At 44.4% G+C, this 69142-nt stretch overlaps 1 protein-coding gene across 1 annotated transcript; it reads right to left on the minus strand.

Moving 5' to 3' along the window:
• Window positions 1-18330: 18330 nt before the first annotated feature.
• Window positions 18331-59670, minus strand: LOC131687416 (uncharacterized). The gene is made up of 7 exons (XM_058971498.1): window positions 59289-59670; window positions 46915-49532; window positions 32375-35008; window positions 31493-32323; window positions 30626-31429; window positions 29911-30566; window positions 18331-19969 (listed from the first exon to the last, which is right to left on the minus strand). The coding sequence occupies exons 2-6, from the start codon at window positions 49447-49449 to the stop codon at window positions 29970-29972; spliced, it is 7401 nt and encodes a 2466-aa protein (XP_058827481.1). The 5' UTR covers window positions 49450-49532; window positions 59289-59670; the 3' UTR covers window positions 18331-19969; window positions 29911-29969.
• Window positions 59671-69142: the final 9472 nt, after the last annotated feature.

Consider the following 69142-nt stretch of genomic DNA (forward strand, 5'->3'; position numbering starts at 1 on the left):
CCGGTCCCCCCCCCCTCTCGGCGGCCCTGACTGTACGTCTAATGCTGAGCACATCACGAGGATCCTTCGCGGATGATCTCAAGATATTTCGTCCGATTCTCTCAGTTGAAGATTGAAGATTTCTTCAAAACTAGCTTCCAGTTTTTGTAAAGAGGTGTAGCAAGAATTTTTCGGCGATTTCATTCTCATGAAAGAAAGCCCCGTTTGGTTACGCACCAACTGCCGAGATTGAATCCGATATGCTCTGTTCAAATCACGTCAAAGTTCCTATCGGGTACGCTCGAGTAGGAGGTACGGTCAAGTTAAGTTTGTATCAGCGGGGAGCCCCCTTACGACTAACCTGGGTTTCTACTCGTCTGAAATGGTCAGTCTTAGTAAGTAAAATAAAAAAAACCGTGCCGACCGAATTGGTGACTGCTATTTGAGAATTCGTCTGGTCATTTCATTAATTAAAAAAAAATCGATTTCAATTTCCAAAATTTCATGTATTCCTCCTTTAAAAAAAAGTTTCTTATAAGACCAAACAATTTAGCCCCTTATTTCCTGAACCACAAGTTCGTCCAAAATTCATTTATTTTGCATCATTTTGACATGATCGTGGATCCCACTTTAGATGGAAAATACTGTGTGACTTCACTCTCCAAGCCATGACTCCAGAACCAGAACTCCAATCGACAAGAAAAATCAGCAGATCATCCTCATCAACACAACGAAATGCACGGGTAGCGTGAAAGCGGTTTGTCTAATTGGCCTCCGTGTACAGATTCACCTCTAACATCGAACCCGAGCGAACGATGTACAAACTCTAGTTCAAACATCCGTGTACGTGCACCGGGTGCGTACACAAGAATGATTCGCGCAAGGCAAAAAGACTCAACGCTCACGATGACAGTGAGAAAGAGAAAACTGGTGTACACACCGTGTACGTACATGGGGTTCGGTTGTGCAGGCGAACACGTGTTTTGGTACCAGATAGCGTGTTTGAGTTCGTACACGAAGTGTGGGTTTAATATGAGCACAGAACCAGAGTGAACATTGTGTACGATGTTCATTTGGGAAGACTGTTTACAACTATTTTCCAAGAATATTTCCAATAGTCCAAGATAGTCTAAATTGATAAGTTTTATAAATTTTCAATAATAGTGCAAGACAAAGGCAGTTAAATCAAGTCTTAATTTATCACCTGAAACTGTCCCTGGCAGCACTGCTCCAACACAATCAAATGAGCCTAATTGTTATAATGTCTGTTCTACTGATAATACTAATAACTGTGAGTGTTCATATGAAAAGTAATAGCACCAGTTATCAGCCTTACTTGTTTTTGTGAACAAATATTGTCGAAAGCAAAAGTTATAGCCATTTAAAAGTACAATCGACAACTGAATGAGCGGAGTCAGCTAGCTCACCACAACAAATCAATAAGTGCAAAGTGCTTCAGCAAGTTCGGATCACCATCAGAGCATAGCAATACCGTCGAAACGAGTATTGAAATGTGTAGTTGGAAATAATAATAGACGATCAATCAAATATTAAAAACTACGTCGACTATGTGGTCCAAAGAACAGTAAGATACGTCTCCTTACTGGGGTGGCGTCTTCGATACGGATAGGGTTCCTAGTGCCAATTTTTTCTGGTGAGAATGGGTTGCACGGTACTGTTTACCTCAGTACCGGTGAAATACTGTACTGGAATGTTAAAAAAAACTAAAAAACACTAGAGCGACATAAAATGTTAAAAGGTATACTTATATTGGAAATCTTTTATATGCTTCAGTCTAGTCTAGTCGAAGCAAAAAATACTCTGTTATGGCTATCAATAAACCAAACAACCAATTTCTACTGCTTTGTAGCTTATCCACTGCACAAACAGTACATTATCGTTCCTCCGACTAAGCCATGAAATTAGACTACCACAGAAGTGAAACGTGCCTCTACAACGAAAATTACCATTGCAATTTACTTCAAACAAATTCGTATAGGACCAAATGTGCGCTTCCACTGTGAGCGTAACGTGGTACTGCTATCGTTCACAGAAGTTCAATCGAAGCGTCAATGTGAAGAATTTTATGCAGCACAGCATCGAATACCGAACAACGTTTGAACCAAAATTCCCCCGTGTAAAGGGATGATAATTAAATCAAGTTACGTCGACTTGCACCGCGCACTAATTTGGAGTTCCTGAAAAGGAATCATATCGAAAGAATTGAAATCCATTATTTGAAGAAACTATTTCCATGCATTTCCAACAGTTCATATAGCGAGAAACCACATGACGAAACACATTCCTTCTAGCCTGGCTTTGGATCCGAATCACACATAATTAAAGAACGCTAATTACAAACGCTGCCCTATTCAAATCGAGATTAGGATACTAAATCGGCGTTCGTTCTTTTATAGATCAGTACTCGCTACTGCGCTAGGAGTCACGGAAATGCGAGCCAAATGGCTCTCGGAAGCAGTAGCATAATGGCTAAGGCTAAGAAAGCAGCTAAATGACTCACGGAAAAGCAATCATTATCGGGAGAAATTCCGCCGTCGAGGAACTCTCAGTCGAAGTAGGAAAGATTCACTGCCGGGGACGATGTGAGTAGATGCTTGGAGCTAAGCTGTCCAGGTATACAGAGAATCGAAACAGCTTAAAGCATATCGAGAAGGATAAAAAGCAAAAGGAATGTCGGGAGCCTAAAGGCTCAAAAGAAAAGTGACGGATCTACATAGGCTCTGAGTTAACTGAGAAAATTTTACGACCAATAGAAAAAGGGACAATAAAGCATATTCAGCTTCCCCACAAAGTAATACTCGTGAGCATGTCCGTGGAGAAAAAAGGCTAGATATGCCCGAAAATGAGTCTCAGAGTACCAATACACTAGAGACCAGGTTTTTGAAGCTTTTGAAATCTTACTATAAAAAAAACCTGCAAGCAAAGGCACTTTCCAATCTTAAGTACCTTTAAGTATCTGTTCCAAAACGTCCATTGCAGAAGACTGACTGTTGGTGAATCCCCGTCTTGAAAGTCGCATTTTCCCGAGGCGAAAGTCTTGTATGCTGTGCCGCCTGATCACAGAATTGATAGGTAGAGTTCTGTCCTTGATATGTGCACAGATCTGAGCAATAAAGTCTCTTGTTTTTTGGGGTTTTGCGGAAAACCCAGAAAAAAATTTCTCCAAATTTCATATTGTGATGGCCCATTCATCCATTAAAACAGAAAAAAAGTCAGCGTTCGGTCAGTGCCAGATACTAATCGGACGATCGAAATTGAAAGATAACCCATGACTTACTATGTTATAGGTATTGGACGTTTTACGTGCAAAACCAGTTTTAACCCAATTTTCCCTATTGGCAACAAACATGTATCACTACATCAGAAGTGGATATAATCTTTCATCTTTAATTTTCGACCCCAAAACCACGATAGTAGTAGCTTTAGAAACCTGGTAATTGTTTCCATCCGTCACACGAGCGCAATTTTCCACGTTTCCCACCTGGAAACCAACCTTCTTTTGTATATCCAAACCTACAATCTGGACTTACTTTCAAATCCCATAAGCATACAAGTCCCAGTGCGTGAAGCAAGGATGAATTCCCATACGAATAAACACTAACGGTAGCAGCGGCCGGCTTAGAAATCCCGCACTGTAATTAGAACCGGTTCCCAAATGACCATGATCAATCACATTTAGTCCGCGCTAGGTCATAATTTCAGCCAATCAGAAAGCGCTTACTACAATCCACTCCAGATTGTACTGATTAATAACCAAACCGTCCGCCAGCCAGCCAGCAGCAGCAGCAGCTTGCCACATATGCATATATACCTGTAGTTAACAATTTCCACATGGTAATAACAAACACCTGTGCGCGTAGATGCACTTCGAACGAATCAATTTGTTAATCAATTGCATCTTTCACCTGCTAGCCGGGGCACTCAGGGCGGGTGCACTGAGGAGAAACGGGAACCCGTTTCCTATAGAACCTACCTATGACTAGAGCTCTCCAGCTCGAGAACTGGTCGTCGATAAAATTAGCAGCTCGAGCAGCGCCGAGAATATAGTAATTGATTTCGCATCCGAGTCAGCGATTAGTTCAACTAATTGATTGGGTGCGGGTGAGGGAAAAAATTGACCACCTATAAATCACACCACGGGCGGTGCAATCAAGAGAGAGAAAAAAAACTGGCAGCACTGGTTTTGTGCGTGCGAAGAAAAAATTTAACAAACAAATAAAGTGAACGGTAATTTCGCAATTTATCGAGCGTTTGTCACTTCAGAATAATTAGCTGTGGTCCTTTTCAACACCTGCTATGGTAATCGATTAATGACATGATTCCGTGATAATTCTGTTTAGTATTCCAAGTCATAAACTTGACTTTGAGACCTATAAATATCAAAAAAATACTCAGTAAAATTCAGCCGGAAAATGAATCTGGCCGGTTCTAGTTAGTCATATTCCGGTTCCAGTGACACAACCAATTCTAACTAGGATCGGTCAATATATGGGGTTAACCAAAAAAAAAAATAGAGGTAACTTACTCAAACTTCCGTTGACATGGTACTAGTTGCTCCCGCTAACGAAATCCCCATTTAGCTCACCAGTACCGAGAAACATCTATGGCACTTTTGATCGGACACTGCCCAGACCAGATCAACTTAAACTTAAACATTTTTCACTTCGATATCACTAATTAAGATATTTTCTCTCCGCCAATTGAAGCACATTTTTATCAAATTTCACTATGCACTGCTCTAGGAAAGAATTGCCTGTGATATTTCCACTAAGCAACACAATGGTGACACTTTCGACGGCTTACTTCAAACCATCAATCAACTTTCAGCTGCAATAACTAGGCGCCACTCAAGCTGCTTCTTCGTTTAAACTACGCACACTTCTAAGCGCCGCACAATACACTAATGTGGAAAACACGCACGACTCCAACTCATTCGCAGATGCTCATTCTGCATATACACGGCACGCCTGCTGTGGTAGTGGTATGGCACGCCACCGACACTTTTGCTGTCTGCTAGCATCGATAAAATGGCCGCTCGTAGACGGCTACGAATAGAAAGAGAAGCATTTTTTCCTCCGGTATTTTTCACTGCACAAAAACAACTTTTCTAGCCTTGATTACCGCACTATCGATGAAAGGTCTGATTATTTATCACTTGGATTCAGGTAACGACACAAACACTAATAAACACACATCGTTCCGGAATAGAAACGAGTCAAAATTTGCTTGAATGAAGCCGCGATCAAAAAATTTATTAATCGCGCGAAATAAGGATAAAGAACTATTTTCCGGGGAAGAGAATGACTTCCAGGACCAAATCCTACCTACTAGATGGCATCTAACACGATTTTGCGGAGAAAAACACGATTGAAAATAAAAAAACACGCTGACGCCACTCGCAATTTGATATCAACTGAACTGAACCGAAAGAGTTAAAAAAAAGCCCGGCCAAATCATCCGGAATTTGATTAGGGAATTCTGTCCGAATTCTAGCTCAACGATAACACCCGATGATTCATATTGCATTTATGCCCGGAATCCGTATAAAATCAGCCAGAATTACAGTAACATTTCGGGTGGGTTTCACTGAGTTTACCAGCAATGATATCACACACACCGCCAAACGATCTTGCTCGATCAATACAGCCATTCGCCACGGGTGGCGTGATGGTGCTGTTTTCGACATCGATCCAGCGTTATCAGATGGTTTTGATATTGAACTGATTTTTCGTAATGCAGTATTATTAGCCCTTAAATGCGCAATGTTGTTTTAAAACAATATTGCGAAAACCATCTTAAAATTATCAGAGGAACGATTTCAAGCTGAGACAATTTTCAGAAAATTTGAAAAAAATTGCTTTGCGCCTTTAAGGGTTAGACTGTCGGATTTCCCTGAATGAAGTTAACGAAAAATAAGGTATAAACGTGTGAACTTACCCGCAGATCCACTGATACCCAGTTAAACTCATTCCGGAACCGATCAAGAAAGAATCGGTTGTTGCATTTGATTTGAAATCCATACTGACGACTCCATTCAGGATTCCGAATCAAATTACGAATGGGTTGATCGGGTATGGTCTGATTTGCCCTAACAAACCACATCCTCCGGATAGCTCACCCGCACCGAGAAACATCTACGGCAATTTTGATCGAACTCTACCCAAATTCTGACCTCAGATTGATGCATGTATTTATCATTTACCTAACACTAAGATATTTCTCTTTTTCACAAAATTGCCCGTGATATTTCCACTAAGCAACACTGAAGAAACTTATTCCCCCATCACTTTCAGTGGCAATAAATTAGCGCCTCGCAACCGGCTTGCCATTTCACACTTCCAAACACCACACAACAATAATGTAATTACATCGAAAATAAACATATCTCCATCGCATCCACAAATAGCTATACACTGCATATACGCGACACGCCTGCTGTGGTAATGGTGTGACACACGACACAACTGACAACAGCGAAACACACTTCTCTTCTGCTGATGCTTGCGAACATCGACGATAAAATGGCCGCTCGCTGCTGGCCCCGAAAAGGGACGCTTTTTCTCCTTTTGTATTTTTCACTGCACACTTGATTTTAACTCTATCGATGGAGGTGGTGAACATTTATCACTTGGATTTAGGCAATAAAATTATCAGCAGAAGAACACACACACCGCTCCGAATGGAAACGAGTCGAAATTCACTTAAAAGAAACCGCAATCAAAAATTTAATTGAACGCGCAAATTAGAAAGAAATATCGCGGAGAAAAACACGATTGAAAAAAAACCCACCGACGCGACACGCAACTTGATTTCAACTGGACTGAAAGAGATAAAAAGTCTTCCCAACTAAACCACTCGGAAATCAACGAAGGAATTCTGTCAGAATTCCAAAGTAAACACAACAACCGATTGAGCGCTATTGCATTAACCCGGAATTTAGACCAAAATGCGCCTGAATTTTGAATCGTATTTCGGATGGGTTTGAGCCGCAATGATCTCACGCACACACTCGCGCAACGCTAAGCAATAATTGCGCCATCAAGGCAGCTATTCGCCGCGGAGTGGCGTGGCGGTGCTGTTTTTGATATCGATCGCGGGATTGCAGATTGTTTTTCTATTCAAAATGTTGCAACATTTACAGTTTGAAATCATATTGCTTGTGGCACTAAAAACTGGATTCTAACTGCACTTACTATTTTTCTATTAAATTCTTGTCATAGACTGGTTAGTTCGACTGATCTGTCTATGAATGTACCATCTCTATCACTTGACATACATGTGTTTTGACAGCTCGCAGTTTTCAGTAGCAGTTTGATCACTCGCACTTTGAAAGTGCGGAGTCCAGGTTGGTGGGAAGTGCGCAATATAATTAGGCATCAAAGGATTCAAAATCTTCTTGTAACAAATGGAAATTGACACACGGTCAAATACCAGCAAATATCGACATTTAAAAACTCTGGTGATCAGATTTATCAGCAGATATTACTCTTGCGTGCAGTCGGCGACGCCGAAGGAAACACCGGAAAGCTACCCTCCAACCCATTGCGGATTCTTCTCTCGTTGAGGGAAGCACTGGTAACCGAGCCAACGAAACACCTGTCGGCCTCCAAAGAGGCTAGAGATACTGCGCGTCACCTCCCGAACGGTATATAACAAGCTGTAAGCAACCTTTCTGATGGACAAAATATTGTGATTATCCCTCTACCGTACCTCAGTAAGGTCCAAGCGGCTTTAGTCACGACCTGGATATTACCGCCATGGATTCTGGAGCATTTCCGAACGAACTTAAGGAGCGGAATGTGGTCGAGATCAGAGGGATTACAACAATATAAACAACCTGCTGAGCCCCTTGCTGCTGGTTCTTTCCTTCGCTGGATCGTATTTGCCCGAGACAATACACTTAGGCCTAGTGTGTGTTAAAGTCAGGAGATGCTATCGGAATCCGATACAATGCTTTCGTTACGGAAAATTCGGGCGCGGAACGAAAGTCTTACCATAACTGCGGAGAATACCATAAAACAAGCAGAGACAACCCGCACAGAACAAATGCTTAAACAGCGGTAAAAATCACTCGCCAAGACAGGAAGTACCTCTTAGTAAGGGAGGGATGTGATCACAATTAAATCGAACTGAATCCTCTTCCCCAAAAATAGAACCCTAGCCTATCAATCCTGGAATAACCCTTCATACGCATCAGTAAAAAAGAATAACACCTGGCTTCGATGATGGAGATGATGACGAACAGGGAAACCTCTAGCGAAATCGCAACTGCCTCCCAGAGGGATCTGCTGCAGTTTCGGTTGACCTCCACGTGGAAGTCCATTCATCAGTAGCAGCAGTTCCATTCCCTGAATCTAATGATCAACGAAACCAATGCACACTGGCAATACAGTGGAGCTTAAACTGAAGAAATAATTTTGGAGCTCTGCAGAGAAACATCACCCAAACATCTGCCTGGTCTTGCAGGGAACCCTAATTCGGAGATATACCGACCCAAATTCCTCGCTCGAAGCCTGTTACTTCCTTCTGGAGCCAACATTTACCAAACAATCGCTCGAGCCATCAAATTGGACGTATCATCAACGCCGGTCGTAATCAACACAGAGTTGATAGCAATTACCCGAAGCCTCCTGATACCCATTTGCTTGTACTGTGGTTTCGATCTACATCCCCCAACCAACGAAAAGGAAATGCCACAGACATCGGCTACCCCCTCCTGAAACACCTACCTTAAGAAGGTAAAGGGGCACTGCTGGTCATTTACAACAGGATCGGGGAATGCGGGTCCTTTCCAGAGTCCTGAAGCGTCGCCCTCATTAGACCACTTTCCAGTAGGAATCAAGACGCGAGGACCCCGAAAGACATCCGACCTATAGGGCTACTGCCGTCTACCGGAAGTCATGGAACGAATAGTCAGCAGAGGACTCATTACACTTCTTGAATCAGAAGACCCGCTTGACTAAAGGCCTTTGTGTTGTTGTCCTACCTTACATTGAAAAACCTTGGATGTAAGCTACTTTACCTACCTTGTGCATACCTGCAACACATAGTCCTACCCTGATTCGTTTTGATCGTGAAAACAAGAAGCGCCGAAGAAATTAATCGTAATTTGGAATAAAGAGATGTTTAATATTTAAATCTGATGGAAATCCTGCTGACCAAATTGCTGGTGCAGCAGCGGTAGTTCCCCCACCTACTTCTTGCCATCGATTCCTTTGGCAAACGGAAGTTAAAGTGGATGCGGTGGGTGGAACGCCTTGAAACCGCTTTTCACATTAACGGACTGGCGGATGAGCAGATGAGGAAGCATTTTTTACTACACTACATGGAATCTGACACCTACGATGTCATCTGTGACAGTTTCTCCTCTAACGAGGACATAACAGCAAATCGTTGAGACATTGAAGGAATTTTTCAGTCCTCAGCCTCTGGAAACCAGCGAAAATTTTCGGTTTAAGCGTCACCATCAAGGTGATAAAGATGCTGCTTCGGCTGATGAAAAAGTTGATGAATACTTGGTGGCAGGTTTTTCCAAAACCTGAGTATGATCCTGTACCCATCGAACAACTTGCTTAAAATGACGTGCCGTTTAGTTGGACCCAACAATGCAAAGACTCTTTCAGGAAAGTGAAAGAACAAATGCAATCCGAGAACTGCCTTGTGCATTACTCACCGGAATTGCCACTGCTGCTGGCTACGGACGCATCGCCCTATGGGATGGAGGTGTGCTCAGTCACGTGTATCCCAACGGTTCGGAACAACCGATCCAGTTCGCGTCCCATACTCTTAACCGTGTGCAGCAGAATTACATGCAGGTGGACAGGGAGGCGTACGCCGTCATATTTGGCGTGAAGAAGTTCTTTCAATACATATACGGCCGGAAGTTCGTTTTGCTTACCGACAATCAAGCTATTTCGAAGCTATTCGGGGAACACAAGGGGTTGCCGGCTATGGCTGCCCTGAGAATGCAGCATTACGGTACCTACTTGCAGAGTTTCGATTATGAAATCAGATGTCGTAAGTGCGAATGCCGACGTCATGTCAAGAATTCCGTTGGAAATAACCGACCCCGAGACGAGATTGAAGAATCCGATGCTGTGGAGTTGAGTCAAACCGACACCTTGCCTTTGACAGCCGCCGAATTAGGTCAAGCTACTGATGGGGATGAATCTGTACAAAAGCTTATCCAAGGAATCAAACATGGTCAGCTGGTGGAAGCAAAGGATCGCTTTGGACTAGAACAGAACGAGTTTCACTACAAAAAGGGTGCTTACTTCAAGGAACTCGAGTATGCGTGCCTGTCGCTCTTCGAAAACTTCTGGATATCAGTCTTTCCAAATCAGCTAGGGCGGGTGCGGCTCCTAGTGTTGCACAAATGAAATTTGGGCGCCTTATTCAAAGCAGATACGCGAACCACACGAAGCCCTCATTGCGAACGTGTCCAAGTCCTGCGAGACAGTGACTGCTGTGTCTTCTCGTCTGAGACAGCTGCAATCCGATCGGCCATACGTAGGATGCAAGATAAACTTTACACCGTGAAACTATCCGACTACTTGTCAGTATTATTGGCAATCCGAACAGGAGATGGCACCCGTTTGTTCAAGGCATCGAAGCGGCTTACGATCCCCCTATCACCATATCTAGGATCCCAGGCCACAGCGGAATCGGGGGTAATAAGGACGCCAACCGCCTTGCCTCCCTCGACCAAAACATGCGAATATCTCTTACCCAAAAAGGTACCGAAAGAGGAGATCATCGAGGTTTTTCACCATAGCATTGTCCAGTACAATACTAGTTATTGAAGATCCTCTACTGGCCATCTTCACAAGATGGATCCATTGATAAATGAACGGACCGCCAGAATCAAACCGATCAAAAGGGGAACTCCAGGCTGCGCGCTGGGCACAGTAGAACAACTCAGCCGCAAACATTTTCACCAGTGGATTCATCAGAACGCAGCTCATGCAACGCTAGGCTCACCGTTGAACGCATCCTGATCAACTGCCAGGAACTGCCTGATTTGCGTCCATTTTTACAACATCCAGCTCCGATCGTAATCCATTGGATTGTTCAGTATGGCACGTCGTGAAGGCCAAGGCTTCTTCTAAACGTCACATAACACAAGCCTGAGGAAAAAAAATCATTGACCCGTACCTGGAGACGGATCCGGACAATATAAGATCCTGTCGTGCGTTCCGGAAGCGTGTTGTGGCCGTAATTGGGGCGAGCTTCTCCGTACGGCCAGAACAACAACGGCCTGGTCTATATCTGCTGGCTGCTCCGGCAGCGGTCCTTATTAATTAGCTAGGGTGGTGAGCCAGGCTCTTTTGTTGGAACCTTCCAGGCGACGGTAGTGACGAATCATCGGACTCTTTGCTTTGGATTGTTTGGTGTTTTTACCAGGGGAGTTCCTGTCCAACCTGCTTCGCCGTTCCTGGCTATTAGCTGGGAAGGGGAGCCAGACTCGTTCGGCTTATCCTTCCCAGCAAGGGCGGATTGGTGCGTATGGCTCTTTTACAATAAGCCGGGGAAACGAAAACTCCTTGGTATTTAGCTTCCCCGATGGCGAACACAAGCGCCAGAACTATGCACCGGCACTTCCACCGCCACACGCGCACTTCACGACTGTTCTTGTGGCGATAAACAATTGTGAAAATTATCAGCGACGTCTTCTCGTCGCTGTGATTCGTCACTAACTTATCATTGCGATGGCCGCCTTCCACACGACCAAAACAAAAACAACAAACCGCCTCGGCACAGTCTCTACGCATCGCTCGATCGAGATAGAAGTGTTTTGTTTTCGGTCTGTTGGAAAAAGAACAGTGCAGTAATCCGCGTTCAAGGTTATTTTGCCATTCTCTGCCTCTTCGAGGTTTGGACTTTTATTTTCTTTTGTGCGTGTGTTAACTGTTAGGCCACATTCCTCAACCTTTTGTTCGTAAAGCGAGGATTGAACAATAACCAGCTATTTAAGCTGGACTGGTGCGTCGTGGGAAACGAGTATACAGATAAGTGAAATCTACCTTTTTGATACATTTACGGCTTTTTCCCGTCTGCGCGGGTGCTGACCCCGTGCGTTGACGGTGTCGATGGCTTCCTCCCCGGATGGCCAAATGGAGATCGAATCGACTCCTAAGGCTCTCCCCCGACCCAAACAATATCCAGAGCTCTCGACCGGTCTTCTGTGGTCTTCTTTCGGCCCAAAACAAAATCGCTGAATCTATTACAGATTTCAAAAGACCTGACGGAACGGTTCTCGGCTGTGATCGAAATAAAAAAGGTCCGCTCAGACAGGCTGAGGGTCGTGCTGACTAACTCAAAGCAGGCAAACGATATTGCTTGCTGCGAGCACTTTACGAAGGACTATCACGTGTATATTCCAGCTGTGAAAGTACAGTCTGAAGGCGTTGTCACCGATGACAGTTTGACATGCGAGGATCTGCTGCAGTACGGGGTTGGCCGTTTCAGAGACCGCTTACTTCAGCCAGTGAAAATACTCGAGTGCAAGCGTTTGCACTCAGTAGTAGTCGCGGGGGATGGTTCAAAAACGTACCCCCAATCAAACTCTTATCGGTTGACCTTCGCTGGTACCGCTTTGCCAAATTACGTCCTCTTGCACAAGGTTCGTCTGCCTGTGCGTCTGTTTGTGCCGCGGGTCATGAATTGCACAAAGTGTAAACAATTGGGTCACACAGCCACCCATTGTAGCAATAAGGCCCGCTGTGGAAAATGCGGGGAGAATCATCTAGATGATTCGTGCAGTAAGCAAGCCGAAAAGTGTCCTTACTGTGCGGAGAGTCTGCATGATATCTCGGCATGTCCCGCGTACAAACTACGCGGGGATAAACTAAAACGTTCCCTTGCTGGACGATCCGAACGTTCTTTCGCAGAAATGCTAAAGAAAGCTACACCACCAACCTCAACAAACATCTATGCTCACTTGCCTCCTAACGAGGGCGAGGCTGATGACCCACAAGAGGGAACATCTACTAGGGCGCCTAGAAGTTATAGGAAGAGGAGGAACATTTCCTCTCCTAAAGTTCGTTGTAAAGGCCAGAAGGTATCCCTTGACGGGACTCAGAAAGTCACATCTATTGGAAGTGTTGCAACCAAACCGAAGCAATTAGCTCCTGGTCTCGGAGGATTAAACTCAGAGAAGGAGTTCCCAGCACTTCCCGGAACATCAAAAATCCCAAGTGTTCCTCTGTTTCAGTTCGAGAATAATCGCGGCACTGGAATTATCAAACTCTCGGACATAGTGGACTGGATAATAAAAACTTTCAATATAACTGATCCTATTAAAAATCTTATGTTAGCTTTTCTCCCTACAGTAAGAACATTTTTGAAGCAGTTGACTGCTAAATGGCCCCTCCTTTCAGCGATTGTATCCTTCGATGGCTAACTCATCGAACGAGGTCACGGATTTGATCACTGTTCTACAGTGGAATTGCAGAAGTATCATCCCGAAAATCGATTCCTTCAAAATTTTAATAAATAATTTGAGTTGCGATGCATTTGCATTATGTGAAACTTGGTTAACTTCCGACATAGATCTCAACTTCCACGACTTTAATATTATTCGCCTGGATCGAGACACCCCCCATGGAGGAGTGCTTTTGGGGATCAAAAAGCGCTATTCCTTCTACAGAATTAACCTTCCCTCGATAACAGGTATTGAAGTTGTCGCTTGTCAAGTAACAACCAAAGGCAAAGATCTTTGCATAGCTTCCATATATATTCCCCCCAACACCGCGATTGGGCATCGCCGGCTACATGACATCATAGAATCCCTGCCTGCACCGCGACTAGTTTTAGGCGACTTTAACTCTCACGGTGCGGAATGGGGTTGCCTTTATGATGATAACCGTTCCTCTTTAATTCACAATATTTGCGACAACTTCAACATGACAATTCTAAACACGGGTGAAATGACACGGATTCCTCCCCCACCAGCGCGCCCAAGCGCATTAGATTTATCCCTTTGCTCGACCTCGCTAAAGTTAGAATGCGCGTGGAAGGTAATCCCTGATCCCCACGGTAGCGACCATCTGCCGATCATAGTCTCAATCAATAACGGCTCAAGGCCATTGGAAACAATCAATATTTCGTATGACCTCACACGAAATATCGATTGGAAGAGCTATGCTGCCGCGATATCCGACAACATCGAATCTACCCAAGAACTTCCTCCGGAGGAAGAGTACAGCTTTTTGGCTGGCTTGATTCTCGACAGCGCGAATCAAGCTCAGACTAAGCCAGTACCCGGCGCGAACATACAAAAACGTTCTCCCAATCCCTGGTGGGATAAAGAGTGCTCAGACGTGTACGCAGAGAAGGCCGCCGCGTTTAAGACCTTCCGGAACGACGGGTTACCCGCTAGTTTTCGACAGTACGCGACGTTAGACAAGCGAATGAAGAGTTTGATGAAAGCCAAAAAACGCGGTTATTGGCGCCGGTTCGTCGACGGATTAACGAGAGAAACATCGATGAGCACTCTTTGGGGAACAGCCCGACGTATGCGAAATCGAAACAGTACTAATGAGAGCGTGGAATATTCAAACCGTTGGATATTCGATTTCGCCAAGAAGGTTTGTCCGGATTCCGCCCCGGCACAGAAGATCTACCGCGCCGCGTCCCGTCACGATAACGCGAACGAAACACCTTTTTCGATGGTGGAGTTCTCACTTGCTCTCTTGTCGTGTAACAATAAAGCTCCAGGGCCAGACAGAATCAAATTCAACTTGTTGAAGAATCTGCCAGACTCTGCCAAGAGACGCTTGTTGAACTTATTTAATAAGTTTCTTGAGGCACACGATTGGAGGCAAGTGAAGGTCATCGCCATCCAAAAACCAGGAAAACCAGCCTCCGACCACAATTCGTATCGACCGATCGCAATGCTATCTTGTATCCGGAAGTTGTTCGAGAAAATGATCCTATCCCGCCTCGACAATTGGGTCGAAGCAAATGGCTTACTGTCAGATACACAATTTGGCTTTCGCAAAGGCAAAGGGACGAATGATTGTCTTGCGTTGCTCTCAACCGAAATTCAAATGGCCTATGCTAGTAACGAGCAGATGGCATCAGTGTTCCTAGATATAAAGGGGGCTTTTGATTCAGTTTCTATCAACATTCTTTCAGAGAAGCTGCACCAGCATGGTCTTTCAGCGACTTTAAACAACTTTTTACTAAACTTGTTGTCGGAAAAGCACATGCATTTTTCGCATGGTGACTTATCGACATCACGATTTAGCTACATGGGCCTTCCCCAGGGCTCATGTCTAAGCCCCCTGTTATACAATTTCTACGTCAACGACATTGATGAATGTCTTGACAATTCCTGCACGTTAAGACAACTTGCAGACGATGGCGTGGTGTCTGTTACGGGACCCAAAGCTGTCGATCTACAAGGACCATTACAGAATACCTTGGACAATTTGTCTGCATGGGCTATTAAGCTGGGTATCGAATTCTCCACGGAGAAAACTGAGCTAGTTGTATTTTCTAGGAAGCGTGAACCAGCACAACTACAGCTTCTATTAATGGGTCAAACTATAGCTCAGGTCTTCACAGTAAAATATCTAGGGGTCTGGTTCGACTCGAAAGGTACTTGGGGATGCCATATTCGGTATCTGAAACAGAAATGCCAGCAAAGGATCAACTTTCTTCGTACAATAACCGGAACGTGGTGGGGTGCCCACCCAGGAGACCTAATTAGGTTGTATCAAACAACGATACTGTCGGTACTGGAATACGGATGCTTCTGCTTTCGATCCGCCGCGAACATACATTTCATCAAACTCGAAAGAATTCAGTATCGTTGTTTGCGTATCGCCTTAGGGTGCATGCAGTCGACCCATACGATGAGTCTCGAAGTCCTGTCGGGCGTTCTCCCGCTGAAAAATCGATTTTGGGAACTCTCATATCGATTGCTCATTCGATGCGATATCTTGAACCCGTTGGTGATTGAAAATTTCGAAAGGCTTGTTGAGCTCAATTCTCAGACCCGTTTTATGTCCCTGTACTTTGACTACATGGCGCAAAATATTAATCCTTCTTCTTACAATCCCAACCGTGTGCATTTCATAAATACTTCTGAATCTACTGTTTTCTTCGACACATCCATGAAAGACGAGATTAGTGGAATTCCGGACCACATACGCCCACAAGTGGTTCCAAACATTTTTTATAATAAATTCCGAGAAGTCGACTGTGCTAAGATGTTTTATACTGACGGATCAAACCTCGAAGGATCCACTGGCTTCGGTATTTTCAATCAAAAGTTCACCGCCTCCTACAAACTCAGTGACCCTGCTTCAGTTTACGCCGCAGAACTAGCTGCTATTCAGTATACCCTTGGAGTCATTGACACATTACCCGCAGACCATTACTTCATCGTCTCGGATAGTCTGAGTTCTATTGACGCTATTCGCTCGATGAAACATGGAAAGCATTCCTCGTATTTTTTGGGGAAAATACGGGAGCTACTGAGTGCTTTATCTGACAAATCTTTCCAGATTACCTTGGTGTGGGTCCCTTCTCATTGCTCCATTCCGGGCAATGAGAAGGCGGACTCCTTAGCTAAGGTGGGTGCCATTGAAGGTGACGTTTTTGAAAGACCAATTTGCTTCCACGAATTTTTCAGTATTACTCATCAGAGAACCCTCGAAAGTTGGCAAATCTCGTGGAGCAATGGGGAGCTAGGAAGGTGGCTACATTCGATAGTCCCTAAGGTATCGACGAAACCTTGGTTCAAGGGGATGGATGTGGGTCGTGACTTCATTCGTGTGATGTCCCGACTCATGGCGAACCATTACACGCTGGATGCACATCTCCGACGTATTGGGCTCGTGGAGAGTGGTATCTGCGCTTGTGGCGACGGTTATCACGATATAGAGCACATAGTCTGGGCGTGCACCGAGTACAGTTCCGCCAGGTCTCGGCTTATGGACACCCTCCGGGCCCGAGGAAGACCACCCAACGTCCCGGTTCGAGATGTGTTGGCAAGCCGCGATGTCCTCTATATGTCCCTTATATACACCTTCATAAAAACCATCAATATCCAACTTTAACTGCCCCTTTTTCCTTATCATTCTCAGAAATGCTCTCTTCCACCTGTACCATACACCCACGATGGTTTGATGCGACTCCAAGGCGACACAAAACATCCCTGTCGAATGAGCCAACAAACACGGGACCTAAAGCACGAACATCACACGCACAATTCGAAATGTAGCCGATCAACATCTGAGCCGCACTACGAAATCGTCTGGAGAAACCCCTGCCATCTCGAGAACGACCACCCGGCGTCCCAGTACATGATTCTTCCTGATGAAGACCACCCTGATTCTGTAATCCATCCGGTGATCTCCCGAAGTCTGAAACTGAAACAATGTTCTCCCCCTGCCATGTTTGTCCACCCTACTTCCCCTGACTCTTATACACAGAAGTAACACCCCCCCCCCCCCCCCCCAAATATCTTCATGAAGCATTTAGCTCTTCTTGCCTTTTCTAGTTTTAACTATTATATTATATGATCTCGTTTAAAATGCCCAACTCTACTACCACGTAAAATAACTCTAATTAATGTCTCCGAATCTTTACAAAATTTAATCACGCCCTCTAATTATTTCTACTTTTAAGATAGTCGTAAAAATTTTCCCCCTTAGTTAAACATTATTTGCTCCAATAATCTCATTGCTAAAAATGTCAAACCATATTGCCATAAAAACTAAATGACCCCTCTAATCTTACGAAAATTATACTACCCCCTTGTGTATATGTATAGCTATAAATTAGCCTTAGTTTAATTTCAAAAATCAATATGTAAGCCCCTAGTTTTAAGTAATTTAAAATGTGAAACAAAACAAAATTGGCACCTTTAAGCTAACGCAAACCTGCCTTATCAAATAAACGAATTGAAAAAAAAAAAAACCGCCTCGGCACATAGCTGTCATCGCCCATCAGCAGCATAGTCAGTACACTTATTTCAGCGAAAAGAGAGCGGTGTCCTGTCCAAACAAAAATTACTACATCTATTCGCACGAAAATAACCGTTCACTAACGCGAAAATGAACTAAAAATTACAAATTATTGTGAACAATACAGAATAATGTTGCGTAGACAAATACACTCTACGAAGTGTATATACAAAACATGGATTACACGTCGGGTTGACAGGTTACACAATTGCGATTATTAAATTTTCACGATTGAAACTGACAACCAACTCCAGATGCCTTATCGCCTACTATGTTTTCCAGATACTCGCTCTCCATAAAAACTACAGTGTTGTGAGGTGTTCGGATACAAAATAAAAAAGTCACTCACTGCTTTCGGTTTATACAATTGAGTAATGTAATATTTTATTTTCTTACTGATCGATTTTAGATAAACTGTTCACATTTTTTCTGAATTCCCCATTATACAAGGGGTAAGCGAAATATCTACTTTTCCAAAGAACATCATAATTAGTACAAATATCAAGTAACATAGCTTACACTGTTTGGTTACCCTTCGTGTTCATCCTTTTAATCGCGCTTGCATTCCATTGCACCCCCGCCGCCTTACTACTACAATATCTGATATGACTCTCTATAAAAACCTATATAACCTTGATTGGAACAAGAATAAAAACCGAACTTACTCGAACTCGTGAACAGGAAATTAAAACTAGCCCGCCGCCTCTCCCCACCCCTCCAAATCATCGTCGTTGCGCAGGAAAAGCAACCATTAAAAAGGAGAAAGGGGAGAAAAACTTGATTGCGAAGGGCCAAATAAAAAAAATTACTGTTGGTACAATAATAATATTAGTCGGGAACGTAACCTTACTCCCCTGCTTTTTTATGCTTCTTGTTTAACCTTGTAAAACGGCGTTTATGGCTCTCCTAACTCCTAGTAGTAGCAGCAGTAGTATAAAAGCGGTGCGTGACATGCAAACGGTAAAACTATCTTCAACACACTCAAGCAACTGGCTATCTGTAGCTAGGATGATGCTATCGTTGGGGTGGTTGAAAAGTGGAAAAATCTAACCAGCGACAATCGGTTTACGTCTTGTTTTTGTGCAAGTACATCACGTCGAAAGACGTGATACACTTGCTTAGAACAGAACTGATTTTTTTTTCAAGTTTTCAACGGCAACCGATTACGAAAATAGTAGCAAATGCGAAGCAATAGAACTATTCAATAATAATGATAATAATCAGAATAATGACAGCGAAAATACTCGCGCGAATTATATATTAAGTCTACATTGGCGGAAAGATAAGCATATTATGTCAAGTAGTATAATTCTGTTTGTTTTTTAATCACAAAACTTAATTACTAACGGTTCTCGGTCTCGCTGTCCGAATTTCCCGGTTACTGCTGGTTTTCATTTCATCAAATTTTTCATCTGTTCGCTCAAGACTTTCGATGAACGCGACTTTTTCTTCTTTGTTTGGACTAGAATAATTGGTTTTGCTTGTTTAAATTGTATTGTAATAATCGGTAATAAGTTTTCTTCCCTAATCCGATTTGAGTTTGGTTAGTTGAAATCCGATTCATGATTGGTTTCTGCTCTCATTTCGAGAGCTGTTTTGCAACCGTACCCATTTAGGGGTAAGGAATGGTTTTTCTTTTCTGAGTGCACTTCCGCACTTCGTCATCCGTTTTTTTTCTAGTAGGTTACTGAAATGTTTGTCTTGAACTTGAAGATGGGGTATACAGAACCGAAATAAAAAAATCTCATGTTGAAGGAACCTTGTTGGAGCAATTGTTTTTCTGCTACTGATTTTTAAATTATACAATAAAATTAATGGGTAGAAAAACGTAAAACAAATATCTCAGAGCTTTGCCGAAGCTCGCGTCGTTGTTTCGAGACAGCACTGTTGACTTTTTACAAGCTTCAAATCAAGTTTTAATACGGGTATATCCTTCGCATTAATGCGAACTGTGGTCGACTGTTTAAAATAGCACAAGACATGGTTGAAATCTGAAAGAAAAACAGTAAATAATTAGATATCGTGTGAAAGTAGAAAATTTGAGACTTTATTGTTGGTACTTTTAGTTTACCGCAACTAGTACTACTTCTGTATTAGAATGTAAACTTCTGACTAAAAGTAATGATTGAGAACCGTAATCCAGGACTCCTAAGAAGTTTTGAGTCAATATACATGGAATCTTTTGACATATGGTCATTTCGCATAATGTGAATCATTATTTGGCATAATGGCCATTTGATATAATTGGAAGATTTGACATAATTGATTTCATCTCTAGGAAAACGGTCATGTGGCATGATTTCTGCGAAAACTGAAGGTCATTTAGCATGATGGACATTTGGTATAATTTCAAGATGTGCTTATGGTAAGGGTCGTTTGACAGAACGGGTATTTTGCATATGTATTGTCATGCGCTATGATGTTGTTTTTGTTAATCAAAATAACCTACAATGATATTAGGCTTTCAGGGCTGAATTTTACAAGGCTGCCTTCGGTTGTTCAAAAAGAGCTCCCGACAGAAGAATCATGCTATCCCGAATGGAGAATGCTTTTGTTGTTGCAGAAAACTTTCGAAATCCCCACTTCTAAATGTTGTTCTGTTGTCCGTAATCAGCGAAGTCTCCTTGGCCGAACCAGATTTACGTTCCTGCACTTCAAGCACCGCAAGTTTCGTAACTAACCACCCAAACTCACCTCACGACGTCTTCACTAGGGCTTGCCTGATTCTACCGTCCGAACCTCGCTGTAGACTTCGACGACGATACCATGAATCGATTTGTCGGCGATGTACAACAGATCACTACTCGCTAGTGGAAATGTCTGCATATACCCCCATTTGTCCGCTAATTTATCGACGGCAAGTATTTGGAAACGCTTCGAGTCCACAGTCTGTTCGCTAACAATTGGAACCGCTTGTAACGGTCACTTCTCAACTTTTTCGAGAAGTCAGCAGCACTTCGTTGTCTATTGCTCTTTCATCATCGATCACGGTCGTACCAGCCTCTCCCAAGCCCCGCCCATGTACGGTGCGCTGGACGGATTACGACCTCTTTGCTGGCAGCTAGGAAAACGGTTCAGTTGTTCAACTCCAATGGTTTGCTTCTGCGGCACACGAAATGGTGTATGGCCATCAAGTACGCTTGAGTCGTCAGGCTATCAGCAACCTCAAGGTGTACGGCTCTTGTTGTCAGTTGAACAAAGAGACGTACCTCTTGTCCGATCTAGAACTCTTCCAGTTTGTCGATTACCGGGTGCCTTTTCGGTAGGATGATCGGAAATTTAAGCTCGAATGGCAACACGATGATCCTCGAGCGACTCCATCCTGGGCACATTCTTTTCGTCCATGAAGAACTCATGCTGTATAGATAACAATCTTTATCTGACAGCTCTCGGTTCTCCTTCAGCACCTTTATCTCGTCAGGAAATCTGTCGGCTTGTGCTGATCTCCAGAGATATGCCTTCATTGCCTAGTACTTCCTGCTTAGATGCTGTTGAAGAGACCGGTGTCTGTAAGGAGGCTTAGGACGATTTCTTTCCTTATGGAGCCGTTGGCCAGGGCGTCGCGATTTGAGTGTGGGATGTCGTGTCTTAGACGGAAGTCCTGGTCCCGCATGTGGTGCAGATAGGGGGTAGTACATACGAGGTTGTGTGTTCTTGCGTGGTCTGTCCGCAATCGAGACAGGCCTTTCTATACCTTTCAGCCCCTCGGTCGTCCCATTTTACGAGCACCTCCTTAATTTTCTGCACTGACACTTCCTTGGTTAGGGTCCTCCTGGCTCTCTGACCCAACGCTGCCTGATGATCTACTTCGACGTTCCATTTATACTGCAGTGCCCGTGGATCCGCGAAGTACCGAGATGAAATCGGTGAAGATCGTGGTTACTGTACCTTCTGACTTCCGAGACAAGGCGCGATGACTGCAGCTTAGGCGGAAGACTTACTTGATCAGTCGGTGCTCCACTAGTTGATTTTAGACTGAACAGGCGACTTGGGGGGCTCCTTCGACCCAGATCGTCTAGGACAGGCTTGTGTCGATATGGGGGGATCTGGCGTCCCATGGTCGAGGCCATACCCGGTGCAGTTGAGCTAGGAGAGATCCGGCGAATTCAACGAACACCTCTTTGGCTATTCTCATCGTTGCCAATTCGTCATCTCCTGACGACGTGCGCTCGAGAACCCCTAGCGCCCGCTGTAAGGTGTAGGGTAAGGTTCTTCCACCTAAATGGAAGGACGCCGGCCTCGACGCAGTCGTTTTCGGCGGATCTATTGGGCGGTAGTTTCGATGCAGCCCATGGTACAGAGGGGCCAATATGCTGTTCATCTCCGCGAGGTTCCGTCCGGTAATCTCGATACCGTAATAAATCTGTGCTGCCATGTTCCAGGTATACTTCGGGTGCTTTTTCTGGTTGGGGCAGTCGGTCCTTAGTTTCTGGAAATGGAGGGCGAATGAGGAACAAGTTTGTCTAAAGATGGTTCAGCTGCTGTACGTTGGATGTGGCGAACGCTGACTAGCATTCTACCATGTCGAGCATGTCGTGTTGAGGGTGGGATGTCGCGTCTTATCCGGAGGTCCTGGAGCTCGAGGCAGTTGGAGAGGATGTGTTCCACTTTTGTCCTGGTCCTACATGTGGTGCAGATAGGTGGTAGTACATACCAGGTTGTGTGTTCGTGCGAAGGTCTGTCTGCAATCGAGACAGGCCTTTCTATACCTTCCAGTCGCTCGATCGTCCCTTAATGTTCTGCAGATGTCCCTGGGACGACTGCCAGTGGTCGATGAAGTTATGGTTAAGGACTTCGCCGAAGTCCCGAATGATGCCCACGGCTGACACTTTCTTGGTTAGGGTCCTCCTCGATCTCCGACCCAGCGCTGCCAGATGGTCTGCTTCGATGTTCCTCTATATGCTGCCGTGCCCGGGCATCCGCGGAATACCGAGAGGGTGTCGTTGAAAATCGTTGTTGCTGTGTCTTCTTGCATTCGAAACAGGTGTAACACAAGTTTGCCTATCACCCAAAACAGACAGAGAATGCATAATACTCCCAAAATATATATTTAATAGCAAGGGCTAGTAAGGGGAGGTGAGAATGTCAATAGTGTGCACGCTTACCTGATGATGCTGACGTCATACCTTTGGATTTCAGTTAAGATTCCTTCCATCCGACATTCCCGTCAGTAATCACAGTCTTCTCGCATTAGCACGTAACTCCGCCGTGCCGTGATATTTTGGGGATGAATCTAAACCAACCGCTGAAACAGGTCAAGGCGGATCTACTGGTGCTGAGGCAGTGGTCCTGGATGAAGATTTCGACGTGTAGGAAAGCAAACCTTTCCCGATGATGTGCTTCTGTGGTGAAACGTCTCACGTGTAGCGCTTGCCAGTGGAAATCACGTTGCTTCGCTTGCATTGTTGGTGCTTAACCTCACCTCCTTCCAAAAGGCGTAGAGGGTCCAACTCACCCTCACAATCGACTATGGTCGTGGTTACGGAACACTGGGGAATTGTTTCTGGAGATTGGGCACTGCTGGAGGACTTTCTAATCAACCCTCCGCCTATCGAATCTTTTTTCCGAGCCGAGATTCGCACCATTGGAGCCACATTGGACATTGCCTTCGATGGGGCAGTCAATCCCAGACACTTTCCCTGGCTAGAGCGTTCTCCTCGGGTCTCTCTTAACTCAACTCGCATAGCCTGGACGAATTCAATTTTGCCCGGCAAAACAACCACCAAGAATCACTTCACGTCGCCTTTTCCCGTTTTTTTCCTTCTCCTTTTCCCACGCGCACCACGAACAATGATCCTCCACCTTTTTTCCTCTTTTTCCGCTGAAGCCAAAAAGCTGCTCCCGACCGTACTCGGTCAACCCTTTTCTCCGACTACCTATTTTTATTTTGTCACCCGTTCTTCCGGGGATTTGTTTTAAAGCAAATTGTGCAGCGATCTTTTGTTTTCAAGCGGTCTGTCAAATGCCCATCTCTTGCAGTACACACTAATCTCTTATTCCTCCCTTTTAACATTTAAATACACATTTTACTGTAACACAGGGCCAGGGCAATGGCTGCGGCTTCGGCGGAAAAGACTGAGCACCCTGTCAGGAGGCGGAAGGCCGAGCCCGTCCCGCCGTTGTGGACTTCAACTCCTTCCTGGTTTCGTCGGTGTAGATCCGAGAATGATTCGAGAATCGCCACTTCACTAGTTGAGGCTTGTAGGCTGGGCGGGCGACTACAGGCGCTCCTCCGGCCCGGATCGTCTTGAACAGCCTTGTGTCCATCTGGGGAGATTTGCTGTTCCATTGTCGAGACCCGGTGCAGTCGGGCTAGGTGTGGTAGGGGGGATCCAGCGAATTTGACGTACACATCACTGGCTATACATACCCACCGTTGCTGATTCGTCATCTCTTGACGTGTGCTCGAGGTACATCCAGAACCATCTTCGCTTCGTTATTCTTCAATAACAATTGCGAAGCAACGTTCTCCTAGTAACAAGTGCTGGGGGAACTTCAACGAATTGGGACACCATTCGTGGATGGGAAAGACAACGCGTGTGAGGAGTTGCTTCTGTTGCCATTGTGATTCGATAGCCTCCGACACCGATTCGGCACCAGAAAGCGTTTTATCCATGTAGATCTCGTTTTGAATAATTTCGGCTGCTATCAGGTAGACCTCCTTTTCTTCCTTGTCCAGGAAGGAATCGCGTTGAATAATGTGGTACCAATGCTGTGCCGTGAGTGGAAATAGTGCTAACGAACTCGCACTGATTGCGAGTTTTATTCTCGTCAAAAGATTTACTGATATTGTGTTCCAATATTTCCTAATCAATCAGCCGTGAAATCCTTTGCTGTATCAAAAAATCTTCTCCAGTTCACTCAGTCCTTAGCTGTTTGTCGCCAGCCTCGTAGGGCGGTTGTTCTCTGGTGTCACCTGAATCCGACGGTACATTTTTGAAGTATTCGCTAAACAGGCGCAGCAAAGGAGCTCGATTTCGTTTTATGCCACCAAATCGACAAGGAGTATGTCAATCAATGCCTCATTTGATGGGAGCTCTCCAGTTCTGGATCTCGACGGTCGTCCAGCTTGACTACGGTTTTTTGATGAATGTTGGACAACAAACCTTCCTGCCGGATCACGTTAGCAGGTTGTCAGAAAGAAGCATTCGCACACTACTGCTTTGAAGGTTGATGAATGTCTCGCAATTCCTCGACTTGCCGGAACCAGCTACATAATGGTTTCGGCCACTTCGAAAGAGGTCACGGTGGAAGCCAAATTGTTTCCCAAGAAGGAAGCGAAACAATGCGCCTTCAAAATCAGGTTTAGATTTGTCTGTTTCTCATCAGCAAACAGAACTTCTGTACTTGACGGACACCCTTCTGACCAGTAGTTTAGTGTACATAAAAATGGGGTCCTTTTTTAATTTGGCATCTATCTGGCACTAAGACGATGTCAGACATGTTGAAATGTAGCACCGGTATCTCGACGGCGACTCTTCTTAAGGATACCTGTCACCATTCATCGCAGTTCATGGGTTTTGCTCAACTTTGGTAGTTTGTTGAACAGATGGTGTCAGGTCTTGAATTCAAGAAATTACTCACCATCACACAGCTCATCCTATTAGGTTTGTGTGGAACGCTGCATCGATAAAACATGCTCGGCAGACGTATATCTTGTCGATTGGAATTTTGACCATCCCTTTGGTTGTGATCGGACACTCGAGGTTGCAGAAGCATGTAGACATCCTGGATCGGAGATTGACCAAAAATTTCTCGTGAACGTCTGGCTTCGCCACTCATTGACATCAGCGATGTGAGCTGTTTCTTTCTCGCTGTTCCTTGACGCCTAAATGGTTGGCTATTTTGCTTCGTAGTAAAATTTACATGGGGATCGCCATTGAGGAAGACGCGACAGTGATTAGATTGACAGTGCTTGTGACCTAATGATACGACGAATGATGCAAATCATTCGTCATTATTTCGAAGAAATTCTCAGTTTTCCTGTTGATGCCGCTCATTAACCGACGTTCACCTTCCTCGGTCACCGTCTTGCCTAATCATAATTTTGTTCGCTAACTGCTCCGTGAAAACAAACCAGACACATTGCTATGAGCCGGATCCTTGAACAATTTGAGCTCCTGGATTTGCATGAAATCGAATTTCGCATGGGTTAATCGTCCATCACGTTTCGTCACCAATTGGTCGTGCAGCTTACGGTTCCGAGCTCTAGCTACTGTTTGATGTTTGAGGCCTCGGTTGGGCTATTTATTTGCTCGGTAACATTTATAGCCTTCTCGGGGACGGATTCGCAGCACAGTACAACGGCTAGGTTTAGATTTTTTTCGGCCAATAATCCGAGATGTTGGGAGCAGCCTTGACTTTTCGAATGATCAAGCGCAATTAATGATAAACGGATCAGATGCGTGCGCAGTAAAGCGATTTAAAGGTAGTATCCGCCCCTGACGTTTTCTGTTATTCAGAAGATGCATCCTAGCCGTCTTGATGCCGTGAATGCAGCTTTATCAGTGCTGTCAAGGAGCATGATCAAGTACAATTCACTTCGCATCACAGAATCGACGAGGAATACATCGTTCTAATCCAGGTTGGACGAAAACGACTGCATGCTGGCATCCAATATTCGCTACAACACCCCCTCTCATTCGGTCAATCCAATGCCTGGACAGAACTCCATCAGTTGTACAGCATTCGCAGGTTCAGTAAACAAATTCGTCAATTAATTATTGATGCTTACGTACTTTACTACTATTCATCCATTGTTTATATGGTTTTTAATGAAACGATGCTTGATGTCGATGTGCTTTGATTTCTTGCCGTATCTTCTACTCCTGGGTTGTCTTCATAAACTCCGACCGGTTCAGATGGCCGCTTAAGGTTACGATCTTCCGGTACTCTTGAAAGCCAGAACTTAAGGGCACGTACTCTGCTTCACTTGAGGCTGTGGCAACGGTCACCTTTTTCTTACTTGATCATGACACAGCATTGCCGAACTCTGCAAATAGGTAGCCACCAACTGATGCGGCAGCGTATCCTGGTTGAATCGATTCATCACGCACGAACTACACAGCATTACACATATTACCGCTACTATAGGGTTCCTGTGTCGGTTTATCGTCTCGAGACAACATGCAAGCTCTTTTGCGTGGGTGGCTTGGTGGGGCTATAATCCGTCATTTTTAAATTTCTCAATAGCTTTTCGATATTCGTTTCTTGGCTAAGGTTCATTAGAATTGCCAACTCATTCAACCAGCATCGTCCAAAACATCGTTTTCTTTTTTTGTACCAGCTACTCTCGATCAGCACCTTGGATTCTAGGACTTGAACTACATCAATGTCAGCAGCAGCTCTGGAAATAACCCTTGAACCAAAACGTTCCGCAGGATATTGATGATCCGCTGCCGAATTAGTTACTGCTGACAAAAAAAACTGCCGTCAGTTCCTTCGGCTCTGCATTTACTCCCAGGTTCATGTGCAAAATCATTATTTTCATTTCTGCCGGTGGTACCGAAACGAGATTATGCCAAAGTGTCCAAAATAACATCAAAATCGTTAAACACCAGCTCACTCCTAGTAGTTTAACCGTAAAACGGTGCCACATTTTTGTATTTAGTGTCTAGCTGCTGGCCAAGACGGTCTGTTAGGTACTGATGAGATGACGTCAAAACATAATTTATTAAACTCACCTTAAAATCGTTCAAAACACAGATCCGTACCCTCCCAGCAAATCCTTCTCACTCCAGCTTATCTCGGTGCTAGAAATGTTGCAGTCATACGTCACACGAATCGCTTCAAGCGCAATAAGCAGGGAAAGGTGGTGTCCAACAGTCTTCGACAGGGGGAACGGTGCAGCGTTAATTTTTGACGCGTAGTCAGATTTGCTCGAAATGTAGAGATCGAGGATTCAGTTCTACTCGTTCATCACATTATTTGTTTGGCGCAGCAGATTTAGACTGTAGCAGTCGAACAAACTGATGATACCAGCATGGAAAGATAACAGTTCGGGATCTGCAAACATAAATCCGTCGGAAGCAGAGCGCCATTTTAATCCGAAGAAGTTGAAATCACTAACAATAACGATCTCGTCAACCGGGATTACTCAGGACTCAGCCAGTTTGATTCGCACCCAGACCTGCTCGATACACACCCCCAAAAATCAATCATTTGCGCTTTTAATCCATGATGGACAGCCACAAGTACCCCGCCGCCGCTGGTCTTAAGACTGTTGCGTGAGCTGCGATCTGTACGGAAAACATCGTAGTTGGCACCAAATGCTTGCACTGACAGAGTGCTATCGCTAAGCCACGTCTCTGTGAGGGCGATTATATCGAAACATTCATCCGAACTTGCTACCAAATAATCGTCGGTGCCTGTATTCATACCGCCGGCGTTCTGGTAATATATTTAAAGGCTTTGAATGCTGCAGTTGACTGGAAGCAAGCAGCTGATCAGTGCTTGCATAAACAAAATCAGGATCGTACGTGCCGTTGGTATCAATTTGGAAGACCCCTTCACCACTCCTGCACACAGGACTACCGCGCATATCCATAGGTCGCCATTCTGCTTGAACACTGCTAGATCAATTTTTTCTCAAAAATTTCTTATTTCTATCCGTTTTAGGTTCTGGAAAATCCCTATTAAAAATCCCTCTTGCTTCGGTTAGCTCCTTCCACGCACGATTCCCAGAATTTTGAAGATTTAGTGCCGTTTTGCGTTTTCGACTTCTCTTTACAGCTGTGATTGTGGTCCTCTACATTGCATTTTTCAATTGGTTTCAGCCTTGCTACGGTAGTCTCGATTTGTTTTACGTCATAACTGTACTTAGGGCGCACGTTCTGGCTTCTACAGATAGAAATTTCAGTTGCCATATGATAACTATCAACGCCGTATGCTAGTGTCTAATATTGAACTAGCCACACCATTCACCTCTCTTCGTCTCGTTCGCAGGCGATGGTATTGTTCCGTTTTTCAGTTGCCTCATCCGAATTCGTGTTTGGTTTCCTTTTTTAAAGTGTTGTCTATCTGATGATTTTCCCGTGAATTTTCGTTTGGCAGTTCTGCAATTTGCGATGCAATGATTTGTGCGTAAGCTGTCCAGTCTGATCATTACTTTTGTAAGAATGGGTGAACGCAGCTTAAGCAGCCGAACAATCTTATTCTGGCCCAGAAGACTTTTAGGACTCGAGCTGCTCCTCCAACGAGGGCCTCATCGAGACACCACAGTTTCGTAGTTTCACTCCATTTGACATTCAGATCTAAAAAAAATGACCTTTAATTTTGGCCAATTGTTGTAATGTAAGGGAATTAGCGCTGTTAAATGATGGTTTGTGGCTTTGAAACTTGCTGATGGGCCTGGTCGTTATTTCACAACCAGAAGCAGCTCCTCTACCGTCGATGAGATCAGGTCGAAGGTCTTGTCCGTTCACAGTCGCACCCCGATTAAGAGCTATCATCTTGCTGTGAAATCCATCGTGATCCTGATATTCTGCGGACACCTTGTGCTACATCACTGTCAGCAGCTCTAGAAAGGATTGTCCCTGAACGAAAGCGTTCGACATAATGTTGATGATCCGCTGACAAAAAAAACCGCCGTCAGTTCCTTCGGTTCTGCGTTTGCAGCCTAGTTCATATCCGAAAACTCCATGAAGGATTCCTCTCGTCTTTGGATTGATTGGATTAACAATCCTCATCGCAAACATTTTTTCATTTCCGCCGGTCGCATCGAAAAAAAAACAAATTTTGTCAACAATTTCTCCAAATTATGCCAAAATGTCCGTTATGTCAAATGTCCATTATGTTAAATGACAAAGAAAACTAAACAAAGCTGCGAAAAACAAGTAATGCGACATTTTTTTAATTTACTGTCTAGCGAGCGGCCAAGACGATCCGTCAGCTACTGATGAGACGAAGTTAGAACACAATTTATTAAACTCACCTTAAAATCGTCCAAAGCAGAGATCCTACCTACTCTTAGGCAATCCCTCTCGCCACACTTTATCGCGTCCCAGTCTTCACCGCCAACGCGGCCGTTCGTACGAACGCATTCCTAACTCCCTCCAACTTTCCCTTCAGCACATCCGGATTAGATTTCATCGTCAGATTCGTACGCTTGGGTAGTACTAGACCGCTCTTCCGACGCATCGGTATCATCGAACCGGGACTGGTCGGAGTGGTAACGACACCACCACCACCACCACCACCGTTCACAATCTGCTCGTTCGACGAGTTAGAACTGATCGGAGTACTCAACCGACCGGTGTTCGGTTTCTTGTAATCGACTAGCGACGTTCGCGCCGAAGACAGTCGGAAGCGACTGCTTAACGGAGTGCCTTCCCCGCTGGGTGTTCCCGGCGTCGGAGTACCCGGAACGGTCTTGCTGGCGTCCATACTGATACTTTTGTGCAAACTTAGACGAGTTTTGGTAGTGTTGGAGAGGCGCGACGAGGATGCCGAGTTCGGAATCATCGATCCCGGTCGGCGTAGAATTTTTGCCGGTGTTGAAGGTGCGGACGTTACGATCGGTACTTCCGGGATGGTCGGTTCGTCCTGGGTGAAGGTACCCTGGCGGATTAGGTGCGGTTCCGTTGTTACCTGATTTGAATAACATCAGTTAATGTTTAGTTGCGAGGAAAGACCGAACAGTAACTTACCTTCGCTTTGGTCCCTCCAATCACGCCACAGGAAGACTGCCGTTCACGAATCTTAGGAATGTCAGAACTGCTACTACTACTACTACTTCTAACCGATCCATTTCCGTTCATTTCGAGCGAATTGCGCTTTGAGCCGATGCTAGCCCGGGCTCGTAGCGGTTGTGGCCGCGTTTTCGCTTCCACAAGTGAGCTTTGGCTTCTCAGTTTCGGAGTGGTCAGTGGTGCCAGAGGTTCTTTTTTAGTCGTTCCTCCTACACTAGCAGCTCGGGCAGGAACCGGTGGAGCAGAACTCGCCTGCCGTCGGTAAGGGGAAACGTACGCCGGTTTCTTCGTCCCTCGAATAGCTTTGGTGGAATCCGGAACAGGGGCGGGAGAAGGATTAATTTTACCGGCAATTTTCGCGGGATTAGGACCTTTGCTCGGACTAGCCTGAGGAGTTTTGACGTGTGTCTGAGCCGGTTCCTGTGCGGGGATAGTTGGAAGCTTATGTTCATAGGAGTTCCTTCTGTGGCTTTCCGGAATGGTATAGGTAATGGGTTCGTAATCGTCGTCAGCGTGATCTAGGGTGGGGTCCGGCGAGAGGACCCGTTCCAGAGACATTGGAGCCGGCGATTGTAGTACCAAAGGAGAGAACGCTGCCGGGGTAGCGATTATTGTGGCTATCGGAGTGCGAGGAAGATTATCAGCCGTCGGAAGATTGCTGGCGTTGATGACTTGAGTCTCGTAGCGGGATTTGTTCTCCTGTCGGCGTTCCTTTGAAGTTTTCTTGGGAGAGGGCGTCGATGGTAGACTAGGCGTTGGAGTCTAGAAGAAAATAAATTAAGATTAGAAGAGGTTAGGTGTCTGGAATCCCTGCAATCAACTCACCTGACAATCGGAAGCGTTAGCTTCCTCCGCTGCCTGATTCAAATCAACCAAGTTCACAGTCGGAATAGTATAAGTCTTATAGCGATCCTTCATCGCTTGCCGTCGCTCGGCTCTCTTCGGACTCATCGGAGTACTTATCCCTCCGGGAGCCACGATCAAGCCAGCATTCATAGTAGGAGAAAACTTAATCAAATTTTCGACGCTGCTGTTCAACGTCAAGCTAGAATTTCCGGAGGAAAAGTTTTGATCCGATGCCGCTGAAATGGTCCCCGCATGACCACTGTCCATGTCTACCACCTCCGAGGTTATACTGGCCACACTGATCATCGAATCCATCAGTTCATCCATCAGCGATGGCGGTCCAATACTGTCCAGGTTATGCAACGAATTTAAACTATCGTTGAAGGTTTGACCGAGTGCCCGCTTGGCCACAAACCCGCTGGGTAGTGAAATCTTCCGGGAATCGTTCCTAAACGTCATATCCGAATCCGAGCAGTCGGAAATCAGAATACTCTCCGAGCCGTAGAAGGGAGGATTGATCTTACTCAAATCGACATCGGCACTCTCAACGATGGCCATGTTTTGTAGCTGATTTGCCACCCGAGTTGCTTCCATAGCAATGACGGTCGAATTGGTCAACGTTGACACGGTACTGAATCCTGACAAACCGTCGGAACCTTGCCCGGGGCGACCACCACCAACCACCGACTGATGCTGCACTTGTCCTCCCAACTGGAAACGGATTTCATCACGCGATAACTCCTCGTTGCTCCCTCCAAATTCGGCTACCGGAGCTTGATCCTCCAAAGCGTCCAAGGCTTTCGAGTCAACCTAAACAAGGGACATTATTAACAAATTGACTTAAGAAAAAAAACCACAAACCTCATCACTGATCGTCGCCGTATCATCATCATCCCCAACCGAGTACTGAATCTTCGGTGCCTGCACGCTCAGGCTCGGAAAGGAAACATCATTCGAGCAGGTAACGTCCTCATCCCAGGTATTACCGCCACCGGTCGTTCCACCACCGCCGCCCCCACTGGAAGAAACCGTCCGCAGATATTCCGCCGTTGACACCAGCTCCTGGGTGAGCCGTTCGACCGACTTCAACATCAGATCCGGATCCTTATGTTTATCCTGGGGACCACAATCGGACGCGACACTTTCCTCGATCATAAATTCGTTGGAAATCTGCATCTCGCTACTGACTCCCAGCGCTCCTCCACCGGACGCAAGCGGAGAAAGCAACCCTCCCAAGCTGGAAGCGTCCGAACTGGTGGCGAATCCGGCCGGGAACTCGTTCGAACGATCCAACATGTTCTCAAATCCACTCTGAACCGGCGTGGTGGAAGAAACTAGCGGCAGGGGCTGATGCCGAGGTGGCGCCTGATGTTGCTGCTGCTGCTGCGGCTGCAGCGGCCGCGCTGGTTGGGATTGAGACAATTGCTGCCGTCGGTATTGAGGAACTGGTTCGTTTCTTGTGGTGATGGTGGGAGTGATGCTGACCGTGGTGGGGATAGTGGAGGATGGGATGGTGCTGTTGCTGCTGCTGATGATGTCGGTGACGTCCTGCTGTCGTTGGGTTCGCGGATGATGATCCGCTGACGTGTTGATGATGGAGAAGCTGCTGCCTCCGACTGTTGTGTCTGCTGCTGCTGTGATTGCTACTACGCCTGCTGACATTACGTTGGTGGCACCGGCATCCTTCGTAACCACAGGCGTAGTGTCCACGTTTTTTGGATTCGACGGAACGTGATTCAGGACGTGCGCAGGATTGGCGGCGGCAGCAGCACCGGAAATAGCTAAACGCTGAAGATTCTGCGTCAACTCGATCGCCAGCTGACTGTTTCTTCCTTTGGGCATGCCACTCTTGATACATTCCATCAGCAGGTCGTAGTCTCTATCCGAGTCCGGGATACTTTCGTCCGGTGCCGGAACCGGAGCTGCTGCCGCAGCAGCAGCAGCGGCCGTTCGCATACCCAACTGGGTAAAGTTCATACCGGCTCGCAGTTCAAATCCTTCTTCAATGTGCTTTTCCGTCAGCTTCTTCATTCCGCTTTCGATGCATTCTTCCAACAGGGAATTATTCTGGGGATCATTGGAGTCAACTGAATCAATGGAATCGAGTGAATCATTGGCATCGGCAGCTGCCGAAGTCATTCGGTTACCCACTGGAAGTAGATCACGTACATGCTGGAATGTCGACTGACTGTTCTTGGCTTTGTTGGTGGAGAAATCAATTCCTGCTGCGATCGCTTCATCCACCAAGTGATCATCCGAATCTACGGAAAGCGAACTCAGTGATCCATTGGAAGCTGAAGCTCTAACAAGAGGTTGTGTTGGTGGCGGAGGTAACGGTTCCAATTGTTTACCTTTCAACGTCGAGATTCGTAGCACTTTCTGAGCTCCTTCTCCAGTCGCTTCAGTAGCCACCGTCAAATCGGACAACGCCGACACCGTCGACATGGCGCACGGACTATCCTCCACATAAAAATTATTCATTTCATCGTTAGCATACAACGGTTCCATATGGACAGGATTTCTCATCATATTCATTGGATTTTCCTTGACAACCGTCGGAACACCATTAACTTTCCTCGGCTGATCCGTATTCTTCGGTTGTGGCATACCACTTCGAATACACTCCTCCAACAGCCGATCGTTCCGATCGGATCCGTTCGAACTTTCATCCGATTCGTGCCCATTCTCCATCGACAGCACACTCAAATCGCAATTGCTGGTCGCCTTCGACAATCTAGCTGGAGTATCCTCCGTGCAGAACCGTCGCAGCGAATCCTCCGGCTCACGATGACCCCCATCCATCTGATACTCCGAATTTCTCACTATTCTGCTACTATTCATTCCCATACTGATACAGGACGCCAGCAAGAGATCATCATCCCCACCTGCATCATCATCATCATCGTCATCCGAATCGTCACCTTCTTCAGAACCACAAGCAACGGGAACCGCCGGTAGCACCGGCGGTCCTTCCGCCGCTTGAACCGAAACCAACTTCGATTCATCATCCTCCTTATCGTCGATGCTGAGATTGCTTAAACTTGTCGCACAGGAAAAAGCCGCCGGTGTATTCTCCACGTTAAACTTACTGACCGTATCCTCGAAGGCGCTCTTCCTTGCGTCTGTCGATTGATGATGATTTTGTTTCACTTCTACCGGTTTCACAACCATGCAGCGTCTCGGCGAGTGCGGCATACTTTGCGTCGGTGAATCCGGTAGTTCCGAGGGTGACATAACACCGGACGTCAGCCGGCTGAACTCGCTGATGATGGAACTTTTGTCGTCGGCACCGACCGCCGGTTCCGCGCTGCCCAGTGAGCCCATCGAGCTGGTACGTGAGAACATCAGTGGAGTTTCTTCGGCGGTGTTCAGGAAGGAAACTTGTTTACTGCAAGTGCCGTGGGCGCCGCCGATTCCGGTGCCGCCGCCAGGTGTGGTCGGTACGGTTTGATCCGGTGGTTCCGATTCCGGGGGTTTGGCGGAAAGGGTGTGTTCCTGTTGGAGGAAGAAGGAAAAAAGTTGATTTAATTCAGCGTACAATTCGTTTTTGCTCGAAGCTCTGTGGCTTGAATTCTGCATCCTGCATTTCCCGACAACTCGGCCGGACCCTCCGGACAATGACCCTTAAATCAAATACTACAATTCAGAAAATAGCTCAGCGAGAACTTATGAAGAGTTCTATTTTGGCCTTCATTGTACCCGTTCATAGCGCACGCCATCTCGTGATGAGCATTTTCTTGAATTGTATTTCTTCTCATTGGTATCTGGTACTGACTTGGTACAAGATAAACGCTTAATCCAATAACAATGAAGTAACTCAAACTAAATCCTGTCTTGACTACAATTCAAAATATAATAAACGCTATACTGCCGCTAGAAGCATACCTGTCCCGTGTGCTATGGGAATCCCTATACACATGGGACAATTATGCTTCTAGCGGCAGTATATCGAACTTTTATACGAGGTCCACATAGTGGATCGTCAGATATGGAATGTAGGGACTCCCATACTACCTCAAGGTATATCATTCTATACGGATGGTTCCAAAATGGGTGAGCTGACTGGTTCGGGAATCTACGGTACAAGAATTAAAGAAGCGATATCAATGGGAAAGTGGCCTACAGTTTTCCACGTAGAGATGTATGCATTATACACCTGCTCGGAGGTCTGTAGGAAACGAAACTACAGATATGAAAAAAGCGCAATCTTCTCGGACAGCCAAGCAGCACTGTTGGCATTAAGGTCGTCGGAATGTGAGTCCAAACTGATTTGGGAGTGCATCACATCTTTACAACAAATGGCAACTCGGAATAAAGTAATGATATTCTGGATACCTGGCCACCAAGGCATCGATGGTAACGAAGTGGCCGATGAATTAGCCAGGCGTGGTTCATCAAACATGTTTGTTGGAACAGAGCCATTTCTAGGCACCTGTGCCATTAAACTAGAACTTTCGGCTTGGGCAAAAGACCAACTACTAAACGACTGGCTAACGTAGTAGGCGCTCGACAAGCTAAGAAATTCATCCATTTACCGGCACAGTTAACCTCACTTTTTTGACAGTTCGCTTGTACTGTTTACATTAACTTGGAAAAAAATCGTAAAGAGGCTGGAGGGCTAAACTATGCCTCAGACCAACTGATGAATGATGAATTCTTTGTTCGAACAGCAAAAAAATAGCATACCTTGAAGAGGTCAAACGGATTATCGCAGATTGCCGTGTAGCGTTAAGATTCCTGCAAAGAACAACCACCGAGAGACCGCTGAAAGACCATCAAAGAAAAGTTGGAATGTCTTCCTCGAGTGCATCTCATTCGAATCGACTGCATCCTAATTATGGAAGAGACCGAATGCTTCCTAATCTTGATCAACGGAAACACTACGATTGACACGTGAGAAATTTCTGACTGGGACGTCTCCGGGAATGAGAATCTAGGAATTGATTCCACTGGATACAGGACTGAATTTTAACAGTGTGTTCTCAGATTTGAAATTAACAGTTAGACAGTTAGCCGAGAGGAAGTTTACCGACAACTACGTAGCCATGAAGTTACCAGGATAGTTTGTCGCGGTTCGCTCTTGGTGCGATAAATTAGCAGTGGAAATATTCTAGGATAATCCAAAGTACCGAATGAGCATAGGCACGTAAGTCTTTTACTAAACGCAGCTAAGTAAATTGATGAGCTAGATGTACCGAAATCCTTCTCTAAGGGATGACAGTAATACCGACGTATATGCTGTTATCGGTAACGCGTATGGTAAGTACAATCCCGACGGAGAGATGACTGTGAGGTTTTCCTGGGCGCCCAAAAGAAAGTTGGCGGTCTCTTAACCATTTTGTCGTCGAGCGAGCAAGTCCTGATTTGCAGAAGTAGTGGCCAAAGAAGTTGCGAAGTTGTGCGCGGTGTTACGGTGTGAAAGTTGATACAAGTGAAGTTTTCCCGCTTTGAATCTTGCGTATATAACGTGAAATAACGCGAATTTTCGATCGCGCTCCGCGAATGGCAAAGTGACTAGAAGCGATCTAGAGGGCAGAAAGGCTTACGGAACAGCCATTTGTCCAAACCGCGGAAAAGATTGATTGTGCGTCGTTTGCGAGACGGAGGACAGTGCATTTGGTAAGTCTTTTTACTTCTGCTGTTTTTTTGAGATTATCTCTTTTATTTATTTATTTATTAACATATTAAGGCCGAAGTGGCCTGTGCCGTATACAAAAGATTCCTCCATTCCACTCGGTCCATGGCCGCGCGTCGCCAGCCACGCAGTCTGCGAAGGGTCCGCAAATCGTCTTCCACCTGGTCGATCCATCGTGCTCGCTGCGCGCCACGTCTTCTTGTACCGGTCGGATTGCAATTGAGAACCGTTTTCACCGGGCTATTGTCCGACATTCTGGCTACGTGCCCGGCCCACCGTAGTCGTCCGATTTTCGCGGTATGACAGATGGGCGGCTCCCCCAACAGCTGATGCAACTCATGGTTCATTCGCCGTCTCCATGTGCCGTCTTCCATCTGCACTCCACCGTAGATGGTACGCAGCACTTTCCGTTCGAAGACACCAAGTGCGCGTTGGTCCTCCACGAGCATGGTCCAGGTCTTGTGCCCGTAGAGAACTACCGGTCTAATCAGCATCTTGTAGATGGTCAACTTCGTACGACGGCGAACTCTGTTCGACCGAAGTGTCTTGCGGAGGCCAAAGTAAGCACGATTTCCTGCCACGATGCGTCTACGAATCTCTCTGCTGGTATCATTGTCGGCAGTCACCAGTGAGCCCAAGTACACGAACTCTTCAACCACCTCGATTTCGTCGCCACCGATGCAAACTCGAAGCGGGCGGTTCTCATTCTCTTCTCGTGAACCTCTTCCTATCATGTACTTTGTCTTCGACGTGTTGATGGCAAGTCCGACGCGCTTGGCAGTCTGATGTAGGCTTCCTCCATCTTCTCAAAGTTTCGTGCAATAATATCAACGTCATCGGCGAAGCCAAGTAGCTGAACGGACTTTGTGAAAATCGTACCACTCGTGTCGATCCCTGCTCTTCTTATTACACCTTCCAGCGCGATGTTGAATAACAGACACGAGAGACCATCACCTTGCCGTAACCCTCTGCGTGATTCGAAGAGACTCGAGAGCGTCCCTGAGACACGTACTATGCACTTCACCCGATCCATCGTCGCCTTCACTAATCGCGTCAGTTTGTCCGGGAATCCGTACTCGTGCATAATCTGCCATAGCTGATCTCGATCGATAGTGTCGTATGCGGCTTTGAAGTCGATGAACAAATGATGTGTGGGCACATTGTACTCGCGGCATTTCTGCAGTACTTGACGAAGAGCGAACACCTGGTCCGTGGTAGATCGTTCGCTCATGAAACCCGCCTGGTACTGCCCCACGAACTCTTTCAATTGGTGATAGTCGACGGCATAGTATTTGGGAGAGTACCTTGTAGGCGGCGTTCAGCAGGGTGATTGCTCGGTAATTACAGCAATCCAGCTTGTCGCCCTTTTTGTAGATAGGACACACGATACCTTCCATCCACTCCGGTAAAATCTCCTCCTCCCAAATCTTGGTAATCACCCAGTGCAGCGCTTCAGCCAGTGGCTCGCCACCGTGTTTTAGTAGCTCGTTTGGTATTTGGTCAACCCCAGCGGCTTTATTATTTTTGAGCCGGCTGATCTCCTCCTGGATTTCTTGGAGATCCGGAGCCGGTAGTGTAATGTCTTCCGCGCGTGCTCCCAGGTGCGTTACCGTGCCATCCTCGTCGTCTGCTGCATCGCCGTTCAGGTGTTCTTCGTAGTGCTGCTGAAACCTCTGGATCACCTCACACTGGTCCGTGAGAAGATTCCCGTTTGTATCTGAGATTATCTCTGAGCTGTGCCTATTGGAAATGGTATTGCGAATTCCGGCGAATATTTCCACTGCGGATCCGCCGCGTTTCTTTTAAAGTTGCTGCACCGACACCATTTTGTGCGAGTCTCCATTGAACCTCCCCTGGAAGCGAGTCCGGGCATAAAACGCTATCGGCACATCCACTGCAATACAGTGGATGGCGCAAAAGTGTCGATGGTTTAAAGTCTACATTTTGCAGCATAATTGGTCTGCTTCCGGAGGCTCAAATGTTGGTTTGTTGCGGCAATAATTGTTTTCCGCTGCAGCATTCATAACGCTGGGTATCCGTGAGAGACGCAAAAACGGTACAAGTTTCATAAATTACTTCGTCCGTAATCGCACCTTCCTTTAGGAAATTGACGATCCACAATCCGGGATCTTCGAAGAAGAAAAGCATGTCCTCGAGTATCTGTGGTACCTGTTTCGCTCCTCTGGATTAGCATGAATTCGCTATTCTCCTCCCTGCAGGAGAGTGGCCACATTTCTGTCTAATCTCCTCCTATAAAATTCTATTTCCGTAATAACTGCTCTTGAGATTGATAAGTTACGTCATCCATCTGTGTAAGCCGTAGAGACCTACCGCAACGGAAATACTACCGTCCTGGATATTGTGGGATAATCAGGAACGAAGAGGTCGATCGATGTGGAGACATGAATGTGAAATACATCCTGATGGTGCCAGTGTACTAACTCAAACAGCCTGACTATTTCTTCCCCCAGCAATTCTCGATTCAATGCCAACCGAGGTAGCTGAGATTATCTGATGTGAAAAGTCTCTCCTATCACGTCTTCCTTCGGAGGGCAAGTGAAGCCGTTGTTCCTGGTCCTTATATTGATGGGCATATATCTAGGTTCCAGATGATAAAATCGCCTCTCTGGCGTCGGTGAGATGTGATATGCTACTGTACGACTGGATGGTTCACAATGTGCGAAGCCGACAAACTACTTTCTTTACGTATTCTTAGTTCCAAACTGGGAATATTGGTCGATACTGCCAATCGCATCCAATGTGTACAAATAAAAAAGTAGCACTAGAAATGTCTGCCCGTTGGGTCTTGTTGGCGCAGTTTGCTGTTGCGTGTTGAGATCTTCATCCTTGGTGGTGAAATATTAGCTGCGTTACCCGCAGCCACTTGGGGATTATTCAGTCTGTCGTCTGTCGTGAAATCCCGATCATTGGTTCTTCTTGTTTATTACGACACTTTTCACCGGAAGAAAATTAATTTCAAATTTCGCATTCGTTAACATTAATATAGCAATACAATTAAATTTTCACATTTGTTTGTACAAATTTGTTTACTTGAGGAAGTTCAGCATTTTCCATTCGTTTTCTCCGTCGTTGCATAAAACCACTCGTAGACTCGTCGATTAAATGTCATTCTCTTTTCTAGCATCGTCGTACCTCCTACAATGGAGGATCACGGACGTAGACAGTTACCCCGCAGCAGTCGCAAACTGGTGGGGCTTCTTTTTTCAGCAGGAACTCGTGCGTCAATCGGGTATACCCTATTCAGTTAGTACTCGCTGGTCGGTCGAAATCTCGCGGTCAGTCCACTTCGTCGTGTCGAATTTTACTTCGCGTAGTTTTACCTCCGTGGACACTGACCACCGATGGTACCATTGATTTCGGATAGCTGTTTTAATTTGACTAACGGCGTCTGTTCCCGGGTCGGATATATTCAATGGGGCAATGTCCCTTGCTTCTCCTGCTAGTCGGTCTGCCTCTTCGTTACCGCGGATGCCAGCGTGACCTGGGATCCAACAAAAATTGATTGGGCGGCTCCGAAGCATGTTATCGATCTGCTGGATCTACGGGTGCTGGGATGTGCCGACTTCGATTGCTGATAAACAGCTAGCCGAATCTGACATGATCAGCAAACCGCTAGACGTGTGGTATGCTGTTAGCGCTGTTTTTATTGCAAATGCCTCGGCTGAGAAGACGCTGCATTGCTGTGGAAGGCCTAGCGACTGTTGAAAGTGTTCTCCGAAAACTCCCGCGCCGTCAGCGATATCGTCTTTCAAGCCATCTGTGTAGACGACTGTTGAACGGCTAAAACGCTCTGTCAGTAGCTCCTGAACGACTGGGCGGACAATTTCCGAAGGGTCTCCAGTTTTCACGTGCTTCTTTACGTCCCACACGATCTGGGGTTTGAATTCGTACTACAAATGTTGGGAAGGGGCGTTCCGACTATCTCTGTCAAACGACCGGAAGCTCGATGTCCCAAGAGAAGATCAGCGTTATCCTTGCTTTTTTCTATCATCACGGATTGCCAATCCTATTTTTTTAAAGAACGAGTAGATCGAACGGCAAAGTACCTATCATCCTGTTGTAGGCAGGTGCGAGAGTTTGGATGACGGCATCTCCTCCTCTGCTTACGAGCTCCTATATTCTTGCTGCTCGATGTCTGTATGTGTTTTTTTGTTCTTTTTTGTTAAAAACCACTGTTTAACTGTCTTCCTCATTCGAATTTTGCGATAGAATTCACGTATATCTTCTCAAAACGCTACTGATGATTCTCGAAACTGTTGAATAATGACTGCCAATGACGTCAGAAAATCAGGTTTAGGCAAAAGCTTTGAATTTATTGAAGTATCTTTCATTTGAGCCGCCGCATCCTAAACGATACGCACTTTATTACGCTTCTGTTGATGACGAGCCACGCTTAGGGATAGGGACCAGACTTTTTTTCAAATCCGCCAACAATAACTCTTCTGTCATAGCGTTTCATTTGATAATCCTCTATAAGTTACCTAAAGGTTCTTTGAGGCGCCGCTCGAAGCTGATGAGTTGACTCAGCGCCATATTGTAGCTATCTGGTAGTTTAAAATCGTCCTGCTTCCAATGAAGGCCCGTCTCGAATCGACCATCAACACATAGCACAAAGTTGTACTATGCAGAAGATCTCTGGCTCAAGGAATAGCTTCGGACTCCGTTCACAGTAATTTCAGCTTCTACAACTGAACAATACTCTCGCATCAAACCGTGTAATTGTTGGTTCGTGTGTCCATAACAACAGTCCAGACATTCCCTTGTAGGTGTATGTCCATAAAGGTCCATAAATTGTCCAACCAAGCTGCGACCTAACTCCCATCGGTTAGTTGACCTTTGCTATGCGAGGCTCAATGGGAGCCAGTAAGCGGATGGTGGCGAGTCCTATGAGAACTTTAGATTCGTCTCCGACAAGTTCATCTGCATACGAACCGTTTAGGTGGGGATAGTGACTGACGATTGCTTCGAAGTTAATCTCCTGATTTGGTAGGTACAGCTTCTACACCATTCGAGCTTCGTTCAAATCCTTTCCATTTCGTCCATTAGATTCTGATATTTGTAACGACAAGTATAAGTACCAACGCATTTTCCTGGCGGACGATGTTGCTGGTCCACTCCAATTGTTAACGGGTGCGGTGTGTCGATAGCTCCCAGTTCTTCAATGAGACTTTCCTCCACAAGTGTCATAGATGATCCCTCGTATAAGTAAGCGAGTGTAGATAACGCAGGAAACCGGTGGTCGCAGTTTTATGCTGAAGTGGCTACCGCCACTAAGAACGTATACGAAGTCCTTGTTCTTCGCCTTTATTTTGTCCAGCTTGTTTAGAAATTGAGTTCTTTAATCGACAATAAGAGTAACTTCACTGGCTTCCGAGACAACTTTGGTAGTGAAATCAGCGAAGGTTCGAAGTGTTACGATATCTGAATTCTCCTCTTGTAGCAGCCGGAAGCTTATCGAGCAGGCATCTGTTTTTTTGACCTTTGTCAGCAATGCTTGAATCAGCTGGTCAGGCCTACCCTAGAGCATGCGAAGGGTCCGAAATACCAGCGGAACCGGTTTCGACAGTAACAGTCGGCTGCGTATAGATTCCATCGCAGGGCCCTTGAGGTCCTCCGTGTGACTGAGCCCGCATGCCTTCGTAGAGTTGACAAAGTTACTACATATAAAAAAGTGACTATTCCTCAATCCTTCCACCAAATGTGAACGGCTTCTTAGACAGGATTTGCCGGGCAGTGTGATGAGATTTCGTTAGCCTTGACCCGTGTTCAATAGGTGTACACTCTTCATACTCGAAACAGATGCGCATTCTTTCTCAAATCCTTGAACAAAAGTGTATGTCGTGCTGCCGTTTTGGAATACATCTTTGTCGTTTAACGATGGACGCGGAGCATTGTGATTTTGAGTCCCCTGATCTTTCAGTTCCTGTTGCTTAGTAGAATAGATCAGGGGCCTTTTTCTCAGTCACGTCACCTATTGAATAGAAGACAATTTCTTTCTAGTTATTAAGTAACGTGACTGGGACCCCAGAACTTCATTTGATGTCAACATTTTTTTTTCTCCATGATTCGATTGGGAGAACTTATTCCGTCCTAGCCGATCACAGATCGTTCGGCAGCTGTCTTGGTTGTCGTCATTAGCACGAAGATACGCCACCGACAGCGACTTCGTCGATTCCCAATTCTTTTGCAAGCATTTCAAGCCGCCCCGCTGAAATTTCTCTTTCAATATGCGGTGCTGGCGTCTAAAACCCAATTTCTTCATCATCATTTCTAGCATTTTTTATTGCAGCTCATGTTGGAGCTTCTTTTGCGCTAGATTTTGGTCTATTTCCAACTGTTTCTCCCGGATGTTTTTATCTTCCTCTTGCATCTTTCCTTCGCAGCGAGCTTTTCTTGTATTCGACTGTTTTCCAAATACAATCGCGAAACAGATCTTTCGTTAGCAACAGATGCCGCTGATTTGTTGTCGTCTTTTACGATAGGTGGCATCATAAGTCTAATGGTGGCGATTTTGAGCCTGAAGAAGCTTGTTTATCTCCTGTGTCCATCCTTGGAGTTGGACTCGTGTAATTCTGCGCCAGAGGTAAGGTCACCAGTTCTTTTCCCCTTTTTCTTCCTCTTTAATGCGCATTTATCACACACACAAGCTCGCAGTTCTCCACTCCAGGCGATTCAAATCCACCGTCACCAGACCGATCGGTATTTGGTACAGCTTTCCATCTCGAAGTGAGGTTAAATTATTTTGAGAAATGTTTCGTGCAGGCGAAAGAAACTATATACTTGCAGCAGTTTGTTTGAATCAGCTCAAACTGAAAATGTTAAATGTTTTTTTGCATTAGTATTTAGAACAATATTGGCGGATAATATAAACTTACATACATAAGTTAGTTCCTGTTTATGACAAGCAGTTAGCTCGAACTCTCAATGCTTCTGCCTACGGTTTCCGGTTAGTAAGCAATATTTGTAAGTATCCTGCAATCAGTGCGCTGGCTGTTGGTTTGGAAGCACTAGAGGCTAGATGTAATCGTTGTTACTGCGCTATTGGTTGTGTGTGGGTGGCTGTTTGTGGTTTATCTGTACGTGTTGATGTCTGCTTGTTAGAGTTGTCTATAGTAGATGAATTTTCATTGGCTCACTTACAGATTACTCCTTCCCTTGATAATTTGCATTCGATAGCCCAATAACATTAGTCATCAGCAATGTAACGACACGAACATCGTTGGGAATAACGGCGAAGAAACTTCTCCAAGTGTCTCTAGAAACAGATTCCACTTTTCCGTATTTTGACATAATTCGTTTTATATTATCTGCTTTAGTGCGCTGTGCTGGGTCAACTTATTATCTTTCATACACACTAGGATCTTGGTTTTAATATTGTTGTATTCGATGTGATGTTCCATGTAGTTATTCCCAAGTTTTCTGCATGAGCTAAGCTTCTAAACCTTATCAAAACACAGTTTCTCACGTGATGTAGTTGTATGTAGGCTCCATTTTTGTTATCCCGTAGTACGAGCACTTTTATTTTCTGCGGCTGACTCGTTGCACGCGCAGCTGGAGGAAACGATACTACACTTCACGGCAATAGATAAGTAACAAAGGGCGGTAAGTAGTTTTCTCCTGCTTGCATCACTGATGTCTAAAGCGGTGCGATTTTTTGCTTCGGCTGTGCACGAGATGAGAAGATAGACTGAATTCTGAAAGTCGTCGTAATCTACTCCGAATAGTTGCGAAAAACCCTTGCGCTACAAACTTTGCTTTGTATCGCGCAGCATTACCGCTCTTATTCTCTTTTTTTTGTAGGTCCATTAACAGCCAACTGCTATTCTTCTAGCAAGCTGTAACACCAACATCCAGGTTCGTGAGCTCTATTCGCTCTCCGCAATTGCAGCGCTACCATACAGCTTTCTCGGGACTACTAATCGCATCGAAATAACGCCACGATTCGTTGGGACTGTGCTTTGCAACGTCTGTAACTTCTTCATGTCGCTGTGATGGAATGCCTGTCGTCGCTGAAATCTTAAAAATCCCGATCGCAGCCTTGCGCCTGTTCAACTGCCGAGTCGTACTCGAGGGCGTAATCTGATCTGGACTGCGCATCTGTGTTCTTTGAATAGATATGAAAATAATAATCACTGGTGGCCTCGATCTGATCGCCGATTTTTCCTTTTCCCGTTCACTTTCCACGAAGCTAGCGTCTCTGCTCACTACCGAATATCTGACAATAATTAATTCTGTGCAGTATAGGAGTACATCTTCCTCTTCTGTTTGTGGATGTGGACCAACGCGTTGCTTCTAAAAATTCGACGGGTGATCCACGTTCAGTTTTTGTTGAGATCCACAACTCTTACCGCGTGACCTTGATTGGTTGCATCAGAAGTCTATTTCGGATGTGAATAGCAGTGTCTAAAGGCACGTCATACAATATTTAGTACAATATGGCGCCAAATAGAAGACATTCTTCCATTTTACTGATAACTAAAACGAGTCGAAAACCGCTTCTTTAGGCCTGCTCGTCCATCAGAAGTTCGCAGCCTGTCCGCCGTATAGTCTCCTATTTGATCCGAATGTACTGCTTTGGGTTTCCACCAAAACTGGCTTTTTTTGATTGTCACACATCCTTCTATCTTTGCTGACACCACTGACGTAGTTTTGAGGAAGTAGAGAACACAGAATCAAGAAAAGCGTCGATTTAGATTTCGACTTCTGCGGAAAAGAGATAGGTGATTTTTTTACCTTGACTGGACTATCTAATTTCTGTGTTATGTTTGCTTCCCCCTTTTAACATTCACTCGAGTGATCGTATCATCTTGGTAAGGGCTTTTGACATCTTGGATTAGCGCTTCATTTGCAATATATTGCCCAGTAATGAACATACGAAACCTCTAAATTCTCGGCAGCCGGTTGCCCAGAGCAATTGCTACATGATAAATCCATTGGCGCATTAACAGCTATCCCCTTCCCGTGATACATGTGAAGATGCAATGGATTCTTCGGTCTCTAGCAGCGACATATATCAGACTAACATTCATTCCTTCCCCAGAAGAGCTGCATTCCGACCTGGTCGTCGTCGGTATCGATCAGCATGTAGGAATAAACACAGGTTGAAAAATGTGGACCAATCTCCCGTGCCACACCTATTGGTAATCGTTATTGTGGCCGATTCCACCAGCTAACACTGCTTTGTTAGATATCCTCTGCCAGTAGAGCCCCTTCGCCACAGCTACAGTAGTTTCGCCTTGATATATTCTGCATCGATTGGCAGCATACTCCACTGTTACCTACTATTGTGTCAGCACCGGGGCATCGATGATAGAATAATTGCCAAAGTTGGTGTGTACAAAACGACACGCTGTATCGTCTGTCGCCGTTGGTAGCAATGAGTCGAACCGAAACCTTCGTCTTCGACGTATTTTCCGTTTGCAAAATTGACGGATTTTGCGTCACTCACTGGTGCACAGTGTGACTTGTGGCAAAAAGATCGATAAGTCATGGTCATGGTCTCTCTCTTCACCCAATAGGGTTGAGAAGAATCTCCACTCTAATGTTCATGACATCGTGAATGTGTGAAGAAAACACCACTCTGATGTTCATGACATCTTGAATGTGTGTTTCAGTATAAAAAACCTTGGTTATAAAAAGATATTACTGTGAGAACTTTGGGTAACACTGATTTAACCCAAACTACTAGCAATAACAAACAAGCATAAGGGAACCCAGTTACAAATGCCCGCAAACATATACTCACCCTCTCTCCGTTCAGTTCCAACGCATTCAAAGACGCATCCCGGCTGAAATCCGGTGTACCTTCCTCGCAGTAATTGAACGGTCTATCAGGTGTGTTTTCACCTTCAGCAACAGCGGCCGATGCACCCGTTCCATCAATCTGTTCACCCCCGTTCGTAACCTCCAGCGGTTCTAATTTAGGAACCTCACCTCCCTCAGGTTCCTCCTCCTTCGGAGAGGCAATAGCTGCGGAAGCCGGCGTCGTCCCACCTACCATCAACTGTACCCGCAGATCACTCATCGATGTTGCACTGGAAATGATCTGTGGCGTCCCCTCCGTGTAGTAACACTTAACCGAATCTTCTGCCATCAGAATGCCGTTGACTCGATTCGATTGCCGATAGTTTTCCACCTTCTCATCATCCGACTCTTCAGATTGATTCTCCGCGTAACGCAACGAATAATCTGTGATTTGATCAATATCAGTCTCCTGATAGTCCTGATAAACTTCCTCTTCCTTCAAACTGTAATTCACCGGTCTTTCAGAGTCCTCCTCCTGAGGCTGATCATCCGACACCAGTCGAATATGAACAGCTTCGTGACTCACTACATCCTGTTCACCTTCCTCATCCTGTCTACCAGGTGATCGCCTATCGGAACAAACCTCCTTCTCCTCCCCGCGCAAACCTTTCGGAAGAAACTTATCTTCCAGTTCCTGTTCCAGTGCCTTTTTCTTCCTCGCATTCAAACTAGGCAATTCCTTTACATCAACCGAACCCCCAACAACAGTCTGCTTCTGTTGAATCGCAATCGGAAGACTGACGGGAGCTGCTGCCATGGCCGGGGAGGCAACCGTCGGTGGCTTGAGAAGATTCTTTAAAGCCATGCTACTTCCGTTGGAAATCATTTTATGTTTACTGTAGATCAATGATCGAAGCATCGGAATAGCACCGTTTTCTCGCAGAAATCGTTGATCTTCGTAGTTCTCTCCCGATAAGTTACCCAACGTTCCACAAGCATTGCTGACCACGGTCAAACTAGGGCTCTTTAACTGTTCCAGTAAAATTTTCAAACAATTCTTCTTCCTCAAAATCTTTCGGTAGTCCTCCCGCAGCGCAATGTGAGAGGAAATGTTCCGTAGGATTCCTCCAGCATTTTCAATAACGCTCATCGTCTTGCTAGCAGCTTCATAACTAAGCATATCAATCAGAAACTCGAGCGATCCTTCCACCTCGCAAAACTCCGAACGGTTCGGAGGACAGTGATTGGAAAGGTTCCACAGAGCCGATAAAATCGCTTTCAGTGTGTTTTCAATCGAACAGATCATGGCAGCTCGCGTCAGGACTTTAACGGTACCAATCTCGCTGAGAGTTTGCTTAATGGTGCTATCCGCACGCCAGGAAAGATTTCGCAGCACGGAAGCCGTAACCTGTACCAACTCATCGCTGCTGGACTGAATCTGTGCCACCAGAGCGCGCATAAAGCTTTTGTTGGAACAGAGCAGCGATTTGTTGTTCCCATCGCCAAAGGTTAGATTCGTTAGGATCATTCCCGCGTATCGTCGCATGGTAACGCACTTGGGCGTACTCGGGTTCGCTCCGTGAACGGAGTGGTCTAGCTGGATGAGGGTGGAGATCGTTTGCAGCGCTCCGAGTTGGCACATGGCATGGCGATGTTCCTCGTCGAAACTGATCTTCATTAGTGTTGTAATCGATTGGATTGGATGCTTTTCCGGGTCTTCGATTACGTCTCGAACCTCCAGTGGGCTTTCCTCGGTGTAGTCTCTCAGCAGATCGGAGTAGTCGATGAGCTGTTCGATTAGTTTCATAACGCGAACCTCTCGGCGACCGGCTTTGTCGTCCGGGTGGCAACAGACCACGTTGTTTAGGGCTTGACGGGCATTTTTCCTTGCCGTTTCGTTTGGGTCGTTGTGAATGATTTGAACCAGTAGTGGGATTGAGCAGCGCAGAGCGCTGCATGTTTCCCGATTTTTCGACAGTTGCATTAATTTGGTAGATCGCTCTAGCGAGTTAGTTGAGCCGAGCATTGAGAACAGTGAATAAACGCACTCGAATCGAGTGGCATCGGAGATGCTACCGGCACTGTTCTGACCCGTGCTGGATGAGGACCCCGCGGAAGGCCACGTACCACGACCAACATCCTTCAAACCTCGCAGACTGGCTGCCCCTTCGCTTTCGATGACAACGCTTTGTGAGATCGCATCTTCTCTTCCTTCGTCCGTGGTTCGACCGTTGTTCCGTCTTCGCCGATTAGGTTGCCCTACGAATACCACTTGATCTTCCAACCCCGCCGGTGGTTTATTGTCGTAGTCCAGAAAGTGAGGCTTTCGGACGGCCCCACCTCCACTACCTTCAGAGCCGTCCATGGCACCTTCCTCGACTTCGTCTTCACCAAGATCGCCGTACTCTTCCAGATCGTCCAGGGATGAGTCCGGGGGTGAAAGGGCACTGGCACTGGAATATCTTAGATCGGGATCGGTTGCAGAGCCGTCTGTTGCGGTTGCTTCCGGGGCTTCGACTGCCGACGACGATTGCATTGTGATAGCGGTGATGAGTCAACGATGTGATGATTGTGGTGATGTCGGTGATTTGTGCCAATTTTGTTGTTGGTGGAAGTTATCTGGAAAAGGGTAGAGGAGATAAAATTAATCGCGGTTTTGTGTATTTGCAAATATTGAGTCAGTCAGACGATTATTTTGTTAGTCATTTGCTAAAAATTTGACAGGGGTGTACCCCAATCGATATAAAGTCGTTGTGTCGTAAGCATAGTGTTGACGTAGGACTACGACTTCGTATTCGGTATAGAGAGACGCACATTTCGTAAAAATTATACAAAAATTAACCAAACATTTTAACCCTAACTGCTGTCAAAATGTATGAACTGGTAGCGAATGGGGGTAGAACCTGACTCAGTTTCGGGGTCTGGTGAAAATGGCATTAGTCCACAGAACTATTGTAGGGGTAGTTTTACGATTCAACCGATCGCTAAGAATCCTGTATTGGACTCGAACACGCCAGTGCCTTACCCTCGGAACCGTCAACCCAGGGTAATTTCTTTATATTATGGTGCTGAGAATATGAATATTGTAAAACATAGTCGAACCATTATTTATTTCCACTAAAAGATTACGCATTACAATTCTTGGACGACAGATCTAGACCTCGCTCTCAAAAATACTTTGTAGATTAACGTGAGAACGGCCGAGAACTCGCAATTGTGCTAAAGCAGGGCAGTTGCATATCAGACGATATGAAGGTCCGTAGTCGGATTCACAAAGATCACATGAAAAACACTCAGCACGCTGAATAGTTGCCATGTGATAATTGAGTTTGCAGTGGCCGGTTAAAGCCCCGGTCAGCATGCCGCAGTGGAGTTTCGAAAAATGTAGATTTTTCGAAATCACTGGGCACGGTTGTTCTATGAACGCCTTTGTTTGGCGACACGTTTGTAGATTTCTCCAATAATTGCGGTGCTCGGACGAAACCCAGGACCGTATTTTTTCCCTTATCCAACTTGTCGAAATTGGCAGCGCGGGCTCAGGACCAACGAAGTCAATCGCTGAACCTACCCTGCCCAATTCGTCAGCCCATTCATTTCCAGTAATACTGCAATGTCCGGCCACCCAGACAAGGTAGATACTGTTGACAATGCTTAGTTCTTCGATTTGGGTTCGGCACGCGATCACTAGCTTGGACCGGGATTTGTCTGAGCTAAGGGCCTTGATTGCAGCCTGACTATCGGAGCAGAATTTTATAACTCTGTCGGACAAACTCAGTTGAAGGGCCGATTGTACCCCGCACATAATCGCAAAGATTTCTGCTTGGAATACAGTACAGTATCTACCTAGTGAGTGAGATTGTTCCAATCGCATTTCACGACAGTAGACACCAGCACCAGCACGTCCCTCCATCAGAGAACCGTCAGTGTAACAGACCACTTGCGTTTGTTGTTGTCATTCCATATAGCCAGACAAGCACTCCTCTCGAGAGGGAATCTTCACATGGAATGTCCTGTAAGGAAAAATACATGTGAGTGTAAAATCACTAGCAAGAATATCTTCACCGCATGTAATCATTTGTGACCACAGTCGTGTATGAGCGCCATTCTTTGCAGATGGTTTAGCTTTGACTGGACTGTCATCACCTTTTCCCTCTGCCACTGCACCAGGCATCCGTATGTCAATTGTTGTGTAAATCCAATAGATGTATTTAGGTTTGAGAACCCAGGTCTTTCCAAAAGTTCGTCTGCACTCTTCCTTGACTGTGAACTCAATGTGAGCAGACTAATTCAGTTTACAGTTCAATATAACTCCAACGTATTTGATTTGATCTGCACACAGTAGCTCAGAATCAAAGAACTGCGAGAAACAAACGCCGGTTATTATTCGCTTCTTCGTGAAAATAATCATTGAAGTTTTGTGTTGGTTAACTGATAATTTAACTTGTCGACACCGCTGCTTGGAAGCTTGCGATGGCAAATGTGATAGAACGCCACCCCAAGGACAACCGCACGCACCGCATTTCCAATCTCAGTGACGAGCAAAGAATGCGGTTACTAAGCATTGCGTTTATCCAACTCGAGATACATGCAGATATCCCATGACCGCTCGTCGCTTCCAGAAAACACTGGAAGGACACGCTTCCATCTGCTCTTTTGGACAATAACAAATGGATCCGATACCAGAGTGATGCCAAATTATGAAGGAAACAGTACCTGATGTCGATGTGTTTCGACTTCCGAGACATCCTGTTCATCGTCGAAAGTGTGCAATGCAGTTATTCTGGTTATCTTTATTAACCACAATGGGCTACACCAGACGCTCACCCAAGTCATTTACCAATCGTCGCAGCCATTGCAGCTTTTGTAAGCTATCGGCTGGTGCGGTCTACTCCGCTTTAGTGCTAGAAAATGATACGCGCACATCTGCTTCCCCAACCAACGAAGCCATCATCGAACTTGAAAATGTAACCAGTGTTCGACATTCTGTTGACGACGAGCCCGGTCAGCGTCCACGAAGTATTCCAGTTGAAGGCGGCTGAGCAGCTTGCGATCTGCCTTCGGTTCGTTCCAATCCGTTGTTGTTGGTTTGATGATGCGCACCCGACGGTAATGTATAGCAAATCCCCGACAAGACTTTTTTTTTAATTGCAATGCATCTACTAGCGAATCACTAGATTTTTCCTTTAGTTGAACCAAACCCTAAACATGACAATAGGAGGCACTTGGCAGTTCTCCTTATTAAACCGCACTAAAATCATCTTCGCTTGTGTCGAACGTGGATTCTAAGGACGAACTTCAAATCTTCTAGCTCCGCCATCTTGAAACTCTTGCTTAAAGCTTGGACAAGTCCGGTCAACATAGTCCACGTAGATCAGTATATACGTATACACACTGGAACGGACGGAACCCCGTGCTCTTCAATCCGCCTCTTACAGCAAGCTATACAGGTACGCGGATTTATTGATGATGTGCCTAAAGAGCAATCGCCATCGTCAGGACTTTACCGGATTTTATTTGCTTCATCGCCGGAGTCAAAACCTGATCGTAATCGGTTCCCCATTTATGATAAAATCCCTCTGCGACCAACCTAGCCTTGTATCGCACCACCTGTCCGGACTTGTCCTTCTTACACTTCTACACCTATTTGGAGCCAACGACGTTGCGTTGTCGGGGTTTCTTGGTAATAGCTTAAGTTCCGTTTTCAAGGAATACTGCAATCTTTTCATCCATGGCCACATTCTACTTCTCGCTGTCCGGTCTCGAATTCGCCTCAACCCACTCACGTCATTGTACCATATCAGGGGAACGCCGAAGTTCGCTCTCTGTGAGCGCATTATCACTAACCGCGAGAATCGCTGCAGGTTCCTCCCCTGCACTGGTACCTCCTTTCTAGGATCGTCTTCGTAATCTTCGGCGAATCCAAACAATTCAGCATCGTCGTACTTTTTCGTATATTTGTTGTATCAGCACCAACAGACTCCTTGGTTCCAATGGCGGTACTTAACCTAGTTACACTTAATGATAGATCAAAGCTTCGAGGCAACTCTATTGAAAATCCGCTGGAGTACGGTAACTGCGCTTTGACGACCGTAGCTGGTTCTCCTGAAAGGTTGGGAGAAGTTATTACGTAGTTCTCGAATGCGGACTTTGCAGATCCAGGTATTTGAAAATTGTAGAACGACTCATTCTGGCACACAGTAAGTCCTGGACGAAAAGGGCTGGCTGGCAAATAACTGGGCAATGGGTAGGTATAGACCCGGTGGTTCGCCACAGTGGTTCTTAGCTGGGGTACGAGTAACCATAGGAAAGATCGGGTAACCAACTCGTTGGGATTATGGTCGTATGCTGACAGGGAAGGGGGGCCGTGTAGTGGCCGGCATACAATAGCGCTACGGATCTCCCGTTCCGGTGGTATGAGCCCACCAAACGGGATAACCCCAATTCCAAGGCGTGAAGTGACCCGTGCTCCGCCAGACTGTTCGAGTCGCAAGACAAGAACAGGAATCCTATATGAAAAGGGTGGCGAAAAGAGAGAAGGCCGATAGAGCCATCCAAATCGAGGCCTTCTACTTCATCGGTGGAGCGACGATGGCACAAGAGGCGACAGTTGATTTCGCTTTATCGGCCACACAGCGCTTAATGGAGGGCAAGACTGCGAAGCGGCCCAGGCAGTCACCAGATGAAGGTGCGTGGGCCAACGCGTAACGACGTGCAACCACTAAGGCCAAACGTCGCTTGGAAGGTGCGGATTTGGGTGCGAAGGATCCCGTAGGGCGGCGATCCAAGAAGGCGACTTCTCAGCCCAAAAAGGCGAAAGTCACCAACCGAGTGCAAAGCGTTGGGCCACAAGGTACCAACCAGCCGGTGCCATCGGCACAACTAAGTCAGTAGAACCTAGCGGAAGTCGAACGCACCTCGACCCGCGAAGAAGGATCAAGCCAGAGGAGAGGCCTTGTTGTTGAAAACCGACAAGGCCAGTTATGCCGAAGTCCTTAAATCGATGCGGGTGGCCGAAAGCCTCTCGAAATTAGGACAGCATGTGCGCAGCGTTAGACGCACCAAGAATGGTGAAATGATCTTGGTGCTGAAACGTGGTGCACAATCCAGCGGGGTGTCGTATAGGAGGTTGGCCCAAGAGGTCTTAGGAGACGGCGTGAGATCGTTGGATGCGGAAGTGACCCTCCAGTGTACGCAACTGGATGAGGTTACAAACGCAGAAGACGTCGTCTCGGCCGTAAAGGAGCAGTGTGGCGTAGAGATCGATCGGACCTATGTACGTCTAAGCGAGCGAATGTTTAGCACGCAGGTAGCCTACTTCAAGCTAATGATTGCGGAAGCCAAAAAGGTGACCGAAAAAGGGAAGCTGAAGATCAGCTGGTCAGTATGCCCAGTAAGCATACCCCAGCCGCCTTCAGTGGACCGGTGTTATTGGTCACAAGACCTTACATAAAGTATGTTTTTTTTTGTTTCAGTGTATCGGATTGCGTTTCCACGTGAACGTGACGATTGAGCATTTTCTCGGATTTAAAGCTCTCCAGTTCACTCTGAAGAAACGCAGCATCGATTTTATCCCGTAATTGTCGAAAAATTTGCATGTCATCGGCGCAAGAAAGGCGGGATCCTTGTAATTTAGTATTGACGCCATTAAAGTAGAGGAAGAATATTACAGAGCTGAGTTGACTTCCTTGCGGGATGCCGGATGTAGCAAGCAATGGATAGATTGCAAATTCGCTCAAGTAAGGCGCGTCTACTTTGCTGTAGAAGAAATTCCGCTGCCGAGAAACTCTCATTCGGATTAAGGTGACTATCCGCGTATATCTCGACAAAACTGGAAACTAAATTGCTGACAGAAACTGGAACTAGATACCTCATGGAGCTATATGTCTCATTGAGACGAGAGTTAAATAGCTCACGAAAGCGAGAGCTACACGGCTCACAGAAACCAGAGATAAATGAGTTGTGGTAACTTACCGCTGGGTGATACCCGAGTGAAGTTCGAGACTAAACTGATCAAGCACGCAGAAGATCTATATAGCGTAATAGATGGAGCGAATGACGGACAGCAAGAAGAATGTCGGGAACTAAATTGATGAATGGTCGAGTCATTTCATGGATCAAGCGAGGCTCCGAGTTAACTACAGAAAACTCGTGAGCAAAAAGCTGCGTCATCGCCAAAATCAACGGCGTCTTCATGTGCAGCTGGTACGCAACTCCAAGGTGGATAGTGCAGCTGTTCAGTTTAATGTTTGAACAGTTCATTGAGCAATTGATCGGCTGAAAGCCTGTAATCATTGTGCAGTAGGCATTGTAGTACGATTGTGCGAATAAGGTTCCGTAAGCACATTTTGGAGAGACGGGAGGGAGTCTACCAACGACGTCACATTCTGCAGGTGATTCGCTACCGCATCGACCAACCTTGCTGCGGCACGGCGAAGGACGACCAGTAAGTGAATGTGGAAAACGAGTCTTCAACAAAAACCTCTTCGATGAGCCACTTCGGCCGAACGGCGGGACCGGGAGCGTTGATACAGCTGATCTAACAAAAAGGATTGTGAGACCACGATGCCGCGAAAACTGGAGCTACACAGTAGACGATGTCCAGCTAACTGGCGGAACGAGATGCTCAGTGCGCTACGTGCTACTTGTCTCAGAGCCAGAAAGCGTGCTAAGAGAGCAGAGCCGGAGAAGAGAAGCGCAATGTAGCGTTTCGGGAAGGTTGGGCCGCTTTAAAACGGGAGATTGAGTTTAGCAAGCCAGCTTACCATAAGAAGCTGTTCCGAGAAGTAGACACCAATCTCTTGGGGGACGCATACCGTGTCGTGATGGCGAAGACGAAGGGGCCCGTCGACGCCAACTGAAATGTGCGCTGGTGAGCTATCGTTAATGGTCCCTTCCCGAAGCACGATCCAACTACCTGGCTACCGACCCCGTAAGGCGATGAAGATGCAGTTCGCATTCCGCAAAGGATTAACGGCAGTTGAGACAATTCGGAAAATGCTCGAGTGCTGAGAAAGCACTCTTAACAGAAGCGAAGAGGAGGTCGATACTGCGCTGTGATAACGATAGATGTGAAGAGTGCGTTTTACAGCGTCAGCTGGGAATCCATCGCCGCAGCGCTGCACAGAATGAGACTACCCGACTATCTATGCTAGATCCTGAAAAGCTACTTCTAGAGCAGAGTGCTGCTGTACGAGACGAACGAATGGCAGAACTTAATGCGAGTTACAGTGGGCGTTCCCCAGGGCTCCATTGTCGGTCTTGTACGATGGGGTCTTGATAAAGCGGCTGCCCTCTCTCCGCTAGCTCGATTGAGAGCTGGATGAACGGAGTCAAACTGCAGATAGCCTACCACAAAACGGACCTGTTGTTGGTCAGCAACTGTAAAGCAGTTCAGCGGATGCAGATCGATGTCGGAGGGCAAGTGATTGCATCGAAGCGTGCACGGATGTAATTAGGGGTGATAGTAAACGACCGGTTGAGCATCAACAACCACTGCTAGCTAGTGTTTCATCATTGATACTGCGATATGGGGTTCCTTTCTGGGGTGCGGCGCTAAAAACCAAGCGGATCGCCAAAAACTGAACAAGCAGCTAATGGCCGTACGAATCATGAGCGTGTATAGAACAATATCGGGGATGATCCCCATCTGCATCACCCTGACGGAGGATATCGGATCAGAGAAACAATAGAAACGTGAGGAAAATTGTAAGCATCGGTTCGATTGCGAGGTAGCAGCAAGAATGATACAATACGGAGAAAGGAAGGTGGACCTACCGACTCATCCCAAACCAGTCGACGTGGGTCAATGACAAGCACGGAGAGGTGAACTTCCACCTAACAGCTCCTGCTGGGCCACAATTGCTTCAGAAAGTATCTTCATCGGTTCAGTGCGTGGTCTTCGAATGTCCGAGGTTCGAGGCGACACGTAGGGAGATCGTTGAAACGGGAGGACCGAACATCAACTCGGATAAGGTCGTTTACAGGATGACAAGCGATGTAAGCACGTGGAACGCGGTCGACAGAGTGGTGACGCAGATCATGACCGCCCTACAGTGAAAATGGCGTGATGAACAGTGAGCAACGGTTTCGGAAGAGCAATCACCGTGGGAGCTCTCTGCCAAAGTAGGATAAATCCACCGCCAGGTACTAGTCGAGTAAACCGCAACAGAGCACCGGACATGGGTGGTCAAGGCGCCAGTGAAGCGGACGCTACGCTCCATCCGGCATCGCAGGATCGACCACGGCACCCTACCGGTAGGTCCGAGAGAAATATTGCGCAAACAGAAGAATCGAGTTCGGGAGAATTTTTCACGCTGGGGAATTCTCCGTCGTAGTAGACTAGGTCCACCGTCGAGGACTAGAACGGGTAGTTCGCGAACAAGACGAAAGCAGTTTGCCTCTCGGAATTTCCAGCACTTGCACGCTAGTTTCAACCACGAGCGTTTTACGCCTTCCTTTTTCGGGTTCGTACTTAAACAGTAACTCACCGCTTCTTCCACTAATAGCTATACTTAATTCCTCGTTGTGCTGTTGCTTCACGTACACACTGAACCGACTATTTCAGTAATAGAACAAAAAATCGCCACCACCGACTTGTCAAATTTGATTTGCACAACCGCGTCCAGTTCAGGTATGGGGAAATAAGAAACTTTTGTGGATCCGGATCGATTTGAAGGTTTCTTGCTTCAAATATACTTCTTGGCCATCGTTGTCGTTGGTATTCATTCCTACCGCTATGCATGTCCATAATTTTAGGGTATTGTGGTCCTTAATCAGGTTTCAATTCATGTTTTGTTCCAAAGATGATGAATTTCTGAATTTTTCTTTTTCAATACTATTCCTATTACTTTTTCATGTTATTTAACTCGTAACTCTATGAAAAGAAATGTAAACAATATATTAGCATCTTAATATTCGTAATATTAATATTATATAGGCGTACTACCCGACCGAAAATATTGAACGAATTTTAAGTTTCTTCTGACCAAACTTTTTCCAATCGTCTTCAAGAAACTGAAAATGTAAGCAGGTAGCTAAAAAGTGTAAGTGAATATCTGAAGACCATCCTCCGATCGCTTAAATCTAACATTCTACGCGATAGTCGATAACCAGCTTTCGTTTTCGCCAACCGTTCAAGATGTACGATCGTGACAAAAGTATTTATCTTCCGTACACAATGTCCTAATGCCATCTTTTCTTGGTTTACAGTTTGACTAAAATATACCAAATGGCAAATGGAATGAATAATGACTGTGATGTACGTGTCGAAAAGAAGCATATACAAATTTCTTGCCACTCATCATAGTCCACCTCGATGGCAAACCAAACGACAATCGCAGGGATGTGAGGAGTGTAAACACTCTGCCATTAGAAGTCGTGAGCATATCTGCTTGACAGAAACAAATTATCGTCTCAATTTTTCCTAGCCTTGGAAAGATATGATCCTACATAGCACTGGGGCACTTTAGTTTATTTATAAACCTCGGGAACGGTTGAATAATGGAAGTAAAATTTTAAAGTTCGCTACTTCGATTCGCTCGCTAGAAAACCACAACGGAGTTAGCGAAATCGGCGGTCTCTTATTGATCGTTTCAAGTCCAACTTAATATTTGAGTACTTGCGTTTTGGAATTAAGTTAAATTTTGAAATGAAAGCCATATTTTAGTATAATTGAATTTCATTATAACATAATAACATCCTATCACCAAAACTTTTTGTTTCAATACTTTTTATTTTGCGAATCGCGCAGCGGTCTTCGCAAGCTACCAATTAACCATATTCATATTATACTCATTACACAGCTCTCCCAGCTCAAGACCAACTGAATTCATTCAATATATTCTTATCACCTTATATGCTTGAAAATTACCTTTGAACATCGACCTAACATCCCTTTCCGTAGTCCAGAAAAAAAGATATTGATTTTCATCGGTAAACCTTACTTTCAACACGGCCCTCAAGGACAAAAAGAATCCTATATTTAGCCCTTCAATCTGTTTACTTTTGTCAACAATTCCCAGCACCGAAACTTCTCTGCAAGAGGGTGGGGCTCCTCCACCGCGATTTCCCATCTATACAGAAGATAGTCCCAAATGCAAAAAAAAACCGAGCATCGGGTCAAGTGCGTCAATGCAGATATCGGCCTAATCATAAAGCACTTCCCGTGAAATTAAAACTAATCAACTCAATTACCTGAAAACGCTATCACACAGAATATTATTCTCCCCGAGCTAGAATTTTGCTTTCGGCCATCTTTCCGCAAGTGATTCAGAGCCGAACCGAACATTGTGGGGGGATCGACCAAAGCACTCTCACTTTTCCCCATTTTTTCCTGTTTTCGGTCATCATAGACATATCAGAGAAAAAGGAACTTACATGCATTTTCTCGAACTCTAATCCGATCCAGATGCGGCTGGCATAGTCCAGGGTCCGCCGAAAAAAAATCTCTCCCCTGGTTGTTTTCCGGTTACTATCGATTAAAACATTAAAACACTGTACACACAACGAATTCAAAATACACAACAGCTAATTTTCGAGGACCGTCTGTTGTTCCACCATTGTTAAAACCGTTTTTTCGTTCCTTCCTGCACTGTGCACACTGCTCTTTTGACAAGATCAATTTTTTTTCTTCCTGATGGTCGTGTTCGCAGTCAGACATCAGAGCTCCAAAAGGTAAAAGCAAAAAAAAAACGAGCAAGGGAACCGAACACCGCGCGCACACGCACAAGACAATCGCAACGACGACGACGAATATTTTGAAACTGTTTCACTCGCTCTTTCGTTCGTCGCTGATGGCTGGCGGCTGGCCGCACATCAACGTCAGCTTTGTTGTGGTTCATCCAAAAGAAAATCGAACGGCGAGAAAAGAACTCACGAGACGTTCATCTGATGCAGAGCTGCCAGAGAAATTTGTTGAAAAGCCGGAGTTTGTATTCCTAATTAAAAATCTGTACTTTTTCTGTGTTAGGTGCAAAAAAGATATTTTGTTAATTTTAAAGTAGAATACTTCAATATAGTGGTTCTATTTCAAAATATTTGGCCGGAATTTTACCCGATTTTTTGAACGTGAATATCTATCGTTGTATAGAATAAAAAAATAGATGTTTGCACCATCTGATTGGAAATGTGCGCATTTTTTTTTTAAATTTCATGCAAACTTTGGATTTGAACTGTCAAGCTCCGTTTCATTTTTTTCAAAAATTTCTTCACAATAATTTAGTTGGAACCGTAAACCCTGGCAATATTTAGATTTGTTCTGCCCCCAAGCCCAGTTCGTCAGAAAAATTCGATGGTCAAATTTTTCCAAATTCAAAGAGAGACTATTTTAAATAAAAAGAATATCACAAAAAATATGTTTCTTTTTACCACTAAGAATTTTTTTTTCTTTGTTACTTTTTTGCTTTGACACCAGATCTTGACGGTTCATGCATTTTAAAATCATTTCGCATTCCAAGAAAATTTTAGATTTCCGATGTTTTTTTTCTAAAATCCTTGGTGCTAAGTTTTTTTTATTTGTTTTTTTGCGGTTCGATGTAATAAGCTTTGACACCTTTCGAGATAATTTTAGATGACTTATCTTAGTTCTCCATAAAAACTGGTTTTAAATTATGAAGCCTTGCTTCAAATTTTTTTCAAAAATGTCTTCAAGGGTTTCGCAGGACCCCAAAATTTCACCATTTTTATTCGTTCTGCTCCCAATTTTTTATTGCTTTTGTTTCGCAGTGGTATTTGTCAGAGCCATTCCAAACGAGTTCAATCCATGTAAATTGAGAGATCGTTTGTTCGGACGGCGCCGGTGGTTGAGTGGTAAGCGTGACCGCCACTCATTCCAGATTTTTCTGAGTTGAAAAAATCTGTGGTCGCGTCTTCCTTCGGAAGGGATGTAAAGCCGTTGGTCCCTGGTCAATGAAATTGGTGGATCGATATCTAGTCCAGGTAGTGGAATCACCTCTCTGACGTCGGTAAAGAAGAAGTAGATCCAACTTCTATACTCTTACTAACAAAAATATCCTTCTCCCGTGATACTTGTGGAGTGCACAGTAGTATTTACGGCCTCTAGCAAAAGCAAGTATCGGACTAACCATTTGGCCGGCGCCGGTATTGATCAAAAACACTTTAGGATTACCAGGAGTTGCACATTGAAAGATGTTTCGCTACTCCCAAGCATAATTATCTACTGATTCTCTGTGCAACTTCAGATAGTCCCGATCGATAACGGAGTAGAAGCCAGGGTGGTCGCACAAGCTCAAGCTGTAAATTGAGAGATCGTTCGTTCGTTTGGAATCATACAGACATAATCATGACCGGTATCTTCACTCTCCTGCACTCTAGTTATTATAAGCTACAGAGCCTAAAAACAAACATTAATTGGGTCATTAAGCTATATATAGTTTTCCGTTCCACTCGATAAATTTTAGGTCCAGTATACATAATATAACATTATTTCAAAAAAAATTTCGTTGTAATACGTAAAAACGATTTTTTGATTTTTAAAATATATCTTATGTAAACTTGGCAACCATACATAGGAAAACTGCGGTTGTTTACATCTGGCCTATCAGGACAACACCCAAAATGAAAAAAAAAAAAAACTAAATGCAATGGATGGTGTTTATGTCAAATATAAATAACCCTCCGGGAAAACCGAGAAAACATGCCCTAATTTTTTCTGACAGGGCATCATTTGTCGTGAAATTCGATATGTCAAATCCTTCCTATAGTGTCAAATCCAGACTGTCAACATATTTCTTTATTTTAAATTTTAATATTATTTTCACGTTTCCTGAGTTGGAAAAAAACATTGTTGCAATCACGAAAATCAGCTTTAGCGATGTAAGTAATAAAAAACGACTTTTTTATTCTAATTTAATGACCCAATTAAACCGAAGAATTAAACCGAAGAGACGACCGAGCTCTGGAAAAGGTATAGATTTCTTTACAGGTAACTGCACTATGTGAGCAAACTGAGTTATGGCTCGTTTATGTTGCCTAGACAGGATTATCATTGTGGGGGCATCTGGTGTAGTGGGTAAAAAAGTCAAATTATTTTTATTATTATTTATAATAGTGGGTAAAAAGTCAACTTCTTTAATTGTTACTACTGTCGTGATTCGCTGGTTGGACATTTTTTAACTGGACCGCTTTTTAGTTGGACCGCCGATAGTTGGACCATTGTCCAACTAAAAAGCATCTGAACGCCAAAATCTCATGTCAAATTAACTTTGGGACGATCCATAAATGACGTAGCATTTTTTGAACGATTTTTAACACCCCCCTCCCCCATCGTAGCATTTCGTCACAAACCTCTAAATGCACCCCCTGGTAAATACGTAGCTTGACGGTGATTCCCCCCCCCCCCTTGTCCCCGTAAAACTATTTAAAAATATAAAAAAACGATAGTAGTTATTCCCCTTTAAAAAGCTACGTAGCATGACATGACCCCCTACCCCCCTGTCGTTACACATCATCACATAATACAAAACTCCCCCCTCCCCCATATAATGCTACGTCATTTATGGATGATCCCTTTGACAATCAATCTGATAATATTTAGATGTGAATAGATGCATTTACACTGCCTACATCCCCTTTGGAGAGTTTTTGGCAATTGTCAGTCGGTCCAATTAGCGAATCAAATTCGTTAGTTGGACAAGGCTATGGCCCAACCAGCGAACCACGACTGTATTGAACCTGTAGCATAGTCTCCCGCAATCTCGGTGGCCACGCTGACTTCTTCTGTTTTAAACAGCCAGGCATTCCTCGCGCGTATTGCAATCTATCGGCAACTTAAATAGCGTTTTTAAAATTGGCGAACACGATAACTCAAAAACCAATCAACGATTCGATTTGATTTTTTTATGGGAATTCATAATTTGTGTAGCCTGTCGATGAGCGACTGAATAAAGAAAATTCTTTCTAATATTTTAAAGAAAAGTGTGCGAATTTTACAGTGAAATATGGGATTTTTCGGTGTTCATGAAACCCGAACTTTTTTCTGATTCTTTTTTTCATTCATTGAGAAACTACAAGTCTGAACTTTAAAAATCTGTTTGAATTTCCTGTGTCAGACAATTTTATCAAGAGTTATCGTGTTCGCCGCTCTTCGACGTGGCAATGTTTGGACGTCTAGTCTTGAAACGCTCGTATGTGTGGCTCTGCGTGATTGAAAATATATATTTTTTCGTACACAATGAATGTATAAATAAATCTTAACACTACACAAAAGATCCATTGTTGCCTAATATTTTAAAATCGTAAAACAAAATAACTTCCGATTTGAGCACTTTACACCAGACGCCCCCCTTAACACTTAAAGGGATATGCACAGTTTAATTATTCCGTAAATGTGAACTGGTCCTCACAACTCCGCTGCTGAAGATAATGAAAAGTGCTTAAACCATTGTTTTCGATATTTAACTGAAATTGATGAATAAAATGTTTCCGACCAATGTGCGATCTACCAAAATCGTCGTTGTTGCGGTGCAATTTGATGAGCACTAATGTCTTCAAACAACTTCCTCAAACATTGACACCATCGGATTATTATAGAGCACGACATAAGCATATTTCAGATATTTTTCTATACGTAATAAAGAGATGAATCGGGATCCCAAAAATGGGATTCATAATACGACTTATCCAGCACAAAGGCATTAATTTCAAGTCATTTGTTTAGCATTTTCCCGCTTGCACGTTTTTTAAAAATTCGGGCCCTAAATCTGTCTTCTGTAATGTTTGACCTAGTGCCAAAAACTTAAGTTTTTTTTTCCGATTCCTTAGAACGATAGCATTCGGCTTACGTAGGATTTTTTTCGCTATTTTAATTTTACGCGAAACGCTGAAAATATCATTAAAATCAATACCCCATCATTCATAGAATACCTATCCGTCAAATGCAGCCAGTTCATTAAAACTATGTGAGACAAAAAGAGAGGCCATGTGAGACGAACGGTAGAATGAAAAGGAAAAAAAGAAAAAGAAAACATCTATCAGCAAGTTCCGCCCCAGGGTTCTCTTAGTCTTAAATTTGCCGAAAATAGCCAACGAAATCGATACAGACATTATTTATTAAAAAAAAAAACTAAAATCCTTCATACGTCACTGGAGAAAATATTTTTAAATATGCTGTGAATATTTCAAAACGATCAAAAAAGATTGGTTGGAGGTACATTTCCGGGCAGCTTGTGGTTTCAAGTGGATTTGAAAAAAAACGCGTTTGAAGTTCTTAGTACGCTTGGAGTTTACCTAAAAACGATAGGACCGAATTGAAAATATAAACAATTAGGTATTCTGTTCGCCTTCCATTTTCTGTTGCATCGTTTTAATTCAATAACATAATTTCGAAATCTTAAAGAATCTACAGTGGTGCATTATGCTTTGACCCGAAGATTATCAAGCGACGAAATCGATTCAAAATTGTAAAAGAATTGAAAACATACCATTTTAACCGAATCTGCAAAATTTGGAACAAATATCAGGCAAAATATAGGGCCTGTTGGTCAGGAATTAGACGGTTATTTATTCACCCCTTCCCTACCTGCGGTGAGAAAATCGGAAAGTATTTGTTACTATTTTGGTATTTAATAGGGATCTTTAGGGGTGTGCGAGTTAAGGCATTTTCTAATGCAGATTAGCACCGTGAGTTAATATCTCAGTCCTTTTTCAATTTTTACGCTATTGAAAAAAAAAAAATTTTTAGTTGGTTTCCTTTTAGGACAATAACACATCCAAACCCATGCGCCTTGCACGACTTTATAGGTTGCCCTGTCAGATCTACGATAGTTTGCAGATGAAACTTGGGATGGCAGGCTGCTAGCGGATAGCAAAAGTACCAGATCATGCTGGGTGCTGTCCCGGTTAACAATGAAGCGAACGAGATATTTGCAGATACGTCATTTAGTAGGACAACTGGCAGTTTTTTGGTTGAATTTAATTTGGTTTTTCTAAATTTAAACATCAGAAAAGAATAATTAAAGTTTAAGAATGGTATGAGTGCACTCGTAAGGACACCCGCTATCAATACCCATGTAAAACTGACACAATTTTTCCAAATTAAAGAAGTCTATATATTGATATACCACCCAGTGTGGTGCATTTTATTCCCCACTTGATTTTTTAAATCCTGAATGACAATATAGCTACTTGTATTGTTAAGAGAATAAAAATTTTAAAGCAGCTAGCATTGTAAATTCATGGTTGAGGTGCGATCTTTGAGGTACAATTCTTTTCAGCAATTGCGAAATGCATACAAAAGGAATCTGGCAACGGCTTGTTGTCTTTAGATATACGGCAGAGCCTGGTCGAGAAAATTAAGAAGAGCAAGAAGCCTGTTGCCGTCTCTTCTCTAAGGTCGTAACGACAGAGTAATTAACAGAGGAAAAAGATTCCAAAGAGAATCTCTCATTGTTATTGTGCTTTGCACCGAAGATTAGCACGCGATGGAATCGAACCAAAATAGCGAAAGAATTGAAAATATAATACTGTGGGCTCCAACCGCAAAGTTTAGAACAGGGCATGTATTGACAGTTCATGGATTTATTCACCTCTTCACTATACCTGCTGATCGAAAATTGGAAAGTATTTGCTACTATTAATTTAGTTCTAATGTAATTTATTGATTATTCACCTTTTTTTATTCCCCCCTTTGCATCCTCTTAAGTTTTTTTTCTTGGTTCAAGACCAATAGTCGTTCGAAATCTGTTCATATATCAATTAATTTTTTTCTTTGTAACATTGCGGAATTGAAATAGTTAAATCTTAAAAATGGCCGTTTCGTAATCTTATCGCAATCTTGTTTTTTCGAAATTTTTGCTAATTACCAGTGATAACTACAATACTTACGTCCTATTCTAAATTTTCTCTAGAAATAAAGTTCTGACGCTGTAAACTTTCTGAAAGAGGGTGCGTGTTGCGTGGGATAAAAAAGGTTGAAAACCACTGATGGAACTCACGCACGTAGAGAACTCACAACATGATCATCTGCTACTGTCAACATGCAGTGCCAGCGTTGCCAATATTGCAGTTTTTTGTCCTGACTGCTTGATTTACCTTTCAATATAGGGGACCTTCAAAACAAGTGTTTTTGAACGTTAGTAACATTAAATAAATGTTATTGTACTGAACGAAATTATGCAATGTTATCACCAATCAGTCGGAAAAGTGTGCACCAATGTTATATTAAATTTCAAAGTATCTATCACTTCTATAAACAACGCAAAAACTGATGTTCAGAAATCTTTTGGAAGCAACACGGAAAATCTAAATTTCCCAGTTTATTTCAGACAGAGCCGTTAATGTCGCTAAGAAAATGAAACTATAAACGTACTATAACGCATATGGTAAAACCGATTGGAAGATATCCTGAACACGTCGTTAACCTTCCGGAAGTGGTGCTGGTGCACTGAGCTGCTCTGAAAATCTAGCGAAATCGTCTTACGCACCAACGGCTGCTCGTTCAGTGGGCCATTTGTGCGACTTCCGGAGGGTTGTTATTCAACCATAACCCTAGAACGTTGCACTGGGGTAAAAATGTACCCCACGCCTTCTTTGGAGCCGTGTGAAAACGAGAATTCGGCGTTTACCGACCTGGGACCCTAACCATAATTCAATTTAGAGTTCATAGAAAGAGTAGGAAAAGGTTGTATAGCCTGTTTGCTTATAGCCTTTGTGGAAGCAGGTGTCCAAGTTGGCGTGGGGTACATTTGTACCCCAGTGTACGGTTGCCGTTAGTGTTTCGTGCTGTCAGTGGAAATGTGATTCGTGACAATACCAGTTTAAATACTGGTTGTTTTACTACGTAAGTAACAATTAGTATTATATAGTAGTTTTTAATCATTTATTAAATTTTTTTATTTTAATATTGAAGCGGAACAAAAAATCGTTCTCATTTTTGCTGATTTTTATTGTTTTATTGTTTATTTTTTATAGTTTTTCAAAGCAATGACTCGCAAGTATAATTTGCGCACAATAACTGCTGTAACAGTAACGTTGCGTGTTACCAATGTATTACTGGTCAGAAATATTTTTTCATTTTAATTTCCACCTCATTTCGTGATATTTTTCAAAACACGATTTTTAAACTTTCACTCCTCAAAATAATTGCACTTTTTCAAAAATATCGAAATTCCATTTTATGTCGTTTCAAGACCATTCAACTTTTGGAATCATTTGAATTTTTTCAAATCGGTTGAAAATTTGCAAAGTTATAGCATTTTTTGTAAAAAAAAAGTCCAAAACGTGAGTTTTTCACTTTTTTTTGGTTCAAACCAATTTATGTACCATTGATTCATTAAATTACTTACTTTCACCTACACAGATGTTTTCACAATTAAAAAACGAAGAAAATGATGTATTATACATTTCTTTTGTTTGCATTTTTACCTGCGAAAATTGCGATCAAATGCGTGGGGTACATTTATACCCCAGTGCAACGTTCTAGGGTTAAGATACATGTGCTACATTCGATTTTTATTTGTCGAATGAGAAGCACACGCTGATTCGAGATCAGACGGTGGGATAAGAAGGCAAACTAAATTTTCGTCGCGCATGAGGCGCATGTTATTATTGTTAGTCCGTCTTATTCTGCATCATGGAAGATTGTCTTTTTGAACGAATATGATTTGCATTCTCGACAACGTCAGCAAAAGAAAAACGGGTGTCAGATTCAAACGAACCACATTCGTCGCCGGTAATACAGAAAAAAGGCTGAATCTTTGTGAGATGCTCTACATTATAATGATCAAATTCCGATAATTAGTTATTCGTGGGGAGTTTATTTACTGGGTTGATTACCGATCTGGTTGCTGTTCATAACCTCAAGCAAAGCCAGTAATAAAAATTTCGATTCGATCGGATGTTTTATCAATCGGATTTTTACATTAAACTATCAAAAATTTGAAGTATTGATAATAGTATTTATCGTGCAATGGCAACTATTAGATTTCAATTACCAACCCTGAGAGCAGTCACGACGCACCAGTTGTGTCCCAGACATTTCCCTTCCATCTTTTAAACAAATCAAATTCACATAGATTCGACTTGAATCTAATTATCGAAGAAAATTACATTGTCTGGAATATTTTTAAAGAAATTCAGGATAGCGGCAGACTCCGAATTCATTTTCAGTGGGTCTGCAGTTAAACGGGGATAAAAGGCAACAAGATCGTTGATCAAGTATGTAGCAGACACGAAAATACTCCAAATACAGTTAGGCTAACATAGGGGGATCATACCATGATGTGAAGCAACCTAGCTCGGCCCGGTCATAGCTATTCTGCCAACACCGTACAGGGCGTTCATGAGTCCTCATGTTCGAAAAACGTCACTTTTGAAGTGATTCATCCTTGTAAATTTGTCCGTCGACAATTTCAGATGTGATGGAGTTGACTCATTTAACCACATTCGCTGATCGCTTGCCAGACACGGAATTTCGTGGCGAATTTCTACCGCTTCTTTTTTCGTATTCTATCAAGAACAACCAAATAAAATATGACTCCGTAGTGTTCCCGTTTCGGCTTTTGTGTTCTATTTGTCTCTACAGTGTTTTCGAACAATGTATCTATCTGTCGATGAGGGGCGTTTGAATTTTCGAACTGACATTTTCTTGTTTTTTATTCAATTATTTTCGTTACAGTCGTTAGAAAGCGAACAGGCGGTGAAATATTATAAATTTGCATATTATTGCAAAACGTTGAAAGATATCATAGGAAGAATGAAACACTCCATATACTAAATCTTATACAGAGCTGCGATCAAATCCGGCTTCTGTTTCTTCTGGCTAATGTTCTTGTTGGAATTACAAATCCCGTTTTGTCGACAAATAGATCTATCGTACTGAATGAAAGGTACATGGTAATCGTTTCCAGTGTGCGTTCGGACTTTGCTTTAGGGACACCAAACTAATCTCTCGCTTCCGATTGAATGTGTCTTGTGTGATTGCATTTTCCATTCTAATTTTAACATCTCTTTTAGTGATTTGTTTCGCTGCTTCCGTTTTTTTTTATTTTTTTTTTTAGTTGTGAAGTTATCAGTTATTTTTATAACATACATTTGTCTGTGTAGAAATTCTGTGTTATTCTTCTGTTACATGTTATCCAAGCTTCTCTACCTTTTTCTATATAGCTTACTGATATAATTGATTTCTTTTTTTGTGTCTGTGGGTGCGGTTTCCTTGTGTGTTTATGTATTGTGTCTGTGTTGTTGTTGTTGTTGCTGTTTTGGGTGGGGGTGCA

Source organism: Topomyia yanbarensis, chromosome 1, assembly GCF_030247195.1.
Source record: "Topomyia yanbarensis strain Yona2022 chromosome 1, ASM3024719v1, whole genome shotgun sequence".
NCBI classification, from domain to species: domain Eukaryota; kingdom Metazoa; phylum Arthropoda; class Insecta; order Diptera; family Culicidae; genus Topomyia; species Topomyia yanbarensis.

What these genes read in the sequence shown, in the direction of transcription:
- LOC131687416 (XM_058971498.1), bottom strand. Translation starts at nt 49,449, where the DNA reads ATGCAATCGTCGTCGGCAGTCGAAGCCCCGGAAGCAACCGCAACAGAC. An exon ending in CTAACGCTTCCGATTGTCAG is followed by an intron (nt 31,430 to 31,492) that starts GTGAGTTGATTG and finishes ATTTTCTTCTAG; the next exon opens with ACTCCAACGCCTAGTCTACC. An exon ending in TTGGAGGGACCAAAGCGAAG is followed by an intron (nt 30,567 to 30,625) that starts GTAAGTTACTGT and finishes TATTCAAATCAG; the next exon opens with GTAACAACGGAACCGCACCT.